The sequence below is a fragment of the Miniopterus natalensis genome, chromosome 3, assembly GCF_054644295.1.
Source record: "Miniopterus natalensis isolate mMinNat1 chromosome 3, mMinNat1.hap1, whole genome shotgun sequence".
Lineage (NCBI taxonomy): Eukaryota > Metazoa > Chordata > Mammalia > Chiroptera > Miniopteridae > Miniopterus > Miniopterus natalensis.
Window position 1 is genome coordinate 96,925,334 of NC_142083.1, and position 56,544 is coordinate 96,981,877.

General features: G+C 53.4%; 8 protein-coding genes across 10 annotated transcripts in view; 5 read left to right on the forward strand and 3 right to left on the reverse strand.

The window, feature by feature from the left end:
* Positions 1-3,097: 3,097 nt before the first annotated feature.
* On the forward strand, positions 3,098-9,643 carry MAPK3 (mitogen-activated protein kinase 3). Its single transcript, XM_087815782.1, has 9 exons — positions 3,098-3,282; positions 4,328-4,510; positions 6,312-6,501; positions 6,681-6,797; positions 7,077-7,191; positions 7,584-7,715; positions 7,860-7,969; positions 8,060-8,214; positions 9,043-9,643. Exons 1-8 carry the CDS (start codon positions 3,098-3,100, stop codon positions 8,180-8,182), a joined length of 1,155 nt encoding a protein of 384 aa, XP_087671908.1. The 3' UTR covers positions 8,183-8,214; positions 9,043-9,643.
* Positions 9,644-9,745: 102 nt separating this feature from the next.
* On the forward strand, positions 9,746-15,920 carry GDPD3 (glycerophosphodiester phosphodiesterase domain containing 3). The gene is made up of 10 exons (XM_016218589.2): positions 9,746-10,437; positions 10,711-10,753; positions 10,986-11,121; positions 11,203-11,248; positions 11,402-11,520; positions 11,606-11,695; positions 12,015-12,148; positions 13,460-13,519; positions 13,621-13,672; positions 15,726-15,920. The coding sequence occupies exons 1-10, from the start codon at positions 10,299-10,301 to the stop codon at positions 15,861-15,863; spliced, it is 957 nt and encodes a 318-aa protein (XP_016074075.1). The 5' UTR covers positions 9,746-10,298; the 3' UTR covers positions 15,864-15,920.
* A 1,312-nt stretch (positions 15,921-17,232) lies between these two features.
* On the forward strand, positions 17,233-20,466 carry YPEL3 (yippee like 3). The gene is made up of 5 exons (XM_087815158.1): positions 17,233-17,305; positions 17,984-18,166; positions 18,266-18,309; positions 18,499-18,607; positions 19,981-20,466. Exons 2-5 carry the CDS (start codon positions 18,050-18,052, stop codon positions 20,068-20,070), a joined length of 360 nt encoding a protein of 119 aa, XP_087671284.1. The 5' UTR covers positions 17,233-17,305; positions 17,984-18,049; the 3' UTR covers positions 20,071-20,466.
* Positions 20,467-21,169: 703 nt separating this feature from the next.
* Positions 21,170-25,924, forward strand: TBX6 (T-box transcription factor 6). Its single transcript, XM_016218575.2, has 8 exons — positions 21,170-21,663; positions 21,747-21,978; positions 23,214-23,481; positions 23,563-23,709; positions 23,792-23,862; positions 24,844-24,917; positions 24,998-25,181; positions 25,262-25,924. The coding sequence occupies exons 1-8, from the start codon at positions 21,546-21,548 to the stop codon at positions 25,473-25,475; spliced, it is 1,308 nt and encodes a 435-aa protein (XP_016074061.2). The 5' UTR covers positions 21,170-21,545; the 3' UTR covers positions 25,476-25,924.
* A 365-nt stretch (positions 25,925-26,289) lies between these two features.
* PPP4C (protein phosphatase 4 catalytic subunit) lies at positions 26,290-33,773 on the reverse strand. Its single transcript, XM_016218573.2, has 8 exons — positions 33,661-33,773; positions 29,665-29,716; positions 29,094-29,144; positions 28,807-28,908; positions 28,033-28,206; positions 27,813-27,939; positions 26,813-27,002; positions 26,290-26,733 (listed from the first exon to the last, which is right to left on the reverse strand). The coding sequence occupies exons 1-8, from the start codon at positions 33,756-33,758 to the stop codon at positions 26,604-26,606; spliced, it is 924 nt and encodes a 307-aa protein (XP_016074059.1). The 5' UTR covers positions 33,759-33,773; the 3' UTR covers positions 26,290-26,603.
* A 2,338-nt stretch (positions 33,774-36,111) lies between these two features.
* On the reverse strand, positions 36,112-41,541 carry ALDOA (aldolase, fructose-bisphosphate A). Of its 3 annotated transcripts, none has more exons than XM_016218591.2 (9): positions 41,459-41,541; positions 38,646-38,772; positions 38,350-38,561; positions 37,824-37,878; positions 37,537-37,697; positions 37,137-37,220; positions 36,854-37,028; positions 36,493-36,692; positions 36,112-36,407 (listed from the first exon to the last, which is right to left on the reverse strand). In XM_016218591.2, exons 2-9 carry the CDS (start codon positions 38,755-38,757, stop codon positions 36,312-36,314), a joined length of 1,095 nt encoding a protein of 364 aa, XP_016074077.1. In that variant the 5' UTR covers positions 38,758-38,772; positions 41,459-41,541; the 3' UTR covers positions 36,112-36,311. The 3 variants fall into 3 exon arrangements, with proteins under 3 accessions (XP_016074077.1, XP_016074078.1, XP_016074076.1); XM_016218592.2 differs by lacking the exon at positions 41,459-41,541 and adding an exon at positions 40,087-40,192; XM_016218590.2 differs by lacking the exon at positions 41,459-41,541 and adding an exon at positions 38,967-39,120.
* A 538-nt stretch (positions 41,542-42,079) lies between these two features.
* Positions 42,080-48,015, reverse strand: LOC148093585 (uncharacterized). Its single transcript, XM_087815783.1, has 5 exons — positions 47,927-48,015; positions 47,651-47,686; positions 46,718-46,861; positions 46,312-46,467; positions 42,080-42,193 (listed from the first exon to the last, which is right to left on the reverse strand). The coding sequence occupies exons 2-5, from the start codon at positions 47,654-47,656 to the stop codon at positions 42,080-42,082; spliced, it is 420 nt and encodes a 139-aa protein (XP_087671909.1). The 5' UTR covers positions 47,657-47,686; positions 47,927-48,015.
* Positions 48,016-55,801: 7,786 nt separating this feature from the next.
* TLCD3B (TLC domain containing 3B) overlaps positions 55,802-56,544 on the forward strand; it is an 8,112-nt gene continuing 7,369 nt past the window's right edge. Inside the window, exons 1-2 of the mRNA XM_016218554.2 lie at positions 55,802-55,872; positions 56,265-56,395. Coding sequence (XP_016074040.2) covers positions 56,271-56,395 — 125 coding nt within the window. The 5' untranslated portion in view covers positions 55,802-55,872; positions 56,265-56,270. The remainder of the gene's footprint in view (positions 55,873-56,264; positions 56,396-56,544) is intronic.

Consider the following 56,544-nt stretch of genomic DNA (forward strand, 5'->3'; position numbering starts at 1 on the left):
GTCAACAGTTTGTCTCAAGTACACTCACAAAAATCCTTCCACAGGTTTGAATGTTTCCTACGTTAACATTACAAATGGGAATGGGTGTTACCCTGGGCAAATACCCACTGGCCTCCCCTGTGACCTCCACATCACAAACAGATAAGAACGGGTTTAAGACTTAGTCCAGGTAGATCTAAGAGGACAGAGCTATGGCAAATGGCAGCTGTTAGAAAAACTCAGACAGTGCAGTGAGCTGTGAGGTGATGGACTACCTGGTGGAGAAAACGATTCTTTCAGCTCCATAGTTCAGCAAGCTTCAGCTTTTTCCCCCTGTTAAATGTTCATACTATCTACTTCATATGGCTGCTGTGAGCATGATAGGAGATAAAGTACATAAAAGTGCCTGGAACTGAATAGATGTTCAGTCTATATTAGTTGAATATGAATCTATGAAATGGAGAAATCCCAGTCCAGCCTCCAAGGAAGTACCAACCTCGGCCACTAGAGGGGAATCTCAGTCACACGCCTTTGAGCGAGAGTTAGACGCAGCATGAGGTGGCAGGCGCCCCTCTGGATGCAGGGGCGTTTGCTAAGCCAGGAAACTCACCCCCACTCAGGAAACCTGGCTCCGTGCTGAACTCCGTGGTGTTTCTCTGAGTCACTATATTCCCCTGAAGTTGCAAAATGGTCTGGCAAAAGTCCCTCAAAGCCTTTTACTGCTTCCTGAGTAACATCTAAACTTGCCAGAATCCAAGGCTTCCTCAATCTGGCCCCAACCTACCTCTCCAGCCTCAACTCCCTTAATCCTTTACACTGCAGCCGCACTGGACAAATCATGCTCCTGCCTCTATGCCGGGACTCATGCTGTTCCTTCTTCTTGATGCCTTTCCTCTATCCTCACCTTCTGAAGCCCTACTTCTTTTTCAATGACGCAAATGCCACCTCCTCTGTTACTGCCTCCTCACTTCTCTAGAAAGAGTGATCTCACCCACCCCCAGTTCACACACCATATATCACATCCATCTATCTAGCATTAAATTGATTTATGTATGTGCGTCTTTTCTCTTCAAGAGAAAGTCCACGCATGAGTAGAGAGGCCAGTGGGTAATCTACCTGGGGTGACACAGTAAGTAGCAAAGATGGGATTCTAACCTGGGCAATCTAGCTTGAGAGAGTTCTTACTCTTAACCACTAATTGACACTGTACAGTAATCTTTCATCAGCCACAGTGCCTCGCTCAGAGTTTTGTACACAGTGCCATTCAACAGCTTATCAAATGAGTAACTTTTTAAAACATTGATCTAATTAGGACCTCTTGAAAACCTTCACTGACTTGTGGGCTATTGGGAACCAGCAACTTGGTCTCATTAATCTGAATTAGAGTGCCTGGCCATAGATCTAATTATGAGCAATTTCAGAATCATAATTACTGTTCCACTTTCTCTCTTGATCTATAACACATACAAGGACCTCCTCCCAGCTTCTAAGGGAGAAAAAAAGTGATTGCTTACTGAGCCCTAGCAAATGTGGTTTTTTGAAGCTTCCAGCTCACATCTTCACTGCGAAGTCAAGGGGCTGGACTGGATAGTGTCTGAGGGCCCTTTCTTCAGTTGTAACAGTCTGTGTCTCTGGGGGGCAAAATGGAATTAAAAAGAGCCTCTACCTCTGCGTCAGGAGATATCACTTTGGGTCTCAGCTCCCCAACTCTCAGATACCCCATCTGTAAAACCTGACTCATCCATTCAAAAACACTTGAGTAGAAGTGCCAGGCACTGTACAGTACTGAACAAGACCGGCATGACCCCGTTCATAGAGCTAAGAAAATAAGGTGACACCGTTCATAGAGCTAAGAAAATAAGGTGACACCTTAGACTGTGGGGTTGTCCAAAGAAATTGAAGTGGTGAAATAATCGTGTGAACTATAAAGTCTTGTACAGAATCAAAAGATAATGACCTTAAGGGGGGTGGGGGGAGGTAGAAGAGGGTGTGGTGACGGAAGTAGACTTGATTTGGGGTGTGAACACGCAGTATTATATACAGATTATGTATGTTATAGAATTGTACACCTGAAACAAATATAATTTTATTAACCAATATCACCCCAATAAATTCAATTAAAAAGTTTAAAAAAAAAAGCCCTCGCAGGTTTGGCTCAGTGGGCAGAGTGTCTCTCTCACATCCACCTTTCTCTCCCTTCCTCTCTCTGAAAAGCAATGGAAAAAATATATCCTTGGCTGGGGATTAAAAAACAAACAAAAATGAAGACCACCTTGACAGGATTCCAGTTTTGAGAAACTCAGTGACAACAAAAATGTTACCTATGTTGCTGTTTTTGAGAAAAGCCTTATGTATATTTTAAGCAAACCCCGCCGGCACTGCAGGCAGCCTTCCCCCTCGGTGCTGTGGAGGGAGCCGGGGTTCAGTCCCCTGCACGTCCGCCGGCAGGGGCCGGGGCCCCACCCGCTCACGAAGGCCTGGGTCTGAACGCCATCAGGCCCGGAGCCCGGACCCCTGGCTTCTCCAGCCCTCAGCTGTCCGTGACCCCAAGTCATCAGCCCCCGCTCGGCTCCAGTTCCCTCGCCCGAGCGAGGCGGCACCTCAGTAAGGAAGCCATGCCCCGCGGCTACTGTGAGGCGCGGCCGGGCTCGGGCCGTCGTTCCGAGGCTGGCTCGGGGGGCCAACTCCGGAGCGCTGCTGAGGGGTCGCTGAAGCGTCCCTCTCCGCCCCAGGCGCTCCTCCGGCTGCGGCGGCTCCGCCGGGCGACACGGTCCCGGCCCCAGCTCCAGCACGCACCAGCTGGGTGGCTGCGGGTGCGGTCACCGGGCCGCCCTACCGGCCGTTCTGCATCCGGCGGGAAGCTCTAGACCTTTACAAGCCGGCCCTGGGGAGCCCCGCGCTGACGGCAGCGGACGGAGCCGGCAGGGGCCGGGGGCCCAGACGCCACCCGTGGGAAAGCCCGGCGCGCGCCGGCGCGGGTCACGTGACGGCCGCGGGGACGCGCGCAGCTGGGCGGGTGAGGCGCGGGCGGGAAGGGGCGAGGCCTCGGGCGGGAAGGGGCGGGGCCTCGGGCGGGGCCGCTGGGGAGAGGCGGGCGGGCGGGAGGGGAGGAGTGGAGATGGCGGCGGCGGCGGCGGCGGCGGCTCAGGGGGGCGGGGGCGGGGGCGGGGAGCCCCGGGGAGCCGACGGGGTGGACCCGGGGGTCTCGGGGGAAGTGGAGGTAGTGAAGGGGCAGCCGTTCGACGTGGGCCCGCGGTACTCGCAGCTGCAGTACATCGGCGAGGGCGCGTATGGCATGGTCAGGTGAGGGGGCGTTCCGGGGCAGGGGGCGTCCCAGGGGGAGGGAGCTGGGGGGCCGGGAGGGTGCTGGGTGCTGAGTACTTTCTGGGCCTTGGAGATCCGTGGTCCTGAAGCGGCAGGGGCTTCGCGAGGCGGGGGAGCGTCCCTGGGAGAGGGCCTTTGAGCGCTTTCTGCGTGCGTTCGAAGGAGAGGGGCTTGGAGCCTTTGAACCGACCATTCCGTAATGGAGGGAGGGGCATCTGAGTATATGGCGGGGAGCTGCGGGGACCTTGGGGACCTTGGAGACATGGGGTGAGGTGAAGAGAATAGTGTTCTTCGGACGATTCTATCCTTAGCGAAGAGGGAATGAAGGACCCTCCTTTGGGGAGAGGATGCCTTGGATTCTCTCCCCCAGGGGGGCCTGCCAAGGAGTTTGGGAAAGAAGAGCAGAACTCAGGGCTGGCCAGGGTGGGGCAGTGCTTTGGGCCTAGGGCCAGGGGCCCAGTGAGCCATGAGGGGTCCAGGAGTGCCTCCCTGCAACTTTTAGGAGGGGTCTGTCAGTTCTCCCAAACCTGCTGTGTGCCCTGGGCATTTGTGCATCTGGGAACAGCCCTGCTGCCCAGGTACCTTGCCTTGACAGCCGTGCCTGCCCTGTCCCTTCCCTCCAGGTCCTCCTATGACTCCTTCCTTCTCCCTGTATTTGCCTCACTGTATGTCCTCCACTCATCTCCCAGCCCCTGGACCTGTCTTGGGTTGAGGGAGCCCATCATGGGAAGGGGAGGGTGAGGGGTCCGGGCAACTAGAATGGAAAGGGTTGAGGAGAGGGGAAGTCTGTGAGCGGTCAGTCTCTTCCTCTCTTTGTGAAGTCACTGAAGGACTGCCTGGCTGGTCCCCAGCTTTCTCCCTGGAGATCCCAGGCCTTCACAGCAGGAAGGAACCAGCATTGTTTACGACTTGGCCAGAGCCCTCTCTTGCTCCCTCCCTTCCCTGCCATGGCCTGGGTGGGGCCACCAGGCCTGGACTCCCCCTTTGTAAGACCACACCAACAATACCTCTCTGGCCCTCTCAGCTCAGCTTACGACCATGTACGTGAGACACGCGTGGCCATCAAGAAAATCAGCCCCTTCGAGCATCAGACCTACTGCCAGCGCACGCTGCGGGAAATCCAGATCTTGCTGCGCTTCCGCCATGAGAATGTCATCAGCATCCGAGACATTCTTCGGGCACCTACCCTGGATGCCATGAGGGACGTGTATCCTTCACCTTGGCCAGCTGGCTGGCCAGGCACGGCCTCAGAGTTGGGCTGGGAGAACATTGGGTTTCTTTCTGTTTCCTTCTTCCCTGTCACCCTCCAAAACAAACCCAGTAAAAGAAACCTTCTAGCAGAAAAGAGGCCACTGAATGTAAGAGGACTGAGCTCAAGGCCTCAGATGAATCCTGGCCTGCCACAGCCAGGCAGTGTGGCCTTGGGCAAGTCTGTTCTCTATTCTGTGCCTCTGTGGGGGGCTGGGCAAGATGGTCTCTATGGGTGCTTGTCTTCTGACATGTGCCTGCAGTTTTGTGACATGATCCAGCCTCTGCCCACAGTCTTTGTTTAACAGACTATTCTTTCCCCTCTGGGTCCTCAAACTGGAAGACAAGCAGACAAAGAGAAAACTGCTCTTTTTTGAGGGCCTACTATGAGTCAGGTGCAGTGCATACCTAGGGCTTTAACATTTCTAATTCCACCTCCCAACTGCCCTATGAGATGGATCTCAGCTCCCTGATGATGAAATTGAATCTCAGAAAGCCTAAAATCAAGTGCTGCTATTGCTGTCTGCCCCTCCTCCAAAAGAGGCCCAGTCCTATCTCCAGGACCTCTCACTCAGAGATCCACCCCAGTCAACTGTGGACTTGCACCTTACCCAGGGAGGGACAGCCTTGTCTTTATTGCCCTACCCCCATGTCACTTTCCTAGTTTGTTGTCCACTTCCTGCCTGGCTCTGTTGTTAGCAGCTTGTAATACCCGTCACCTCTCCCCCACTCCACCCACCCCCAGGCAGTCCCAGTTCTCCACCCAAGCATGGGGATTAGTACTGCAGTGTCTGCAGCTCCCACCACAAACTGTGGGCAGGAAACCTCCACATTCACTCCCAGCTCACTGTGTGACCTTCGCATCTGAGTGGGCCTCTTCATCTATCAAACAGCAGGGTTGGTCCATATGTTCTCAGAAGGCCCTTTTGAGGCTGATTCTAAAAGATAGCCCTGACTTATTCTTGCAAGAGACAAGCTAAAAGACATTTATGTATGTATGTATGTTTAATCTTAAAATATATAAGGACATTTACTCCTCTGTCTTCTGATGTGCATGGCCAAGCACTCTTTGAGTAGGAGCATGCTGTTGGGAGTTTCTCCTCATTTGTCTTGCACAAACCATTCCCATAAGGTAGGCATTTATTTTTAAGCAAACATTTATTGCATGCCAGATGGTATTCATACATTATCTCATTTAACCCTCCCAACAGCCATTTGGCTCAGGCATTTATAATGGCAATACTAGTTCATGATTGCTAAACACTTACAATGTGCCAAGCACTGGGCTGGCTGCTTTACATGGGTCATCTCATCTCATTGTCAAAACCACTCTCAAAAAAACCATTCTTTCCCCTACTTTTCAGATGAAAAAATAGAGGTGCAGACAAGTTGAGGTTATAAAACCAATGAGCAGTGGAGTGGGGATTTCAGGCACCAGCAGGTTAACCCCAGAGCTACTGCTCTTAACTGTGAAGTTCTCCTGCCTCCCACAGTGTGTTGTCCCCATTTTTCCCAGTAGGTAAACTGAGGCCACAGAACTGAAGGGCTTTTGCTCAGGTTCCTCAGCTGAGATGCAGCAGAGGCCCCGAGCCCAACTGCTGAGTATGGGCCTTGCCCAGCTCGTGATATGGGTTGGCAGATCTGTTGAATCCTAGGGGTGCCAGCTGGAGGGGATGTGAAGCGTGGTCACCAGAGCCCATTCTTCTTAACAAAGTGCCTTCTGCTACCCCCACCTGTGGGGTCTCCGATACCATCCTCAGCTACATTGTGCAGGACCTGATGGAGACAGACCTGTACAAGTTGCTCAAAAGCCAGCAGCTGAGCAACGACCACGTCTGCTACTTCCTCTACCAGATCCTTCGGGGCCTCAAGTATATCCACTCAGCCAACGTGCTCCACCGGGATTTAAAGCCCTCCAACCTGCTCATCAACACCACCTGCGACCTTAAGGTCAGAGGATTGGGTGCCTGTTCCCTCTCTGGGTCTTGGGCTTCCATTTGACTAATAGTCCCCTGGAATAGGAGAGCATTGCAAGCAGAGGGAACCACATGGGCAGAGGCATGGTGATGTGATTGCTTGGGCCATAGAGACCTTGAGCACCGAGCTTAGCGGCCTGGCTTGGATTCTAGATCTGCGATTTTGGCCTGGCCCGGATTGCCGATCCTGAGCATGACCACACTGGCTTCCTGACAGAATATGTGGCCACACGCTGGTACCGGGCCCCAGAGATCATGCTTAACTCCAAGGTAGGGGGGCCACCCATCCCCAAAGGGAAGGGGCCAGGTCACAGAAAGAACTGGAGCTATCTCTGAGCCAGGCAATGACCCTTATGCCCCCTGGGCCGTGTCACATTTCACATTACTCTGCTCCTTGGGATCTGGAAAGAAGCTAAGCATTAGCTCTTCCTGGGCTCTACTCTCTGCCTCCCTGAAGCATTAAATCTAGGTTGGGGTGGTGGCTTGGCCCAGACAACAGGGACCTGTTGAGGCTGGCCCAGGAGCCCACCACTTTCTCTTCCTCCCCAGGGCTACACCAAGTCCATTGACATCTGGTCTGTGGGCTGCATTCTGGCTGAGATGCTCTCCAACCGGCCCATCTTCCCTGGCAAGCACTACCTGGACCAGCTCAACCACATTCTGGGTGAGGGGGCCTGGCCAGCTGAGTGGAAGGGAGATTAGCCTATTGTAGGTGAGATGTCTTTAGGGTCAGGGCCGGTGAGTCTATAGGAATCGGATCAGGGGTACCACCATGTTTGGAGCCTCTACAGCATCTCACAGTATTTGAAGGCGATGTAGATACTATCCCATTTGATACATGGGAAAAGCAAGGCCACACCCCATACTTAGGAAGTGGTGGAGCTGAGATTTGAACTGAGGGCTGCCCGAATCCAGACCCCTTACTTCACCACCATAGTATTGGCTGGGAGATAACCGTGAGGGCCCGGAATGGGTTGGTGGGAGCTCTTGTTCTTGGCTCCTTCTGGTCCCAGAAGGGAGAGAAGATCTCTCACAAGTCACCTGCCCTACCCACAGGTATCCTGGGCTCCCCATCCCAGGAGGACCTGAATTGTATCATCAACATGAAGGCCCGAAACTACCTGCAGTCTCTGCCTTCCAAGACCAAGGTGGCCTGGTCCAAGCTATTCCCCAAGTCGGACTCCAAAGGTGAGAGAGAGACATGGGGGCTGATATGGGATAAAAACTGGGTGCATGAGCCCAGCAGCTGCCTGAGTAGACAGGCCCCCTAGGCATAGAGAAGCAAAACTTCCCTAACTTTCCCTTTGACCCCTGATTCCTGCCCTTCCTTAGCCCTTGACCTGCTGGACCGGATGTTGACCTTTAACCCCAATAAACGGATTACAGTAGAAGAAGCCCTGGCTCACCCCTACCTGGAGCAGTACTATGACCCAACAGATGAGGTGGGCCAGCCAACAGCAGCAGGTCTGGTGGGTAAGTGGGTGGGTAGGCATCTCAGTATCTGGCCTGAGCCTTACTTCTATGCCCCACAGCCAGTGGCGGAGGAACCTTTCACCTTTGACATGGAGCTGGATGATCTACCCAAGGAGAGGCTGAAGGAGCTCATATTCCAGGAGACAGCCCGCTTCCAGCCTGGGGTGCTGGAGGCCACCTAGCCTGAACAGATGTCTCTGCTCCCTGGGGCTTGGTGAGTGTTCTCCACCACCCACACACTGATTCACCCAGATACTAGGGTACCCAATGTACCATACAGTCAAAAGCTTGCTCATTCCCATGATCCATGTGTATGGTATCAAGAGAAGGGCCAGATCCTGTGCAGGCCACAGACCTGTGGTCTACCAGTCTTCATGTCCCTCCTCTTTTCCCACAGCCCCAAATGTCTCCCACCTGTTAATACCCTGCATCCTCCAGCCTCAGTAGCCATTCTGGAACCTCAGAGGTCACTGAGGGCCTCTCTCAACCATCTGGGGACCAGAGCCAGGTTTTGCCTCTCCCGATATGGGCAGAGAGGCAGGTGGGGCCATAATTGCTTTGGGAGGAGCTAGCAGCACTCAGCCTGACCCAGATGCCATGCTTTCTCACACCTGGTGCCCAGGTCAGCAGTTCACACACCTTTGGGGGACTCTGCAGGCCCTTCCCTAACCCACACTGCTCTTCCCTCCTCCAGTCTCCTTTCTTTCTGCCCTATAGCCTAAAAAAAGGAAGGCAGACACACTTGGGTTCAAACTCTAGCTAAGACACCTCACCTCTGCACCTCAGTTTCCTGGGACAGTCCTGATAACAAGAGCAAGCACAGATCACTAAGCATTGTTCTAAGAGGTTTCTGTGTATGAGTTCATTTAATCCTTATAGCAGTACTATGAGATAGGTACAATGTTATCCCCATTTACAGATAAGGAAACTGAGACACATCTCACTCAACTATAAGGATAAAATGAGAGAAGTTGAGGTCAGGGCTCTGGCAGGTGCTCTCATGGGTGCTAATGGCTCCTTTCCTGCCTGCCTTTTTGTTTAGGCCCTGCCTCCTGCCTGCCCCTTCCCTGCTGGACTGTTAGAAAATGGACACTGTGCCCAGCCCGGACCCCCGCAGCCCAGGTCGGGACACAGGGTGGGCCTGGCCACCTACCCTTGCTTTGCTCAGGCCTCCTGCTTTAGGCAGGCCAAGGCTCCCTCCATCCCATCCCCTCCCTCCCAGGACCTGCAGGGCTCAGGTGGCCCCAAAGCAAATTCCCCTCAGCTGTCCTGCCTTCCTCTACCCAGCCGTCCCAGTCTGATAGTTCTGGAATCAAAGGGCTCTGGCTGCCCTGTGACCTACTGAAGGATGGTGGGGGATGGGGGACACTGAGTAGGGGACTCATGGCCAGCCCTGCCCCACTCACCTCATTAAAACCCCACCCATTTTCCCTCAAGGAACATTCCTAAGGCTCAAGGGCTAGTATCTTTGAGGAGCAGGGCCCTGCCTAAACCCCCTTCCCCCTAAGCTGCCACATCTAACGCTCCTGCTGCTTCTGTGTGTGGTGAACAGAAGTGGAGGTGGGGGGGCTCGTGGAGAGCCCAGTGCCCCTGCCCACCCCTGTGCCTGTATCTAATATATAAATATAGAGATGTGTATATGATGGCCTTGGCTCTGTCTGTGTTTGCCGATGCTGTGTCACTCACCCTTGCGGCTTTGAAGACTGATACTCCAGCCCAGCTGCTTCCCAGCTGTGGCTTTACCTGGCCCTGGTGACCTTTGGCTCCCCAGCTGGCCAGGGTAAAGATGGGAGTGTAAGAAGTTCTGGATTCCTGGACAGAGTGGGGTCAATTTCTCCCTTAGTCACTGTCCTCTGCCCTCTCTAATGTCTTCCTAACTGGCTGGGGTGATTCAGGGGCGACTTGGGCACCCTACACACCCAGGATTTTCTGGAAAAGGCAAGGGGTGGTGTGTTGTATCCCCTGGCCACACACATGAGTGGTCAGGGGAAGGTTATAGCAGACCTGGAAGGTAACCTGACTCTCCCAGTGTGGCCAAGGAGAGGGAGGCGCTGGAGTCTGAAGGGTCTGTGGGTGTGAGGGCCCAGAGCTGCCTGGCCTCTCTTCCTGCCTGTACTCCATACCCAGCTGAGCCCTGCAGCCTGGCCCTGGGCCAGCAGCAGGCTGAGCAGGTCTCAGGGGCGTGGTGGTGACCAGTGGTGGAACCAGCCTACATCAGCCAGGCAATCGGTGAGGCAGCACAATTAATCGGGGACAGCTGAGCTCGCGGCAGCCGGAGCCCAGGGAGGCAGTGCGGCCATGAGCTCCCTGCTGTACTATGCCCTGCCCGCCCTGGGCAGCTATGCCCTGCTCTCCGTCTTCTTCCTGCGCTGGCCTCGCCTGCTGCACACACCCTGGGTTCCAGCCTTCCGTCTGCGCCTGGGGGCCCACCGGGGAGGTGAGCTGGTGTGGGGGAGAAGGGAGGACATCGGCTACTGCGGTGGAATAAGGAGAGCAAGACATGTGCCAAGGTGGACAGCAGAGAGGGTGCGGTCTGAGGGGCGAAATTTTAGAAAGAGGGCAGGCCGAGGTCAGAGAGCCGGTGGCAGTGCAAGGTGTGGAATGAGGAAAAAGGCTGCTCCACCTGGGCCCACGGGTCATGAGGCAGGGGTGAGGCGAGGGGAGGAGGGAGGGGCCGGCCCCCAGGGACCCACCTCGCTGCCCCACACAGGATCTGGAGAGAGGCTGGAGAACACCATGGAGGCCATGGAGAAGTGAGTGCACCTGCCCAGCAAGCCCAGCTGCTGCATAAGGTGGTGTCAGCGGTGTGGCATGAAGCCAAGGGGTGCCATTTACTTCCTAGTATGGGTGACTGGAGCACCCTGGAGGCATCGCACCGCCTGCATATCCTGCTTTAAACTGCCCCATGCTCCCCTAACCCTCCCCACCACCCTCCAGTCCGGCCTGTCCCTGTGCCCCACACACCACTGACCTTTGCTTCCATAGTTCCATGGCTCAGCGAGCAGACCTTCTGGAGCTGGACTGTCAGCTTACCCGGGATGGTGTGGTGGTGGTGTCACACGATGAGAACCTGTACCGCCAGTCAGGCGTGAATAGGGCTGTGGGCAGCCTGGAGTTTGAGGTGGGCCTTGCCCTAGCCCCCCACCATACCCAGAGAGCCTCCATGAGAGCCTCCTAGTGACATGCGCCCTGCTCTCCCCAGGAGCTGCCCCTCTACAGGAAAGAGCTGGAGGTTTACTTCTCACCAGGTAACAGTATGGGCCGTGAGCCCGGGGCTGGGCCAGCCTGAGTGGAGTCATGGGCTCGACCTCTGCCCCCTCTTCTCTGGGACTTGCCCCTCTTCCCCTGGGTTCTCACCCCCACCCCACCAATCCTCTGATGTCGCTTCCCACAACCCCCAGGCCACTTTGCACATGGGTCCGACAGGCACATGGTGCGCCTGGAAGACTTGTTCCAGAGGTTCCCTCGGACGCCCATGAGTGTGGAGGTCAAAGGGGGAAATGAGAAGCTCATTCACCAGGTGGTGCTGTGGGCAGGGGGTGGGGAGGAGGGCAGGCCTGCAGAGAGGCCTAACTCCCCTTCATCTCCTCTCCTCCTCCTTCCAGATAGCCAGCCTGGTGAGGCACTTTGACCGCAATGAAATCACCATCTGGGCCTCAGAGAAGAGCTCAGTCATGAAGAAGTGCAAGGCTGCCGTGAGTCCCTTTTCCCTCCCTGCTCCAGCAGCCCCTCCTCCCAGGAGCTGGAGCCCAATGCCACCTGAGGGGCCTAGGCTAGAGGGCTCTGGGGAGTTGAGGAGGATTTGGAGAGGTGAGGTAGAGGAAGTATGTGAGCAAAGTCATGCTGGTGGGAACGGATTGGGTGCATTTATGCCTTGAGTGCTCGGCCAAGATGTGGCTTTGATCCTGCAGGTAGTAATTTCCTGAATGTCCCAAAACTGTTTCCCCTGTAGCCCAAGCCTCTCTGCTTCCCCAGGAGCAGACTGATCTCCTCTCACGCCCCCTTGCCTCCCAGAACCCTGAGATGCCGTTCTCCTTCACAAGAGGCCGAGTAATCCGGCTGTTGCTGCTGTATTACCTGGGGCTGCTGCCCTTCTTCCCCATCCCCGAGAAGTTCCTCTTGTGCTTCCTGCCCACCATCATCAACAGGTACCCGCAGGGTCCCCATCTCCCTCCATCTTCCCCCAGGCTCCCAGCTGCTTCTGTCCTCAGAAAAACATGCCCCCATCTGAAGCCCCATTTTGTAGGGTCCCCAGCTCCCCTCAGGATAACCCCCATGGTGCTTTGAAGACAGCGGTTCTCACCCAGCATTCATGAATACCAAGCTGACCATGAACCCCCTGAAATTCAGTGCAGATGTGTGTAGATGTGGATAGAGTTTTAGAACAGAGGGTCCCTTTACTCATCCATTGATCCAACAAATATTTATTGAATGCCTACCCTGTTCCAAGTGCAGTTACACTAGTAATAAAGACCAGTGTGGCTAGGTGAGGCCCTCAGCTTACAGTCTGGCTAGGGAGACAGGCATTAATTAATTATAGCACTGGTTCTGAAAAGGAAAAGCAAGTGTTTTCCTGCTGGGAGACAAGTATTCACAAAGTAACATCTGGGTAAAGTATGAGGAGTTTGGATATTTCACCAGCTCTCAGGCCGGGCACCTCCCTTTGCTTTTGGAGAACTTCTCTGTGGTGGCCCCAGTGCCTCTGCTCCCCTCTGTTGTCACGAGAGAGGGTCCCAGCCAGCTCCCACAATCCTTTGTTACAATGACACCTTTATACTGTAGAACTTTGTGTACATAACTTTTTAAACAGGATTTACAGTGTTTTTACATCCTTTAGTTTAGTTGAGCTTTACTTTGCAGCACCCTAGGAGGTACAGGAATCATGACCCCACAGTACCCATGGAGAAACAGGCTCAGAGAGCTTCTGTCACTTGCTGGAGGTCATACAGCTAGAAGAACAGAGCCTGGTTTGCCCTGAGTCTGACTCCAAAGCCTGCCCTGGGACTTTGTGAAGGCCTCTAAAGTCACCCCTAGAGTGGGACAATTAGGGAGCAAGTAATCGACCCATTAAATGATGTCTGGTCTCAGGAAGCTGGTCAGGCCCAACCAGGAGGACACCCAGATTGTGTGTCCAGTTTGGGAATCAAGCTGGGTTTCAGTCCTGGCCCCACCACAAACTTGCTGTGTGACCTCGGGCAAGTTAATATAGCTCTCCAAGATTTAGTTTCCCCTTCTGCAAAACAGTGAGGGGTGGGCACACCCTCAGAGCATGGAGTCAGGGATATAGGAATATCACTGAACAATGATCTCACTGAACAATGGGTGAATTGTCCGTCTGGCAACTGCAGAGGTTCTTTTAGAGGGGGTAGGTTTCACTGGTCAGGGATCACTACAGCCCCAACTCCCCACCCCTGTGACAGAGAGGCCCGTGGACTGACGGTTATTCCACCTCTCCACAGGACCTACTTCCCATTCTCCTGCTCTGGGCTGAACCAGCTGGCAGCTGTGGTTTCTAAATGGTGAGGTGGGCGAGAAGGCTGGGTAGAGTGTCCCCATAGGGACCTGCCTTTGCCCTTCTCAGTCCCCCCATCATGCCCTTTGCCATCCCCCTCCCCTCCAGGCTCATCATGAGGAAAAGTCTGATCCAGCACCTGGAGCAGCGAGGAGTGCAGGTAAGGCCTGACCCCTCCCCCCTCAGTTCCCAGAGTGGGCCTAGCACACATTCCAGTCACAGCTCTGCCACTGGGCAGGTCACCTTCTGAGTCTTGGAAATGGGGTAATGATATAATTGACTCTTCTGGATGCGTAACTGGTACTTAGCAAGGGCCTGATAAGTGCCAGCCATTATGGTGATGTATTGAACTGTGCCATTCGCTGATGAGGGGCTGGGCAGAGCTCTGACCAGGTCATTTAATTAGCAAACCTTTGTTGAGAATATATTCTAGGCACTATGGTACTGAGGACTGAGTGGGGAGTTACCACAAGGGGAGGGGAGGGAATGAAGCAGATTATCACAGGGGCAACTCTTGGACAGAAAGGAAACAGTATGGTGGTCTGTGGGATCAGAGAAGGCCCTCCTGGAAGAAGTGAGGAGCTGTCTTAAGGGCAGGGGCAAGGGAGAGCATCTCAGGCAAGAGGCCCAGCATGTGGGAAAGCCCAGAGGAGCAAGAGGCCTTGGCAGTCTGAGACACTGGGAGAGGGGTTCCACCGGGCTACAGTGTGGAGGAAGCAGCACACTCGGAGCTAGGGAAGGTGGCGGAGGCTGCGGCAAGCAACCCAAGGTCCTCAGTAAGGAGTCTAGACTTCAGCCCAAAGGGAAGGGCAACTTTTGAGGGAAGAGACATGATCCAATTGAGATTTGTTGAGTGAGGGTCATGCCAGCCACCATGTGGAGAAGTGATTGTTGGGAGCCATTGTAGAAGCAGAGAGTCTCATGAGGAGACTGATGCTGCCACTGACAGGATTTGGGCTCAACTGTGGGGATGGGTGGAAGCGTTTACTCACAGACAAGCCACTGATTGGATGTGGAGTGAGGATGAGGGAGCTCTTTCAGATCAGCCCTCCCACTCCTTGGGGCTTCATCACAGCCCTAGGAGGCTGGGACAACCATAACTCTTAGTTGTTACATTAGGAAACCCAGGGGTCCAGTGACTTGCCCAAGGCCCAGATCCCATCCCACCTATGTCAGTGCCCACAGGAGAGAACTCAGGAGTCAGGGGAGATCCGGAGCAGCCGCAGTGCAGGCAGACAGAGGCACTGGCATGCTGGTGAACAGTCCGCAACTGCCTGGGGGCAGGGGAAGACACACCCTGATTTGAGCATTTCCTGGTGTATGTACTTCTACCTCAGCCAATGTCAGGCTACCAAAATGAAGTCACTGAACATAGAGTTGGGAAGAGGTGTGAGGAAGCACATCATTGCAGAGTATTTCCATCGTACACATTTGACAAACATAAATAACCTCCAGAGCATAGGTAGATGGTAAAATGTAGTAGAAATATTAGGAAGTGATTAATTTTTAGATTTTATTGCCTTTGTTGTTTTTGTTGGATTTTTTGGTTTTGGTTTTAAATATATATTTATTGACTTCAGAGAGAGGAAGGGAGAGTGAGAGAGAGAAAAAAACATCAACGATGAGAGAGTTGTCACTGTTCGACTGCCTCCTGCACGCCCCCGACTGGGGATTGAGCCCGTAACCCGGGCATGTGCCCTGACCGGGAATCAAACCTCGATCTCTTGGATCCTAGGTCGACGCTCAACCGCTGAGCCATGCCCGGCCGGGCTGTTTTTGGTTTGTTTGTTTTTTATGATTTTATTGATTTTAGAGAGAGAAAGATTAATGTGAGAGAGAAACATTGGTCAGTTGCCTCCCATACGCGCCCCTACTGGGGACTGAACGGGAAACCTGGGTATGTGCCCTGATGGGGAATCCAACCTGTGACCTTTTGGTGCACAAGACGATGCTCAACCAACTGAGCCACACTAGTCAAACAAAGGGCGATTGCCTTTGTTTTTTATATAGTTTATTGAATTGCAAGTTTATACAATTTAATATTTAATAATGGCTGTGTTCAAAACCAATTTGAAAATTTTCTAAAAATTTAATACTCCCTACCATACTGCTGCTGGGTGGTCTCCACAGAGGAGAGCTCTGGCCATCTGAATGCATGGGGGAGTTCCAGGTAAAGCTGTTTGGAAACTACCAGAACCTCTCTCCCCTCTCAGGTGGTATTTTGGTGCCTTAATGAAGAATCCGATTTTGAAGTGGCCTACAGTCTGGGGGCCACTGGCGTCATGACTGATTACCCTACAGCCCTGAGGCGCTACCTGGACAGCCATAAAGCAGCTGCCCAGGTCTCCTGAGCCAAAGGCCCTTGCCCTCTCCAGTGTTTCTCTTTTCCAATAAATATTTTATTTTTAGTCCTTTTTGTGTTCTTTTTTTTTGGGGGGGGGGTGGAGATGCTAGAAAACTTTAGAGATGGTAGCGTAGGACAGAAGAGGCCAGCCCTAACTGGGCTGACCCACTGGTTCAACCACATTCCAGCCAGAGTAATGCCACACCCTGTGCCAGCCTGGCCTCCACTCTCCTCAGGAATGTCCCTTCAGAGCCACAGATAATGGTTCCATTCTTCTGAGGCCATTAAAAGTGCCAAGCACACAGCAAGGGACTTGACTTGCCCCTGTGGGCCTCCTCACCTGGCTGCAGAGGGTGGGCATGGTTGAGACAGCTGAGTTCAGGGCACCACCCATCTGCTGCCTCAGCCATTCCAACCTTCCACTCCCATGTTTCCTACTCCAGTAGCTCCCCAAATTCCTCAGCCCTCTCCAGCCCTAGTACGTCATTAACTTGAAGCACGTTTGTCTTTCACAAACGTGTACTTACTATTCTAGGCCAGGCTGGGTACTGGGGCCACTGCAGGGGACAAGACAAGTTTAGTGTGGCAGACATGTTTAAACACACTCAGGCGAGAAAGGGAAAGGAGGAAGCCCACAGCAGACACCAACTCAGCCTGGTAGGACAGGGGCATCAGGAGCCTGCCACCTGGAGGACGTGATGCTCAACAGTAGTAACTGGCTCGTTCCCAGGCTCTGGCTCCCAGGGGTCTAACACTGATGGATACCTTTAGCTCTTCCTTTCCAAGAATCTGTCCTTGATGCTACCGCCAAGACCGTGGGCTCAGGCCAAAGTAAGAATCCCAGCTTTGCCTCTTATCAGCTGGATAACCTCGGGAGAGCCGCTAGACCTCTTTGGACCTCAGTTCCCCCGCCAAAAGAAGAGCAGAAGCTGCCTCGGGATGGCTGCGGGGATTAAGAGTGGGGCAGGGGCGGTGGGTAACGCAGATAATCATGACTATTACGTCCCCGGGGGGCGTGCATCCAGATGCGGTCCCCTCCTAACCCCACGCCAGGTCGGGTCCCTCGGATACGTGCCCCTTCAAGGACCGTGGGAGGCCAGAGGGGCGACGGGGCTGGGTGCGCGCCCGCCCGCTCGCAGGACTGCGGGCTGCAGCCGCATTTCCGGGCCGGCCCGAGCCGGGAGCAGGGGGAGGGCGGCCCAGCCTGCGCTGGCCGCTGAGTGACGCGCCCCCTCATTTGCATGCTGTGCGCCGATTGGCCACGGCGACCGCCGGGACCAGGGGCCGGCCCCCTCCCCCTCCCGCCGCAGCGGCGGCAGCAGCTGGTCTCGGTGTAAACAAGTCGCGGCGACTGCGAACCCGGGCCCGGGTGGGGGACGGCGCCCACCGGGGCCCCCCACTCCCAGGCCAGCCACCCAGGCGGACCGGGCTCCCGCGCGCCCAGGCGAGGTGAGGGCCGCATCATCGGGGCTGCGCGTCGCCCCGCGCCCCCGCCCCGCCAGCGAGGACTGTCCCCTTCCCCGGCGCCCGCCCCCCACCCCCGCGCCCCAGGTGAGCCCCGGGGTCTCAGGTAAGGCTCCGCGATGCAGGTAAGAGTCCCTCGGCATAGACAAGGCCTCAGCGTCCCCAGGTAAGAGCTCCTCCCCTCCTTGATGACCCTTCAACTTCAGTGAGGCCTGCAGCCTTCTCCAGGTGAGGGACCTTCTCCGCAGGTGAATCCCCTGTGCCTTACGTGCAGCCGCCCCCTAGCTCCGCCCTCCGCAGTTCGGATGAGGTCCTAGAGACCATCCAATTCCTAACCCCTCGGTGCTCCCCTAAACAGAGAACTGACAGCTCATCCACTCTAAGGCTCCTTCCTCCAGTTTCAATTGCCAGGTCAGCAGGGGTGAGACTGAAAGCAGGTGGGTGACTCATCTTGGGCTCCTCCTAGCCTCAGTTTCCCCGCTGATGCAACTTGAGGCCTCCTCAGTGAGTCAAAACTGAGCTGGCTCTGGCCCCTGGAGAGGCTGCTGGCTCTGGGGAGAGGAGACAGCAGCCAAGTGTGACACAGAGAGATTCCCTAGCCCTGGGCGTGCCTGCTTGTATGTGGCCAGGGTCCTGACAATCCACTCCCTCCCTCCCCAACAGGCACTGGGCTCCCTTTGCTCCCCGTGGGCTGCTCCCCGCGTGGGGCCACTGCCCCTGGCCCCCGCCATGGTGCGGATTTCAAAACCCAAGACGTTTCAGGCCTACTTGGATGATTGTCACCGGAGGTATAGCTGTGCCCACTGCCGTGCTCACCTGGCCAACCACGACGACCTCATCTCCAAGGTAACCAGGTCACAGTTGGGGCTGGAATGAGTGACTAGAAGGGCTGCTTAGCAGCTCCCCACCAATAGCCCTGACATTCCCTTCTCTCCCATCCCTTAGTCCTTCCAGGGCAGTCAGGGGCGTGCCTACCTCTTCAATTCTGTGTGAGTATTTGGCCTCCCTTCTTTCTTTCCCTGACCTCTATTGTGACCTGTAACCCATGGCATCATGCTGAGACTCTCAAAGTCCCCTGGTTCAGGCAAGAAGCTAAGGACAGACACAGTTGGATACAAGCTAGAGGTGGGCTTTGTAATGGCGGGACCCTCCCTGGGACTGCCCCCATGTCCCCACAGGGTGAACGTGGGCTGCGGGCCAGCCGAGGAGCGGGTGCTGCTGACAGGCCTTCATGCTGTCGCTGACATCCACTGCGAGAACTGCAAGACCACTTTGGGCTGGAAATATGTGAGTCAGTGACCTCTGACCCCAGGCTAGCCTTTGACATGACCTCACATCACAAGCAGTCATCTGATAACCTCTCAGGGTATATAGGCCCAGCTCACACAAGTCAAACAGTCTTTTCATCCCCTGACCATGCTTGCTTCTCTCATATCCTGCCAAGGCTTTTAGAATTTTTCTCTTAACCCATCCCTCCCCTCACAGGCATAAGCACCCCCATTTTAGGGATGGTGATATAATCAGAATTGCCGCTTATTGGATGTTTATTGTTATGCACTGTTATGAGCTTGGCATATACCATTATCTCATCCTGTCCTTGCAACAATCCTGTAGGTAGTCTACCTTATCTCCACTTTACAGAAGAAGAAAGGAAGGCCCAGAGATGTTAGGTAACTTGCCCAAGGTCACACATCCAGCAAGTAACAGAATAGGGACCAGAATTCGACTTTGTTTGGTTTTTAACACCAAACCCTTGACCCCAGCTTCTGTTACCATTCAGAGGATCAGAGAAATTGCCCGAGCCCCCACAACAACACAGAGTTTGGGTCCATATACCTGCTTTTCCACTGCCCTCATTGCCACTGCTGCTGTCCAGTGTCTGATTTCACTGCTCTGAGTTTCATTTCCTTATCTGGCAGTGGAGTATAAAGCCACCACCTGGCACCCAAGATTGTTATGGAGATCAGATTAGATGCAGCCAAAGAAGATGCTCTTGGGAAACTGCAGTTGCTTGGAGCTGTGGTGCCTTGGTGATGTGTGTGCCCCAAGCAGAGACATGCGGACACCCCTGACCAGAGTTCACCCTTGGCCCTGCCACAGATTTGCTTTGTGTCCCTGTGCAGGTGGCTTGGCCTCTCTGGACCTTTGTCAGATAAAGAGGTGGCCAGTTTAGAGATCAGAAGCTCAAGTGCTTGCAGGGCCAAGCAAATACTGTGGATGTGTAAAATGGGCAACATAGATTGGGGGGTGAGGGGAGGGGCAACCTGTGCCATACTGGAGTGAGCATGGCCTGCCTATACACTAGTATTTCAGTTATTTTTGTTAAACTCTCTGCTGGCCAAACAAAACATGTAGGCCAAAATTGGCACTCGGCTACCAGTTTGTAATCCCTGGATCTTGTATACACTTCCATATCCTCACTGTTGGAGCCAACATTAGTACTTAAAAAGTACCCATGATTCAGAGAGTTCTGTCTATCCCATTAGTGAGAAACTTGGCCCTGTCACTTACCAGCTCTATGTCTGTGGGCAGGTGGCTCAGCTTCTCTGGGTGACAGTTTTCTCATATATGAAATGGGGCCAATCATATCCATGCCCCAACCTCTATCCCTGTTGGTAAGGCCCTCGCTCCAGGGATCACAGCCTCTCCCCTCCTTTCAGGAACAGGCCTTCGAGAGCAGCCAGAAGTACAAAGAGGGGAAGTACATCATTGAACTCAACCACATGATCAAAGACAACGGCTGGGACTGACCCCTGCTCTTGCCCCATGTGGCTCCAGCCTGGCCTGGCCGCCAGGGGGCGCCACTGGCTTCCCTTCGCTGCCGGAAAGGAGCTCTGGACCCTCAGAGCCCCTGCAGAGGAAGGATTCAGCTCCTGTACATATATTTTATTGCATGCACTGTGACCTTGGGGGGAGATCCGAGGTGGATGACACCACCCCCACCCCCCACCTCCCTGCGATCTGGCTGGCTTGGATCTCATTTTTTAACCTTCCTGCCCCGCCTACCCTATAGATATGGCCTGTGTGCTGTTCTCTTAGCCCAGTGCAACATCTGCCCTGTGAACGCCCACTGGGCCCCTCTTACCGCACGCGTGTCTGCTCCCCTTGTTCTGTAGCGTTTGTATATAATAAAACAATGGAGTGGAGACAGCCCTGGGCGTATGTGGAATCGGGAAGGAGAAACTCAAGTGCAGATTTTTGCCTCTATGCACCTGTTCCCTTCTGAGTCCCAGTGGGGCAGTGGGTAGGCACCGCTGCCAAAGGTGGAAGTCTGCGCTCCTGGGGCCTCGCTTCAGCCATCTTCTCTAGGACCCAGGACAGGTCTCACTGCCTGTCATTCCCGAGCCCACTCTGGCTCCCTAGACCTTGACCTCGGCTGATCTGCATCTTCTCAACCTCAGTGTTCTGCCATCGCCCAGCAGCCCCTACAGCGTATCTCAATCTTCTCAGGCCCAAGCTGGTGCTGGGCCTGCTGGGAAGTGTAGTTCCCGGGGTTCCCCAACATGGGACCTTCTGGGAAACCCAGGCTCCAGCTGGGTGGAGACTGTATTGCTGTGGGGACCTCTAAACTTTTGAGACTTGGATAAGGGCGGAGAAGGAGAACCAGGAAGGACTCCAGGGTTCAGCCTTGGGCTGCGGACTCCAGTGCCCTGCGTAACAGTGTGCTCCGGCTGTGGCCCTCCAGTCCTGCTCTTTCCCTCCATTCATGCTTCATCCTTCCAAGCCCCGTCCTCCAAGTGAATTGGGGGGAGACGGGGGGGGGGGGGCTGGTCACCTGCCAGGAAAGTCTGAGGTGCCAAGGTCTGCCCCAAGACTCCAGGCTCCATCCCAGGGTCCAGGCCCCACCCCCTCAGTAGCTTATCCCTAGCTGGGGCTCCCCCCATGGGAACGGGGACCAGCTGGCCGGAAGCGCCAAACTGCATCCCTGTCCAAGCCCCGGGGATCAATCAGGCCGAGGAGTTAATTATGTAATGAGGGGGCAGGGGGTCGAGGCTAATGAAGCCTGGCGGGGAGGGGAGAAGGGGAGGGTACCCAGGTATCCGGCCCCCTCTTGTACCCCTTCCAGGCCCCAGGGGTCTCCACCCTAGCCCAACTCCAGGGCCCCAAAGAGGGAGGGGCTGTGATCCTGGGTCTGGAAGGGGCTGAGCTGTGAGCTATAAAGGGGGCATCTCTCAGCACCAGGGGACTCTAGGCAGCGAGACCTGAGGCCAGACAGGACTACTCCATGTATCATCCAAGAGAGTTGTACCCCTCCCTGGGGACTGGCTACCGCCTTGGGCCCCCCCAGCCAGTGACCGATTCCAGCTTCCCGCCTGCCCTGGGAGAGGGCTACCGCTACCCTGGTGAGCTTTGGGACGAGCTCCTATGTAGGGATTGGGGGTTGCTGTGGCCCTGGGCTGGCTCCTCATTCTCCCCCCATCTCCAGATTTGGACACTCCCAAATTGGATTGCTTCCTCTCTGGGATTGAGGCTGCTCCTCGAACCCTGGCTGCTCCACCTCTGCCCCCTCTGCCCCCAGCCCTGGGCACTGAGCCGTCTCCTCCAGCCCCAGAGGCCCTTCATTCACTCCCTGGAGTCAGCCTGAGCCTGGAGAACCAGGAGCTGTGGAAAGAGTTCAATTCTGTGGGAACAGAGATGATCATCACCAAAGCTGGGAGGTGAGGGGGCTGGGCCAGGGTCACAGGACCCAGTATGTTCCTGGTGGGGGTCTCTTGGGAAAGGCAGAGTTCCTGGTGATGGGGCTAGGTTTGAAGGTTTCTAGGGGGGCCAGAGCTCTGCCTGAGTTCAGAATGTGATCGTGGCCTGGGTCAGGGGTTACTCAGTGACTGGATCAGGGGTCATGTTGTGGCAAGGGTCTGTTGAGTCGTGGCTGGCTTAGGAACCAACCTATGGCAACAGTCATAGGTCAGCCTGGGCCATGGTCAGAAAGTTTGGCTGGATTATAGCTTAGTATGTGGCCTAAACCAAGGGGTCAGTCTGTGGCTGGAGTAGGGGTTCAGACTATAGGATCAAGGGCCAGACTAGGGTCTGACTATAGAGTCAGTGACCAACATCAGGGAAGTCTGGTTAGGATCAGGGTGTTAGGGTTTGTCAGGATGTGACTAGATCCAGGGTCACCCCAGAGGCAGGGATATGGCCAGTGGGTGGTCTTGTGGTGGTCTTTCTAGGCCAGGAGCTCGAGCTCAAGCCCTAGCATGGTGTCTTCTGCCCCACTGAAAGCACGGCTTTTTTTATTGTTGTTGGTTAATCCTCACCTGAGGACATTTTTTTCCATTGATTTTTAGAGAGAGTGGAAGGCAGAGGGAGAGAGAAACAAGCAATGTGAGAGAGACACATGGACTGGTTGCCTTCTGCGTGCACCCTAACTGGGACTGGGGTTCGAGCTTGCAACCCAGGTACATGCCCTTGACCAGGAATCAAACCGGCAACCCTTCAGTGTGTGGGCCAATGCTCCAACTACTGAGTCACACCAGCCAGGGTGAGGGTGGGGTTTTTTGTTTGTTTTAGTCTGAAGCAAGATTTTCCAGCAGCAGCAGATTCTGGTGCTGGAGATCTGGTGAGATCAAGGTAGAGCGCGAGGAGGCTCCTGCCAAGATTTCCAGAAAAGTGTATCACCTCTGCTTCTGCAATGGAGTTTGAAGGGCCAGGGGTCAGGAGCACGAGCTCTGCTCCAACCTGCTGTGTGACCCTGGTCAGATCACCTAACCTGTCTCTCATGTTTCCTATCTATAAAATGAGATGAAACAAGCTTCCAGACCCTACCCTCAGCTCTAACTCCAGCTCTAAGGTTCTGACAAAACTGTGAGCGGGTGGCTCTGCACCCTTGCCAGTGCTGTGCTTGCCTCTGGCTGTTTGGTGGCTCCAGGCCTCTCCCGTCCTCTCCCCCATCCAGGCGCATGTTCCCTGCTTGCCGAGTATCAGTCACTGGCCTGGACCCCGAGGCCCGCTACCTGTTCCTCCTGGATGTGGTGCCAGTGGACGGGGCTCGCTACCGTTGGCAGGGCCGGCGCTGGGAGCCCAGTGGCAAGGCAGAGCCTCGCCTGCCTGACCGTGTCTACATTCACCCTGACTCTCCCGCGACTGGTGCGCACTGGATGCGGCAGCCTGTGTCTTTCCATCGTGTCAAGCTCACCAACAGCACACTGGACCCCCATGGCCACGTGAGGCCCAGGCTGGGACCCAGGCTGGGGGTTGGGGTTAGAGCTCAGGGCAAGGGGTCACTCCTGTTTCTTCCCTCCCAGCTGATCTTGCACTCCATGCACAAGTATCAGCCCCGCGTACACCTAGTGCGGGCCACGCAGCTTTGCAGCCAACACTGGGGGGGCGTTGCCTCCTTCCGCTTCCCTGAGACCATGTTCATCTCCGTGACAGCCTACCAGAACCCGCGTGTGAGTGACCCTGCTTGAGGGGCGTGGGGGGTGGTACCCTGCCTAGGCTGCAGGAGCTTTGATTCTGAATGTGTGCCCCCAGATCACACAGCTGAAGATTGCAGCCAACCCCTTTGCTAAGGGTTTCCGGGAGAACGGCAGAAACTGTAAGAGGTGGGCACCTTTCACTCACTCACTCATTCAGCAAATGTTTGTTAATCGCCCACTGTGGCACGTAGTGGGCAATTAATAAACATTTAATGGTAAGTAAAAACATTTATTCATTGACTTGACAAGTACTTATTTAGCTCCTATGTGCCAGGCACAATTCTAGGCACTGGAGAGGCATCAGTAAACAGGACAGACAAAAGCCCCATCCCGAGTTAATACTCTGGTGGGCACAGACAAACATGAGAAATAGATGTTAGGGATAAGTTCTAAAGATAAAATAAAGCAAGGAAGACAGAACTGGAGTGAGGTATTTATTAGGCAAGAGGCTTGAAAAGGCCTCACTGAGAAGAGACAAAGACTTGACAGGAATGTGGGAGGGAACCACGTGGGCATTTGGGAACAGCGCATGGAGGTAAGCACCAGCGTGTTCCTGACATGGGGCTGTGCCTGCAGTGGAGTGAGGTGACAGGGAAACAGATGCTGAACAGTAAAGGTTTGGTTAGGAGTTTGGCTTTTCTGAGTACAGCTCTGTGAGCTGGCCCTTGTCTTCCACGCAGGAGAGGGAGACAATCAAAAGGTTACCTTAACAAATATTAACAGTGTAACTATTGACAAATGTTATCGGGAGGGCATGTTGTGCTGTGAGAAGTCAAAGGACTTCCTTGAGCAAGTTGTCCCTGAACAGAGACCAGGAGGAGTTACACAGGTAAATGAGGAACAGAAAAGGCTGAAAGGCAACTAGTGAAGGGCCAGAGCAGGCAGGGTGGGATGAGCCTGTAGCGTGGGGAAGTTTCCATTGATCCCAAATGCAATAGGAAACCCCTGGAAAATTCTAAGTGGGGAGTAAGTCCCAGCTTTGCTACTTCCTAGTCATTTAATTCTCTGGCCTTCAGTTCCTTCATCTGAAAAATGGGTACAGTAATGACACCTGGTAGGGTGAATATCTGGCACCTAGTAAATGCTACTGTAACTCGTATTTCCCAGGGAGCGAGATGCCCGTGTTAAGAGAAAACTGCGGGGCCCAGAGCCAGTAGCCACAGAGGCCTATGGGAGTGGAGGTGAGTGGTATCAATGATAATGAGACCAGGCCTGAGACGCTGACCATCCTTAGCCCAACCTGTTTCTTCTGCCTCCCCAGATCCACCAGGTGGTCCCTGCGATTCCACACTGGGTGGGGATGCTCGTGAGTCAGATTCAGAGCACGCCCCAGCGTCCAGGGAAGCTGCCCCTGCCCCAGCTCCTCCATGTGGTGGCTCCAGTGCCGAGGCCTACCTTCTGCACCCTGCTGCTTTCCATGGGGCCCCCAGTCACCTTCCAACCAGGTGAGTGGGACAAGGGCACAACACTGGGCTATTCCAGTCTGGAGGTCCCTCTTCCATTCTCACACCTTTTTCCACTTCAGGAACCCCAGCTTCCCTCAGGCTCCAGATTCTGGGCACCCAGCCCCCTACTCAGCTGCATTCCTAGAGCTGCAGTCTGGGCCAGGAGGCTCAGGATACCCAGCAAGTGCACACCCAGCACCCTTTGCCTCACATTTCCTCCAAGGGGGCCCCTTGCCCTTACCCTACCCTGGGCCTGGGGCCTACCTGGATGTGGGCTCCAAACCAATGTACTGAGCCACTGCTAGGCGCCCTCTGCCTCCCTCCCTCCGTCTTCCATCACAAATTTCCAGTTCCCTTCCCCCAGGCTGTAGCCCCCTCACTTCCACTGACCCCATCCCCCACACCAAATGGCTGCCTTGGGCCTCTCCTCCACCCCACTTCACACTTTGACTTCATTCCCACCCCCCTCTGGCTTCAAAGCTCTGGCTAAGCTGCTGGGAGTCCAGCTGGGGCCAGCTTCCCCTTCCAGGCTCTCACCTCAGTGTGAATAGAGGGAGGCTCTGCCGGACCAAATGGGGCCTTGGACCAGCACTACCAAATCCTGGGCTTCACCCTTGTGCTTAGCTAGTCATATCGCCTTGCTCCAGTGCGAGCCACACCAGTCTGTTCTCAGAACCAGAGTACTTTTGTTAATAAAACTCAAAAGATATCGGTGCTCTGGAAACATTGGGCTAATGGTGTTTGGCACTGGGAGGGACTGGGTGAGCAAAGGTTTTGTGGGGAGACCCTGGCCCCTGACCTAGACTTGCCATTTCCAGCTGCTTGATCTTGTGCGTGTAAATCCACTTGCTCTGGGCCTGGTTACTCTTCAAGAAAATGGGGGGATCAATGTCCTGACACTCACTGTTCTGAGAATTAAACAGGGCCATCTCCGAGAACCTGGCCCTTCACTTAGCACTCAGGAAGCCCTCAGGAGCAGTCACTGTCAGTGGATGGGGACCAGGAGGCTCTGGGCAAGTGAACTGGCCTGAGCCTCACCTTCCTGGTGGGGTCCATCCCAGGTCCCAGGCCAGCATCACTACTCATCCCCAATCAAGTCTGACACAAATCCAAAGACCATATTTCTTCTATTAGAATTTTTTCTTTTTCTCAAAATTTTTATCTAAAAACAAACCAAAAAAAAGGAAAAGAAAAACAAAAATTATTGGAAACTTCATAGTTCAGGTGGGGAGAAAGGAGAGGAGCAAGGAGCTGAGGCCCCAAGCCTCTCCAGAGAAAGTCCTCACCCTCCAAGTGCCCTCTTTGAGGGGAGAGCAGAGCCGGGGACAGCCCCCCCATGCCCAGCTTCCATCTGGAGAAGAGGGTAGAGTCACAGTGGTCCAAGGGCCAGAGGGGCTGGAGTAGAGGCAGGGGCCGAAGGGGTCACAGGAAGTAGTCGGCCACGGGCTTTTTGGAGGGGATGCCCCTTGTCTCTTGGGGAGCAGCCTCAAAGATGATAAAATCTTTCTGGAGATGCTCATCCAGCTCCAAGATGGCGGCCACATTCCCACAGCTGAAAGTCGGAGGGTGGCAGTTAGAGTGTGTCAGCCTAGATCCCCACCCCTATCTTGACCCCGACCCAGGCAGCTCACCGGTAGCAGTAGTTGGGTGCTGACCACACAGTGAGCACAGTCTCATTGAAGTGCCACTTGTAACCTTCCATCACCAGTTGGTGGGCACGGCAGATCATGTCAATGTCATTGGCTGCATTGAACTGAGCCACCACGTCACTGCCAAATAGGTAGCCAGCCCCACGGGGGCTCACACCCCAGCCTGTTGTGTCTGAGGCAAATGAAGGCAAAGATGGGGAGAGGTGTCCTCAAGGCATCTGATTGCCCACTGCCCTTCAAAAGAGAATATCCTGTCCCCCTCCCCTAATCAGGCCCGTGGGGCAAGAGGACAAGGCCTGATTGTGTTCTGGGGGGCTTGGGGGACAGGACAGCAAATGTGGGAGCAGATAAGCTTTAATGAAGAAAGACCTGCTGACAGTTGGAGCCACCTCATAATCTGAGCAAGCATGCAACTTACTGTCCAAATAGGTACACAGACAAGTGAAAGGAGGTGCTCCTAAGACCACACCAGCACAGCAGGTGTGAACAAGGGCTGTTGCAGCTAGTCTGGGTGAGTAACAGGTCAGTCAGGCATCGCAGTGAGAGCGGAGGCTGTATGTATTATAACAGGAGCCCTGGACATGTACCTGGGAAACTTGGATTTCAACCTCAGCTCTGCTCCATACTAGCTCAGGAACCCCACAAAATGAGGGGTCCTCAGGGGCCTATCATTCCAGGCATCTGACCTCTGCAGAAGCCCCTTTGCATTCAGGGAGCCAATGATTTTGTCCTAAATAAGCCTCTGATACACAGGCCCTAATTTCGTCAGAGCTCAGAGCACCAGCTACCCCCACTGCTGCTGAGGGTGCCAGTCAGTCTGCAGATCAAGCACAGACCCAGTAAAGACTAGCCCACTCTACTCGTCCCCAAACATACTTGGTCTGACTGTCCCTTCAAGGTACTTGCTTTAACCCAAGGACTCCCTTAGTTTCTCATCAAACTAAGGGTAAAGTCTGGCTGTGCCTCCCCCACCTGCCCTCACCTTCAGGGTCAGACCAGAGCAGGTCACACATGGGCCCATCGTGAGGCACCTCTTGCTTTCGGTCAATCGTCCGGATCTGGTCAAGGGTCTGGATGGAGGGGGAGAGGCCCCCGTGCACACAGAAGATCTACAGGGGAGAGCAAGGCAAGAGGGAAGGGAGGCTAAGGTCCACCACCTCTTCCATTTCTCCCATCCCCATGGAGCCCTGTGGCCAGCCTACCTTGCCATCGATGATGGCTGACAGGCTGAGGTAGTCAAAGATCTCAGTGCAGTAGCGCCACACAGTCACCGAGCCATATTTACGCAGGCACTCATCATAGAAGCCATAAACCTGGGTGATCTGGCGGCTCTCGTGGTTGCCCCGGATCAGGGTGATTCGGTCAGGATAGCGAACCTGGAAGTAACCACCAAGCTAGGGCTGGGGTCTAGGCTCTCTCTCTCCCTCCTAGATCTCACATCTGCCAGCCCCACTCCATCCTCACCACCACTGCCCTGGCCCACATTCACGTCATATCTTGCCCAAATGGTGTTGCACCCACCTCACAGGCTCCCAGTCCCTCCTCCAGAGAATACAAAGCTGATCCCCTTTCCCCCATCAACTATGAACCTAATGGCTCCTCTTTTACCTACCAGATAGAGTCCAAGTCCTTAGCAAAACATTCAAGGCGCTTTGTCATCTGGCCCCTTATAACCTCTCCCCAACCAGTGTGCTGTATCCAGTTGAACTCAACTCCTTGTCACTTTCTGAACACAATGAGTCTCTATTCTTTCCCCTACAATGCCACCCCTCTGACCTCATCCTCCAGGGGCCCAATCAGGTGCCCCCAAGTCAAGGAAAGCTTCTGTGACCACCCTTGCCAAGCAGAATCTGTTATCACCAGCAGCACAGCTCAGAGTTGGGAGTGGATGGAGCAGGAGAGGAGGGCAGGAGGGATGCAGACAGGTCAGGCCTGAAGTGGCCCTGGTTTGGGCTCCAGAAGACAGCAGTTCCTACCTTAAGTGCCAGCAGCAGGAGGAACGTTTCAACGCTGTAGAAACCACGATCCACAAAGTCCCCCATGAAGAGGTAGTTGGTCTCAGGGACGTCGCCACCCACCTGAGGGGAGGGAAAAGGTCCTAAACTGTCGCCTACCCAATCAAGTTGAAGCCCTTCTTTCACAGAGGGCCCACCAGACTAAAGGCCTCTTGCCCCCACTCCACTCACCAAATTCAAAGTCTTCCCTTTAAAGGGACCTTCCATCACCCTCCAGGTCACCTTCCCCAGTGTTTACCCACACTTACTCTGAACAGCTCCTTGAGGTCATAGAATTGTCCGTGAATGTCACCGCATACCTGGAAGTGAAAAGGTGGATGGGAACTCAGTGTGAAAGCCTCAGCTCCCAGGGGCTGTCTTCAAATTATCACTCTTGGCTAAGCCTCTACTTCTCAGGGCCAAAAATCTACTCTCCCACCCCAAGTTAGCCTGGTCTGGAATCAACCTCCATCCCACACTGAATGCCAACTATTCTTAGGGCAAGAGCTAAAACCAGGTCTTTCCAGCTAGACCTGCAGTTCCTAGAGGACCTGGCCCCTCCTTTCCCTACTCCCCTCAAGGTACCCAGAATGAAGTTATTGATAACACAGAACATATAGAAACACGTAGAAAAGGATCACTTACCAAAATAAAGAGTCCTTCTGCCCTGGCCAAGAGTATCCCCCAACAAATCAAAAGACCCTTCGCATAACTTCTATTTCTTATGGCGAGGGACCCTTGAAGATGGGGCTCCCAGGGATGAGGGAGCCCACAAGACTACAGGGAATGTCTATGTACCTAATAGACCAAGATAGGCCCTGGAGGGACAGAGGTACTCACTGTGACTGGCGAGTCCACCCTCTGAACGTTGCTCTCCTCTACCAAGATCTCTCTGGAGACAGAAGACCAGGGTCACCAAGCCAGGCCAGCCCAGCCCAATTCCTGATCTTTTTTGTGGGGGGAGGGGAGGATATGTGGCGGTGCTTGAACCTCTACAGGACAGAAGTGAGGTGTGCAATTTCCCCAGGAAAGGCTGACCACAGCCCCCACTGCTCAGTACCCTTCCGTGGTTCCCCCACTGCCAACAGGCCAAAGCCCAAACTCTCATTCCAGCTTTCAAAGCCTTTCCAAGTAGGCTCTGACTTTCCCAGCTTTGACCTCCCAACCCCCACCCTCCGCTACTTCCTTTCATGCACCCCGCACTCCCAGAAAACAGACCTCCTCTGCTCACTCAGTCTGGAGTGCTCCAAGACTGTGCCCTTGGCGGAGACCTTAGAGTCCTTCTCTGCCTATCACAGGGGCCTTCTCCCAGGCTGTCCAAAGACACTCAGGGGCTTGCCCTGGGCAGGCCAGTCATCAAAGTGATCTTCAAAGTGATACGTTGTTGCTGCCGTTTTCATTATTGATTTAGAGGAAGTGAGGACTTGTTCTTTTATCTCTCCTTGCAGTGCAGTCTACTTCTACTTGAGTGAGCATGACACAAAACCACTGTCAGGTTCAGACACCCGATTTTAGTAGTACCAGATTTCCAGATTTCATCCTTGGTATCGGCAGCAGTGAACATTCCAGTTCATACCATGGGCCAGGACTCTAGTATGAGTTTTGCACGGATGATGCATGCAATCAAACCATCACTCTCAAAGGCAAGAACTATGATGATTCCTACTTCTCAGACTAAGAAAATGGTCAAAGTCTTATAGGTGGGACTTGAATCAAGGCAGCCTGGCTCCAGGCACTTTCATCAGGCCACTCTGATACGGCCCAGGCACTTGCTCAACCCTCATTCTGCCAGTCTCCTCCTAGGAGATTAGGTCCCTGGGGCGTTCTGCATGACAGAGACAGTCCCAGGGAGGTGCACTTTGGCCTTACGTGAATGGGAGGGACAAGGCACTGGCTGTGGGGAGGGGGGCCAGGCAGCAACCAGGCTCTCCCACCTGCAATGCACCTCGTGTTGAACATCCTTCCACATCAACTGCTCATCAACCTTTCCAACTGACCTGGGGCGCTGCTTTCCATCCTCATCTGACAGGTAAAGAAACCAAGGCTTAGAGGAAAAAGGGGCAGGGTCAAGGTCACCAAGCTGGAGAGTGTCTGAAACGGAACACAGGAGCCCAGCTTCCTGAGAACTTATGCCAGCCTCTTCCAGACTCCAGGTCAAAACCTCACCTCAGTGCCAGTAGGGCCCCAGCAGGTCTGGAAGTGAGGCCCAGTCTCCAACCCATCTCTGTCACTTGCAGTACATCACCAACCCTCTCAGGGCTCACACCTGCTCACCTTTACTTCCACAACTAACACTGTCTTTAGTAAGTGCTTACGAAAGTGCCAGGGCCTGTCCTGATACAAAGAATCTCATTTGAGTTTCATAAAGATTCCAAAGACTTGGAAAGGTAAAGTGACTTGACCGGGGTCATACTGTTCAGAGACAAAATTCATACTGAAGACCACCTGATTCAAAACCCTCTGCTCTTCAAATATGCTGACTTTTTTATAGAAGCAAGTCCAGCTCACACACTTCAGGCCTCTGAAATTCCCCGGGTTTGAGCCTGTATACCCTTTGAGGAAGCCGAAGCTGTTAACATTACCAGCCTTGGCCTGAGTCCCTGGTGGGTCACCAGGAGACCATGGTCAAGTGCTAGAGTTGGCCCTCCTTCAGACCATGCCTGGAATGATAGTGACCAACTCAGGCCTCAGTCTAGTACCTCCTAGCTCCATGTCCGTTTCAGTTAGGACCTTCCCACCCCTCAATCCTCTGTACCTCGGGTGCCTCTCACACAGCCTCAACGTCTCTGCCTGGCTGTCCATGAGCATGGAGTATAGTAAAAGACCTGGATCCCAAAACCAACCTCCCCTCCAACTAGATGTGAGACTGCAGGCAAGCCCTTATCTTCTCTGAGACTCGGATTTCTCGTCGGTGAAATACTCACCCCTGCGCTGCATATTCCATAGGGCTATGGAAAGAACAACAGAGACTGAATACATAACTTCTCCGTTATTCTGGAAACTCCACCAAACTATCCAAGCTTTAGCTATCATCACCACCAAATTGACCCAGGTCCTACGGAGGCAGATAAGACTTATGGGAAAAAGAATGGTGCCACGCAGCTGGTTTAAGTTCCTAAAAATGCCATCAAGACAGAGAAAAGCAGGCAAAACATAGAAAAGCCACAGACAAGCATTAAAAAAGGGGCCTTGCCCAGCCAGGACTGGCTCAGCGGTTGAGAATCAGCCTAGGATCCAGGAGATCACGGTTCCATTCCCGGTCAGGGCACATGGCTGGGGTGTGGGCTCGATCCCCAGTTGGGGGCCTGCAGGAGGCAGCCGATCAATGACAACTCTCTCATCATTGATGTTTCCATATCTCTTTCTCCCTCTCCCTTCCTCTCTCTGAAATCAATATAGATATATTTAAAAAAATGAAAATAAAAATAAAAAGGGTCCTTGCCTGTTCATGAGCATAGAGTATAGTAAAAGACCTGGATCCAAAAACCCATGCAGGCCAGGTCTGGGGGCTACAGGTCTGGGGGAGCAGGGCAAAGCCAAGAAAAGAGCCTGACAACCACAAGTTCAGAACCCAGCTCTACCACTTTCTCTCTAGGTGACCTCAGTCAAGTCACTACACCTCTAGGCGTCACCGGCCTCCTGTTATGTAAAATGGAGCAAACAATTCCAACCTCACAAGATTGCTGTGGGGAGGAAATGGATATAAACTCTTTGCCAGTACAAGGTCAGGCTAATAGTGGGCCTGCTGTTCAATAAATGTAGAGTAATTCTGCTGGCTTTTTTCCACAACTCTCCAGCATGGTAGAAGCCAAAGTCAAACAGTACCTCAGAGGAGGCAGGTAACTGGTCCCCTCACTGTTGCCCACATATCTCAGGCCTCCACTCCTACTCTCATCCTGCTTGAAATGCCTTCCTCACTGGCCCTGCTCCCAATGGCTATCCAAATTATCCAATGTAAGTCGAGCACTTACATTGTACCAAAGCACTAAGTTCATCCCAACTACCAACTTACTGACTCTTCACAACCATCTTATTAAGTAGTAGTATTCCCAGTTTACAGATGGAAAAACTGAGTTTCAGAGATCTTACCAACAGCTAGTAAGTGGCAAAGCTCAGATTCCAGCCTACAGCCATGACATTCCAAAGCCTGGGATCTTAATCACTACCTTATCCTACTTCCCACAGAACTCAAGCTGGGCCCCCTTTCATATCATGCTTAATCCTACTCCACCTTATTTGCTACCATGTCTTAGGCTCCCACACTCAACACAAGAGTGATCCAACTCCACCTTGCTTTATGGCCTGAAAAGAACAGGACGCAGAGAACTGGCTTCAGACTCCACCCCTTAGCTGCTGGTTAACTGTGAACATGAGAGTCCTCATCTGTAAAACGGGGGCAATACCACCCAACTTTAAGGGTTGTTGTTAGAATTAAAAGTATTTTATAAACCAGAGTGTCATTAGCTTTTCTGTCCTGAACTTCTGTTCTCGCTGACATTTCCGTTTATCATCGTATTCTTCAAAGTCTACCCCCAAAGTTCAGTTCCTTCAAAAGCCGCCTCTGTTCCCCCAACCAATAAGGCTGTTTCCCTGATCGCTTTAAGTACTTTCTGTAACTCTAGAACTCCACTGAAAACACATCATCTAACACTTTAAGTATCTTTATCCAGGTCTGTCTTCCCCCAAAAGGCTGGTTCTCCTCCAGGAAAGTGGCCCCATTCCGCTCTTCTCTGGGAATGTTTCCAGGATGAGCCAGGCCCAAAGTTCTCGGCTGGGTTTGCCCTAGGCCGGAACCCCTGAGCAGCGGAACCCTTTCCCCAGGGCCAGGGGGCTCACCTGGCCTTGGCGCACAGGGCTTTGACTTCGCTCTCCTTGATGAGCTCGCAGCGTCGCAGCTGCTCGATCTGCCGGTCCAGGTCGCTGATCTCCGCCATGGCCCACCCCCCCGGCGCGGGTCAGAGCCGGGGCCGCCGGCCCCTCCGCGCCGCACAGGGGTCTCCTGGGAGAGGCGAAGGCGAGCCCGCATAAGAATGTCCGCAGGGGGTGCCAGGATTGGGGGGGGGGGGATCGATCCTGAAGCTGGCCCACCCCCCGACACACACACCCTCCCCTCACTTCGTCCCACCGCCCTGGCCGCCCCCTGCTAAGTCCCGTCGAACCCCGAAGGTCCCGCGTTAGGGACGGTGGCGTAGAAGGGTCCCCGACTATTACCCCCGCTGCGACTTCGGCTCCGGCTCTCGGGCTCCCAGCCTTCCTCTTTCCCTCCGCTTTGGGCCGCCGCCACCGCCACTTCTCCTTCCGGCCCCTCTGCGGAAGCAAAGGGAGGCCAGTTCCGCCGCGCGTCGGAAGTGGCGTCATACACACCCTCCCCGCCCTCGCCGCACCCTTGCCCCGCCTCCGGAGCGGAGCCCGGGGAACCGGATGTCCGCCTCGTGCGGGCGGAACTGATGGCGGGCGGACCGAGGGTGCTGCCGCTCTGAGGGCTGAGCGACCCTGGCAGTCGCATCGCGTCTCGGTCAGGGGAACTGAAGCTTAGCCCGGCCTCCGCCGTGACTTTATGTTGCGCGATTTTGTTTACCTGTTGTCGGCCTTCCCCATTACGACCCGAGGACTGGAACTTGGGGTTCACCCCTGCAGCCCCAGTGTTTAGAACAAGGCCTGGCACAGCAGGCATACATAAGTATTTCTTAAGTGGATCAAGGAATCTCGGCCCAAATCTTCCATGGCCACAGAGAAATCTCTGCATGGAGGACCTCCGAAGTTGGTGGCAGAAATCCACCAAGCCCAGGCCTCAGTCAGTATGGCCTCTGATTCCAGAATGGTCCCCTTTACACCCCTCAGTTGCTGTCTTTTGTCTTCAAATTTTATTCCTTTTTTTTAAGAGGAGGAAACTGGCTTAGAGAAGTTGCATAGCTTGTTCACGTTTGCACAGCTAACAATCGGCTTGGAATCAAGGTTGAAATTTGAACCCAGGAAAGCGGAGTTCTAATTTATGCTCCACCTATCACTTGTACATTCCGGAACTCACGTTATCATAACAAGTCCAAAACTCCCTAAAGTGGTGAGTTCCTCTGCTTCCCCAGTCTCTTTTGCTGCAGGCAGAGGAAGCAACTGGTCCTAAAGCAAACTTCACGGTGTCTTGCACACATTGCTCCCTTATGGAATGCCCTTTTCACTATTTTCTGTTCACCTTCAATTTTCATTTGCTTTATTTCAGATGTTTCAGAGTTGATGGTAGGCACAGAAGTGAGGGCCAAAGCTTGGAGGGGCACTAGGAGAGGGTTGATTTTGTATGTAGGCAACATATGCAAATGGACCAAGTTCTTAAACTCTTAGAAGGTCCTAGGGTAAATCAGTTCTATGCTTATCACTACATGGATTTAGTAGGTCCAGAGAGATCAGAAAGGTCAAGATTATTTTTTCTGTCTAACGGGGAGCTCAGACAGGAAAGGGCCTGTATCAGGAAATTTGGGAAGTGGCAGGAATATTACATCCCTGGTTATGACTAGGATCTTTAACAGCTGAGAATATCTGGTGTATTTACTGCTGCACCCCAGGCTGGGTGACTGGGGAAGGGTTCAAGGCATGACATAGGGGTAAGTGCAGGGCCCTCATTCTGGCTTCATGGAACGCAGCACCTAGAGTTCTGTGTGTGTCTGCATTGTTGAGGTGTTGGAGAGGATTCCAGGTTCTTCGAGGGGTTCCACAATCCAAGAAGACTAAGAAGCCAGTTCTAATCCCATTTCTTATTAAGATGGGAAAATGGACATGCTCAACAGTGTAGATTAAGGAGATATGCATTAATGGTCTTATTACCACCAAGAAACAGTGTGATCTCCAGCAATAAAGCCTTAAGCATAAATTGGGAATAACACATACTCATACAGAACACTTATCATGTTGCCTGGCTCACAGACTCAGGAAATCTTGGCTGTGGTCAGTGGCTGTTTTTGTCACAGGGGCCTTCTGTACCCTTGAGCTGTAGGCCTAAAAGTGAGGCTGAGCCTGCAGCTTTCTACAACTAGCAGTTATACACACACTCCCCAACTATAAGCCTTATCTGATGCTGCTGGTAGAAGGGGAAAGAGCCCCTGGTGGTTGGTAGAAAATTTCACAAACTCTCCTCTTGAAGCCTTGGACAAATATAAGACAAAACAGGAAAGTCCTACCCCACCCCTTCACCTTTTTCCTACCCAAGAAAGAAAAACATAAAACTGCTCTCCTGGACTCTCCCCAGGCCCGCCCCTGACCCAGACACTATAGACATGGACAAGAAACTCCCCCTTAAATAGTTGTTTATTGGCAGTGGGCTGGAAACGGCATTGGAGTTGGCACACACAGACAACACCATGCACCAATGTCACAAGGGAGGCAAGAGTGCTGGGAAAGAGCAGCCTAGAGCCCCGGATGAGGCCTCTTCTTCAAGAGTGAGTAGGGGAGTGGGCAGGGCCTGGAGTGTTGATGGGGCAGCCTTAGATCACCTCTGCTTAGTAGGCATGGTTAGAGATGAAGAGGGACTGGCTGGCTGCAGCCCCAGCCTGACCGCTTGGGGTGTACTTTCCTTGGCAGGCGAGGCTGTTGGCCTGAGGGGAGAGGAGCCAGAGTAAGAAGGTCTGTTCTCAAAGTCCCATCTACCCCGGCACTGCCCACCCCCTGCTCCATCCTCACCAGTGCTCGCTTGATGTATTCCTCCTGGGCAGCCTTCAGGTTCTCCTTCTTCCCACCCCAGGCCTTCAGAGCAGAGGCCTGTAGGGCTCGGCCATAGGAGAAGGTCAGGGCCCATGGCTTTAGCAGGGGGCACTTGTTGATTGCATTGAGGTTGATGGATGCCTCCTCCTCACTCTGACCTCCAGATAGGAAGGTGATCCCTGTAAAACAAAGGGTAAAATGGGGAGAGGGATTGTAGTCAGAGACCCAGGGAACTGTTAGAGTTCCTAGAAGCTGACCTGGAAATCAGACCAATGGGTATAAAGATTGTGGGTACAATTTGTCTACCTCCCAGAGGGCAAGATGAGAGTATGGGCCTCACCAGGGACAGCAGGGGGCACTGTGCGGCGCAGGGCAGTGACAGTTGCCATGGCAATCTCCTCATTAGAAAATTTCTGGGTACAGGCATGGCCTGGGGTGACCATATTGGGCTTCAGCAAGGTGCCTTCCAGGTAGATGTGGTGGTCACTCAGAGCCTTGTAGACAGCAGCCAGGACCTAGAGTAGGGCAGGTCCAAAGTGGGGTGGGGGGGACCGGAGTCAGCCCCAGGGCCCTTGGCCTAGCTGCCTAGCCCACCACACTGCCCAGGCAAGCAGGCAACCGACCTTTTCAGTTACATACTGACAGCGCTTCAAGTCGTGGTCCCCATCAGGGAGGATCTCAGGCTCCACAATGGGCACGATGCCATTCTGTGGGGTGAGGGACAGAGTAGCTATGAGGCCTCCTAAACTGGAGCCCTACCTATAGCTCTCCACAACCACTAGCCAAGGTCTTATCTCCATGGCTTCAGAGCCCTCAGCTCTGCAAGGTTGTAGCAGACAGGATCTCCTCAGATCCACCCACACAAGCCCTCCAGTGTCCTCCACGGGCTCAAGCCTGATGACTGATGAGGACCTGGAACAGCTGCCTTGGGGGAAGTAGATATCTTGGCAGATGGGTGGCAGGCTAGCCAACACTGGAACCAAATGAGGTGGGAGCCAGACTGTTGGGGGCATGCAGGCCCACCTGCTGGCAGATGCTGGCATAACGAGCCAGAACATTGGCATTTTCCATGATGGCAAGGGCTGAGGGGGTGTGTTCCCCAATCTTCAGCACACACCGCCACTTGGCAAAGTCAGCTCCATCCTTCTTGTACTGGGCACAGCGCTCAGACAGCCCATCCAGCCCTGGGGAGGGGATGAGAAGTCAGAGCATGGCAGAGGGGGCAAGTGGCTCCCACTCACCCTGGGCACTTAGAAGGGCACCAACCCAGGTGGGTTGGTCGACAGGGCAGGAAGCCAAACAGTTCTCACCTTGGGTAGTAGTCTCGCCATTTGTTCCTGCCAGGGGCACCACGCCCTTGTCCACCTGTTGGGGTTGGACCACACTATAAGACGAGTAAGCAATTCCTACTACCCTCTTCTCCAGAGCCCTACTCTGCCCCCAACTTTACCTAATTTCAGGTGCTATCTCCTGGTCTGCAATGTTTTCACTTAGTTACAGTATCTGATCCTATGAGGCAGGATACATGAGGATAGTATTTAACAGAGAGCCTGGGAACCTACTACTTCCTAACTCTGTGAGCAAAACACTTCACTGCCTTGAGGTGTTTGGGGTTTTCATCTGTACAATGATGGGTAATGCCTTGCTCTTAGAACTCTGAGGATTAAAACTGCCAAGCAGGGCCCACAGTTTCTAGCTTTCCTTACATGTGACCTGGGCTTGACTCCACCCAAATCTCCAGGCTCCCAGCCCAATGTTACCCCCCAGCCTATTACTTTGGATTTCTTTTCCCCAGACTCATTTCAGATCTTTCATCCTGAGGCCCAGCCTCCTCACCTTGATGCCCACAACACCACCCTTGGATTTGATAACTTGGGGGAAGGGACGCCCATCATCTGTCTTCTGATAGAGCGTCTCATGGAAGAGGATGACACCCCCAATGCAGGGATTCACTCGGTCATCGGCAGTCAGCAGCAGCTGGCGGTAGAAACGCCGGTTCTCCTCGGTGTTCTCAGTGCCAATGGACTGCAGCCGCTTGGCAATGCTCCCTGGAAAGGAGTAGCACATTGTCATAAGGGGATCAGCCTGTCCCCCCAACCCTGGGCCCTCCTCCCACTGTATCCTGCCCGTACCAGTGGACTCATCTGCAGCCAGGATGCCCTTGCCCGGAGCCACAATGCGGTGAGCAATGTCAGACAGCTCCTTCTTTTGCTCCGGGGTCAGCGCTGGGTATTGGTACGGCATTGTGCCAGTCAGTTCCTGGGCAAAGGAGACAGATGGGGGAGCACTGGTTAGCTGGTCTTCCAGTGGTCTCCCAATGAGCAGAGCCACTTGCCTGGAGGTCAGGGCATAGGTTCCCTACCTCCCCTGCCCCACACCCAGGTCTTGGGGCACTTCCTGACCACAGCTCTCCCCTACACCCAACTTCCCTATACTAGGCCTGCCTCCTGTACCTTTCCTAACTGTGTTTGTTGCTGGGTGTTGCCCAGCTGAGGATGGGGTTGCATACTGGCATCTGGGGTAAAGGAATAGGCCAGAGCCATGGACAGGTGGCTCATGTAGAAGCTGGACCCTTCTGGCTTGCGCCTTGCCATGGGGTCACCTTGCCTAGAAGCAAAATCGAACCGCAGTATTTTAGAATTTTGAGGTCGTGCATAAGGCAGAGGGCCCAACTGTTCCCTCATCTAAAAGGACCCAGAGAAGGGAAAGGTCTGTAATTCAAGTCACACAGCAACCCAAGGGCCAGATCTGAGATTAGAACCCAGATCTTCTGACTGCCACAGGGTGTTCCTTCCAATCCATCCAAGATCCCAGTCCCTGGGAAGGCCTCAAGGACATCCCAAGGTCAGGTTTCTCCCCCCAGGGTGGGAGAGGGCATTAGGAAAAGGGTGTTGAGAAAACGGTAGGAGGAAATCAGAAGCCTAGGAAAGGGCAGCAGAGGGAGCCCAGCCCAGGCGGAGGAAAGGGGTGAGTTTTGCCCATCTCACTGCTCATGCAGGGTAAGAGTGTGGAGGAGAGGCCAGCGCCCCACCCCTTCCCCTGAAAAACGCTCCTGTTTGCTCGCGGGGCTGCAGCTGTTCCAGGCTCAGAATCAAGGTCACCCGATAAGAAAAGACAGGGAAAGTGTTAATAGGGCAACAGGCGCTGCTAGCGGTTGCCCCTCCTCGCCAGGGGTGCCTGTCTCCCAGGGCAGGGGCCAACCACCCGCTTTCGGGGACCCTGAAGCAGAATATGAGCTGGCCCCCACCCCTCGCTGCCTCTTAGGATCCCTGCAGAGGCAAAGGGGCCATAATCCTTTGCACCAGGGGTCCCGGCAAGAAAAGGGAGGAGGAATGGCCCTTCATCACGTCCTGCTTCCTCCCCCGCCATGACTCAGCGCGCAGAGCCGCGGCATTGCGCAGGAAACCGAGGGAGCTCCAGCTGGAGAGGGCTGGGGAGCCCGGGCTGGGAGCTTGCGTGTGTGTGGTGGTCATGGTGGTGGAGGAGTGGGTGCGGCGGCCTCTGACAGCCCCGCGACGGCCCCCAGGGTCCCTCCGTGGTCCCTGACCTCCGCACGTGGCGAAGAGCGCTCACCTGGCACGGGGGAGGGACGGTTTGGCGGTGCAGCGGTGGAGGGCTGTGGGCTGGCGAGTAGGCTCGGGGAGCGAACGCGGGAGTCGTCACTACTACCCAGGTTCTGCGCGCATTCCGAGAGGAACGCAGCCTATTTAGCTCCCGAGTGGGCGGCACGGGGGGGGAGGGGAGGGAGGTGGTGCCGGGCCTTATAAGGGCACCGCTCCACCCTCCGCTGGGGTTTTTTCTTTTGCTGGGGCTGGAAGCACCCAGGCGTCCAATTGCAAGCGAGGAACTGTGGGAGCGGCCGCCCCCAAAGGTAAAGCCCGGAGGCGGCTCTTGGGCGGTGGCAAACCAGCGAGAGCACGGCCCCCCCCCCCCATCCTCCTCGGACGTGACTCGGGCCACATCCCGCGGTCCCGGCCCTCCCTCTCCCTCTCCCCCCTGCCTGGGCGCTCTGGGCGCCGTGACTCAGCCGGTTTGGGTCATCGAGGGGACGGGGAGGGGGTGGGTGGTGGGGGCGCGGTGCAGGAGCCGGAGAAGCCGAGCTCAGCCTCCCTCCCGGGCCCGGCCCCGCGCCAGCTTCGGGCCTGCGCAGACGCGGCATCCGGAGCTCGGGCGTGTGGCCGCCTCGCCCGCGGGCGGGCCTCGGGGGCTCTGGAGCGGGGGCCGCCCCTCCCTGTGCCACTCGCCCAGGAGGAAACGGCGGCGAGTGGACGCCAGAAGGCAGCCGCCTGGCAGGGGGCGAGGCGAGGAGGCAGCGGCTCCGGGCGACCTGCCGGGGCGGGTGTGCCCGCCTCGTCCCCGCCCCATCATGCCAGTCAGGCTACTGAGGCCGCCTCTGCGCCAGCCTCGCCTGAGCGCCGCCTGGGGCCGGCACCGACCCGCCTGAAGCCCCGGCCACCACGCAAAGCCGACCCACGAGGAAAGTGGTCGGCCCCCCTCGGCCCAAACAAGTCTGAGCCCCTGTAAAACTTCTCCCGGGGACCTGACATCTCACTCCAGAATAAAATCCGTCCTACACTGGTCAGCCTCAGATACATGCCGAGCCCCCCATCCTAGGTCTCCCCCCTGCCCCACCCCAGTTCCATCCTGCCGGCGCCCACCTGCAGGAGGCCGAAGAAGCGGGCAGAGCCTGGTCAGCAGCGAGTGAGCCAGGCAGCACCGGGCTGGGTTATAAGCAGCTCCTGCCCTCCCCCAACCAATGTTCCCAACCTTCTCCAGTGACCCCTGCTCTTTTCTCCCCACAGATCCCCTGGCAGGGACCTATATTTAGGGAAACCTGAAGCTCCTGACATTCAGGCCAGCCTGGGGCCTAAAGTGAGGAAAGGGGGGCAGTGAGCTGTAGGCCTGTCCTATTTTGAGGGTGTGGGAATGGCCCCTGCCCACTTACCGGTACTTCAGAGGAAATTTCTTCCTTGGAAATCCAGACTGGTGCCCTCAAAAAATAAAAAAATCTGGACAGAGATCTGTGGAGCAAGAAGGCAAAAGGGGACTCAGATCATGTGGCCCTCCCTGCCTCCTCTGATCCCCCTCCCATGACTGGGCTCTGATGGGAGCTGCTAGGATTCTCTGGAGCCCATTTCTTTAGAGAGAGAGCAGATGCAGGTGCTACACTCACACCTCAAAATAACCAAGAGCCCACGGCCTGGGTATGCTAGGGTACCCTATATCCTGATCCTTAAGGTCCAAGTTCCTCACATAATGCTGTCTGTGGGTAGCAGTGTCCCCACCCTCCCCTTCAACGTGAGTTTGCTTGGGGAGGGGAAGAGGGCAGGTGCACCTGCCAGAGCACTAGCCCCTCTTTCTTTTGGCCCTATGAAGGGGCTGCAGTCTAGCCGGCCAATGGTTCTCTGAGTCTTGCTCTGCTGAGAGCCAAGTTCTCCACTGCTGGTTCCCAGGCCAGTGAGCCAGGCAGCCCATTTGTGGTTCCAGTGGCCTGAGGCTCCTCAGGGAAGAGGGTATGTGAGCCCCGGGGGCTGGCCGCTCCCCAAAGGGCAGGGACTCTGGGTCCTCATCGGAGCTTGATCTCAAAGCAGAGGCAGTTGAGGCTCTGGCAGTCAGGAAGTTGGCACGCACAGGCACAGTCGCAGAGTGGGCAGCAACGAGGGCATCGAGGGGCCCAACCCTAGGGGAGAGGAGAAAGGAGTGAGGGAGGTAGGCAGAGGAACGGGGACCAGAGCCTGAAGCTGTTCCCCTCTCGGGAGAAGGAAACAGTGAGGCCTGGGAAGTCCATTTGCCCAGTGGAACAGAGAGTACCATCCACTATTCCTGGGGACAAACAAATCCCTGTGCCGTTGAGAAATCAGCAAGGAGGCAATGTTCCAAACAACTGAGTTCAGGAGCTGGAAGAAATTATTCAAGGGGTTCTCTCTTTCTCCCCATTTTATAGGCAAGGAGACTGAGGACCAAAGAGCTACTGGCCCTGGTCTCGCGCTAGAATTCAGGTGTCCCAGTTCAGCTCAAAGATGGTTCTATTACATTTTTGTGGCTGGTGCAATTGAGAAAGTCACACACAGGTTTTCTGTCCATGATGAAAATAACTTGTTGGTTTTGTGGATTTCTTCCCTGCCTTGAGACCAAACTGCAGAATCTCATTCACCATTTCTGAGGACCTACTCTGTGCAAGGCACAGACTATTCAGGAATTAGTTTTTTAAATCTTTCTAATTTCTTTTAAAAATGGTAATTTGTGTGCCCTGCCAGGCGCGGCTCAGTGGTTGACCATCGACCTAGGATCCAGGAGATCGAAGGTTCGATTCCCGGTCAGGGCACATGCCCGGGTTGCGGGCTGGATCCCTGGTCGGGGGTGTGCAAGAGGCAGCCGATCAAGGACAACTCTCTCATCATTGATGTTCCTCTCTCTCTTTCTCTCTCCCCCCCTTCCTCTCTCTGAAATCAATATATATATTTTTTAAATGGTAATTTGCATATTTAAAAAAGTTTTAATGTCTCAAAAAGTTATATCTCTTTTAATTATCAGAACCTTGAGTAGGGTCTCTTTACCGAAGAGGAAATGGAGGCTCATAGAGGGGAATGATTGCCTAAAGCAGGGGTGGGGAACGTCCAGCCTGCACGCCATATATGCTGCAAAATCATTTGGTCTGGCCCTGCCAAGGCAACCTCAGGCAGGACTTGAAATTCAATAAATCTAGGAACCTTTTTCATAGCTAATTTTTAAGTTGATAATTTTGTATGGCCCGTGAATGATGTTATAAATATCCAAACGGCCCTTGGCAGAAAGAAGGTTCCCTATCCCTGGCCTAAAGGAATACAACTAGGGAATGCTGCTGGGACAGCCTGGCATGCCTGCTTCTAATCTTTAGATCCCACTGCCTCCCAAGGCCAGGAATAACAGCTTCCTTCTGGGTTTGCAAAGGCAGGGACTAATCATCTCATGTCTCCATTGAGCTATCATGCTCAACTGTGTATGTTGAATGAATGCATAAACCAGAGCACATTTTCCCCTCAGTAGGCAAAGAAAGAAGAAGGCTTCTCAGTTCCCAGGGGAAACAGAAGGTCTGTCTCTTGGGGAATAGGAGCAGCATGTCCTTGGAGACAGGAAGGGAGAACAGCCTACTCCAACCCACTCCTCTCCTGTCCTGGGACAGAGATGATCTGAGACTGCTTCACGCATTAGAGTCAGGCCAAGTGGCTGGGTGGGACACACCCAAGATGTGTGACAGAAAATTGGCATCTTAAGTCCTAAGGCAGAGCTAGTGACAGTCACAGTTGCACAGATCAGACACTGGCCAAGCCAGGATTAGGAGAATGACCTTTTGAACAGCTGAGGTTTCGGGGTGCGGTGTCAGATGACTGGTGAGATCAGATGTCACTAGGGGCTCCAGTGAGGGGAAGGGACCTTGTGTTTCCAGATGGAGCTGAATTGGGCTGGAGCTCCTGCCAAGAGAATTGGCTCTCAAGGAAGAGGCTAGAAGTGTCATGGTGGAAGGGAAAGAGAACAAAGTGGTTTCATTGTGTTTGATGAGGGTGTGGTTTGGGGGGTCTCTGAGGGGTCCCAGTCTAGGGGTGAAGTCAACTCTGTGGGATTTTGGAGGACCACACTGTCATGCTGTGCACAATACTGGTGGCTGAGAGAGGCTCCCCCGCCCTCACTTCACAGAAGAGGGTATTAAAAGTGTTTCCTGGCTCTGTCCACTGGATCCAGTCATTAATAACTGAGTAATGGATTTCTCAACTCTCACAGGCCGCCAGGCGGATTCTGGAAGGAATCTGCTGTTTAAGTACATTAAACAAGAACTCCACAAGACTGTTAACCCTTGTGTTTCCCTAGGCTCTGCAGTTTTTCCTTTGATTTCTTTTGCTTTGATTCTGTGAAGGCCAGCCATCTTTACTGGTTAGAGCTCAGGCCCAACTTTGAATCTAGTTCAGCCCCAGGTTTGGCTGATTCATGTTTTGAGCCTCCGTTTCCTCATTTCTAAACCCACTTCTTAAGGACATTGCGAGGAGTCAGTGGAAAGAACGAAGCACGATGCCTGGTGAGTAGTGAGCACTCAGTAAAGGAAGCTGTCTTTGTCACAGCAGTAGTTCTTTACCCTGGCATAGGGCAGGATCATGTGAGAACTTGTTAAAAATTCACACACTCCAATCCAATCCTAGACTTTTCTGATATCCGCTTCTGATCACAGACAGGGCTGAAAACTAACCACTGCACTGTATCACATCGTTTCTCACACTATTATAGTTGCCTACTTATTTCTCTGTGTCCTTCCCTGGAATGTAAGCCCTGTGAGGGCTGGGGCCATGTCTGTCTTGTTTCCACTGAGCCCCCAGGGCCCAGCCCAGTGCCTCTACAATGACTCCATAAATCTTGGGTTAAGTGAATAATGCGTGAATTAGATGCTTGGGAAGAGACACCTGGGTTTTTGTCCTGGCCCAGTCACTTAAGCCTCTGTAAGCTTCTTTTTTTAAACTTTACTTTATTGTTTTAATCCTCACCAGAGGATATTTTTGCCCCATTGCTTTTTTTCAGAGAGAGTGGAAGGGGGGAGAGAAACATCGATGTGAGAGAGACACATCGATTGGTTGCCTCCCACAGATGCCCCAACCAGGGCTGGGGGTCGAGTCTGCAGCCGAGGTATATGCCCTCGTGGGGAATCAAACGCGGGACCCTTCAGTCCACAGGACGACACTCTAACCACTGAGCCAAAATGGCCAGGGTTGTAAGCTTCACTTTCGACAGCTGTGAAGGAGGCGAGAGCTTTGTAATACTTGTGATTGTTACTGTTCCTAAGGAAACTGAAGGACAGAGACTTGAATGCACCAACCAGTCAGTCCAAGTTATGCATCAGCTTGGCGTTCTATTCTCACTCTTCCCTCCACGGTACAGTTACCACCTCAAGGGCAGGAGTTTTACTGTCTAAATCTCTGTGTCCAAAATAACTAGTGCCTAGGAAGGTGGTCGATTACACTGAACATCTTTAAACCCACAAATGCAAAAATGGCCTGTCCTCTTCGAGCCAGGCTGCGCCTTGAGGTCTCTAACACAATTTGCTATGCAAGGCTACTGTGGGATATTGGAAAAGTGGCTAAACTTCCCTAAGCCAACTTATTCCCCTGCCAAAGGAGGGTACAAATACTTACCTATCTACATGTGCAGGCATAGATACCTGGCCAAGGTGTGAGGAAAAGTTAAAAAGGGTAAGTAGCAGTTGTGATGATATAGTATATGTGATTATGACTCATTTTTATCAAATAATAGCAAAATACAGCAGTGATAGTACTGTAGATTAGTATATGAGGGTCATACACAACACATAGCAACCTTGGTTAGAGGCTGGTTTATAAAGCGCCTTGTATTTTCTATATGTTTCTACATGCACACTTTGTAATTAATGCTTTTTGTGATCAGAAAAAATATATACAGGTTTTTTTAAATACACAGCTCCCAGGGTTGTTGAGAAAATAATAATGGGGCATAGTATTCACTCAATGAACAGAATGAGCTCTGTGAGAGGCTCTGTTTTTTCTTTTAACTACCATTTTCAGAAGTGACTGTATGCCCTACATGTTACACACGTCACTTTTCTCCAGCTGACGCCGTTTTGTTTTTTCTGAGCAGGTTTTATCACTAGAAATTATTTGATGTGTTGTTTATGTTGTTTTTGGCTGTTTCTACCTGACCCAGTACCTGGAATTGTGCTGAATAATAAATGTTGAAAACAAATGAATGCATAGATAATTCCTAGATCAGGGCTCAAGGAGGTAGAGGAGTGTGAGAACTCACAGCTTCGGTGGGCTGGGGGCAGCAGGCATCCAGATAGTGAGCTGGGCTAGGCAAAGGGAAGTCGCAGGCTTCTGCACAGGTCCAGCAACAGTCCTGGGGCCTGGATGCACCTTGCTCCTGACAGGGGAAGCTGCAATCAGTGCAGCAACCTTGGGCCTAGGAGATGGCAGGGCTCAGGGTCTGGGCCAGGTGGCAGGTAGGGATAGCCAAGCTATGGTTTTGGGGAAAGGGGCAGGAGAAGGTTCAGCAGGAGACGGCAGAGGAGGAACTCTCTGGTCACACAGAAGGGACAGATTGGGGGAATAAATAGCAAAGGAGCCTCAGAGTAAGGGCCTGCAGATGAGGGCACAGATTAACTGAGTTCCTCTTCCAGAGCCCACCCTTCAGCCCCCACGAGGCTCCTCACCAGCAGGCAATGCCTAGTCAGCAGCACTAGGCCTAGCAGCAACAAATAGATGCCCACAGCGATGAAGACGATGCCAGGGATGGGGAGCAGCAGGGAAGGACTGCTGACAGGAGCCGGGGTGGGATTCCAAGGGCTAGAGGAGGCCTGAATGAGCACAGGAGGAAGGGTGACAAGGAGGTAGGAGGGGCTGCAGGAACACAGACATACCAGGAGGGACACTGAGGTGGCTGGAAAACAGGAGCAGCCACCAGATGGTGCAGAGAGAGTCGAGAGGACTACACTCTCTTGCTCCCTCCCCAAACCTGCCTTTCCCCCGTCATTCCCATTTCAGCACCATGAAGGGTTTGTTGGTCATTCTATACTTCACCAAGACTCACTGAACTTCCTTTCAGAATGTCTCCCCAAATGGATCTATTGTCTTGGATTCTTTACCATCCCTCAGCCAACATTACTGCCCCTTAACTGTCTTCCAAGCTGCAGTTTTGCCCCTTTCCACCCCAGCTGTCCCTGTGCATTCCTCCCTTCCTTACAATCCACCAACGGCTCTCAGTGACTCAGTCCAAAGTTATCTCAGAGGCAAAGGCCCGGGCTAGCCCCACCTCCCTCCCCCTCCCTCCACTGCAGCCACACACAAATCTCAGCAGTCCCCCAATGCCCTGCCCTCTCTCTCACCCCCCGGTCTCCACCCACACGGTTCCCTCTGCCCGCAAGGCCTTTCCTCCTGGTTACTTGGCAAACCCTTCATCTCGTCTGGAAGAGTGGAAAGCGCCCTCCTGTGGGAAGTCCCCATCCCTGGCATTCTTTCTCAGAGCGCTCGTCCTGAGCTGGAGGGGTTTAGGCTGAGTAAAGGGCCCCCTCTTCAGTCCGGCCTGAAGGCGGGCAAAGTCAGGGTGCGTTTAGGGCGCTGAGGGGGTTAAGGGGCCTAGGACTCACGTCCATGGGGCAGGACAGCGCCAGTCAGTTCAGGAGCTGCAAAGGAGAGAAAGTCCCGCGCCTCAGAGGCTGAGAGGGGCCACTGGACTGGGGTGCCCGCTCCCTTCCTCCCACCTTCCGTTTGGGAAAACGGGCCCAGCCACGGCCCCGGGGCCGGACGGCGGGGATGGGGACTCGAGGGCGGCACTTCCCTAGCAGGCCCCAGCCTGAGCCGGGCCACACCCCTCTTGCTGTCCTCACACCCCACTCCCTCCCTCCCTCCGCCCCCCGCATCACCTGCACCCTCCGGCCGCGGACCGTTCCCGGATTCCGCGCCGCGCCGGGCACAACCCGCGCCGCCCGGGGCCGCACAGTCGGTAAACCTCCCGCGGCTTCCTGCTGTTACCAGGGAGACGGAGCGCGGCTCCTACGGCGGCCGCCGAGGCCCGAAATTCCTCTCCGCGCCTCGCTTCCGCGGCCGGCTCTCCGCGGCTGCGGGCTCTTTGTTGTTTTTTAAATTGATTTGAAGGAGAAGGAGGGAGAAGGAGAGAGAGACAGAGACAGAAAGAAAAACATCGATTTGTTGTTGTTCCACTTATTCATGCACTTATTGGTTGATTCTTGCATGTGCCCTGACCGGGCTCGAACCCGCAACCTTGGCGTATGGGGATAATACGGGCTACGGGCCAGGGCTACCAGATCTTTTTAGTGGCAGTCAGCTCGCGGGCTTTCCGCAGTTATAGCACCGCAATGGCGGATTCCTGCCGCCAGCCTCCAGAATGGGACCCTCTTCACAGGCTGGGCCCTGAGCCGGTGGGAAGGAAGGACTGAGCCCGGGGCTGCGCCACCAACTTGCTCTGTGACTTCAAGTCACTGAGCCTCGCTGAGTCCATTTCCTCCTCTGTAAAAGGGAGACCACCTGTCTCATAGGGACACTGTAAAAAAATCAAAGCTACTTAATTGTCTTGGAATTATTCTCAATATTTTTTCAACCTGACCCCACTCTTTATTGACAGTTCCCTAATTTAAGACTTCATACTCTGATTTCTCCCACCGTCACAGCATTGTCAAAATGATTTCCTCCCACCCACAGCAGATCTTGTTCCTTTTCTATTTTTAGACCTCCAAAGGCTCCCACAGACTCCAAGATAAAGCCTAAGTGCTTTTGCTGACTGTCAACACCTTCCAATCTGGGTCCTGCCTATCTTTGGGTGATTCATGCCCAAACATACCCCACTGGGGCCAAGCACTGCTCTAGGTTCTGGATCTCCAGCAGAAGATAAAACAGACAGATTTCCTCCCCTTATGTTGCTTACATTACATTGGGGGGGGGGGTGGGGATCAGATAATATGTAAACAAGTAAGATTGTCTTGTGCCCCATCAGTTCCTTCAAGGCTCCACTATAGGATCCGTTCAAGGTTCCTGAACCAGTGCATAGGGTTTCACAGCTCCACACCTTTGCAGATGCTGTTCCCTCTGCCTAGAACAACACCCTTCCCATTTCTCTTCTACCGAACTCCTTCCTCATCCTTCAAGCCTCAGCTCAATTTTCCCTCAGGGAGGTCTTCCTGCCAACCTCAGGCAGAGGTGGCCGCTTTGGGCACCATATACCTGCCTATCACTTGACCACAAGGTATTTGAATTCTCCACCTCAGTGCCTGGCTCCCCAATTACACTGAGTAACTGGGTCTGACTCGTCTCCATATCCCAAGCCCTAGCACTTGGCCTGGCCTTGGGGGTCTCCAGTGAGTAATCACTGATTCTGTGAATCGAATCCAACTGTATCCACCAATGAAGTGTTGTTATCCAGATGCCCCAGTTACTGTGGCTGCCAGGGAGCCAAGACACACAGATCTCCAGCTTTCACTCCTGACCTTTTTGTCCTACACACAGGACTGCATTCCCCCCTGAAGGCGCTGCTGCCATATGCCTGTGTGTGCCCGTGATGTACCTCATCACAGCTGCTGCCCCTGGGGATTGCCTACACCATGAAGCAGTCACAAAAATTTCCATGGTCCATGTCCCTTGGTCCCAAATCTCCCCTCTCACCTTCAACCACGCTGAGAGGTCCCGGCCACCTTGATACCACCCCCCACCCCTGTAGAAGGGGTTCAAGCTCAGAAAACAGGAGTCTTAGCTGTCCCAATGTCACCATCCCTGATTCTAAGGCAGGGTCAGATTGCCTTCTTGAGGATGTCTTCTTGTCTGTCTCTATCTTCTTTGCAGAATCCTAAGGCCCAAGTTGAGGCCAGCCCCAGGAAAGGCCCCAGGTGACAGACACATACTCCCTCCTTCTCTTCAGCTCCTGCCAACCCAGAGATGTGAGTCTTGGCAAGGCTCCTGGACACTTCTGTGGCCTGCAGTGGTCAGACTTGCTGCTGAGGGTATTCTGTTCCTACCATGGGCTCATACATTATGCAGGAGGGTGGACAGTGCCAAGCCAATAGGAGGAGTGATGTATGCACCCTACTTTGCCAGGGCTCCACTTCTTCCCACATCACACCATTTATTTGTTGGAGGCTAGAAGAAACTGACTTCACAGTAGCTGGATAGCCATCAGGTCTCCCTCTACCTACTGTTCAAAGCTGGAGATGTCAGATATCATCACATGTAGTTTTGCACTGCCCCTGGGAAAGAGAGAAAAGGGGTATGTACTCCCTATCATCATGGGTAGGTGGGAGACCTGAGATGCAGAGGAAGCCAGAAGATGAAAGGAGCCTTTACGCAGGCCTGGGCTTGGCTGTGGGAAGGGAACCTGGCAGCTCTGATTTGATCTCATACTTGCAGCCCCTCCTATGGACATCAGACAAGATTACCTCCCAGAGTCTAAGACGAGGTTCAGCAGCCTCCTCATTATGAAAATGAAAGCCCTGTGCTTAGGAAATTACCCTGGGGGAATAAGAAGCTGAGCTGAGCTGAGCTAGAGCAAGCATCGGTACAGGCCTCTCCACAGACTTTATTTTATTTAATCCTAACAGTAGACCTGAGTGGCAGTAACCTTTTTTTTTTTTTTTCTCCCTCTTCCTTTTCATTTTATAGATGAAAAAGAATTATGACCCAGCTGAGAAGGAATTTTAGAACTGGGCAAGATCTAGATTTGAATTTTAGTGCTGCGTCTGTGCGACCTTGGGCAAGTCCATTGAGGTCACTAAGCCTCAGTCTTCCTCATCTGGAAAGCAGGGATTACAGAGAGACCGTCAGGCTTATTGTGGCGATGAAAGGAAATGTAGGCAGAGTATCTGGCCTAGAACAAGGGCTCATTAAAAAATATAACACCCACAACTCTTAATATCACATTCGGTCATCACAGCAGCTCTATGAAGAGGTACTGTTCTTACCCCATTTTGTAGATAAGAACCCCAAGGCTCAGAGGCATTAAATCACGTGCCCGAGTTCTCTTGGCTAGAGAGTGACAGAACTAGGATTTGAGCCCGGGCAGTGGGACTGTGCGTGTGGTGTACAGGACTGAGGCTCACAGAGGTCTGACACTTGACCAAGGTCACACAGTCAATGAGAGAAAAAAGGGGCCTGGACCCTTAGTGTTCTGATGCCAACTCGCCTGTTGTGCCCCTCGGCCATTCTATTGTACCGCTAAAGGGTGGGACTGGACTTCTTTGGAATAGTACCTAACCTGGGACCGGTACAATTAAAGCACTAAATAATGAATGTCCCCAGAGCGCGGCCGGGGGAATTGGACCCTTCCCTGGGTGTCATGTGGGAAATGGGCCACTTCTGCCGGCTTACTGTTTACTCATTCACAGCCTCCGACGACATCAGGCCTGCACACCCCTGCGGCCGGGGCCGCCCTGCGCCAGGGACGCAGAGGATGAACCAGCAGCATTTGGGCGACGGAGCCTGAAGTAGCAGGAAACGGTAAACTTCTGGCCGGGCTGAACTGAGTGACAGGTCTGGGGCGCAGCGTGCGGGTGTGAGACCCTCCTGGGGAGCTGGGCAAGGCGGAAAGCGGGCCTGCGCCTGGAGAGCCTGGCCCGGCCCTGGGGCAGTGAGTGCCACCCACGCTGCCCCCTGTGGGCGCTGCCTTCAGAGGTGGCAGGGTGGGGGCGGCGGCACCCCTGTGCCAGGACTGGCCGGCCTTGTCCCCCTGCCCCCAGGGGGTGCTCCGACACTCCTGGACTGCCAGATAAGGGGTCGCGGTGTATGGGGTGCATACCATCTTGGGTCTTTTTAGGTGCTACACAGACCAGCAAGAAAGCACCCATGTGCGCGTGCAGGCGCACACACACAGGCGAAAGCTCTTCTTTCCAATTCTCTTTCAACACCTCTGACTATTCCAGGAGAAAGTCTCATTTTGCTGCCAGAAGCCCTTTAACACCTCTCTACCGGTGCTTATCTTGTCTTTTTATAAAACAAAGAGAGAGCAGGCCTCCAGCTCAGACTTTGGAGCAGGTGTTAGCATCTAGCTTGATGTTAGAACAAGTTTTTTCATCTTATTATTTTTTGTTACCTTCCATTTACAACAAGTGATAATGGTTTTCTAGTTTCTATAGTGATAAAAAGTTTCCCTTTAAAATACATGGTAAAAGCAAGTACTCCGGAACTCAGACTACTAGGTTCAAATCCCAGCTCTGCCACTTACTCCCTGTGTGACTTTGGCCAAGTCACACAACTTCTCTGTGCCTCAATTCCCTTATCTGTAAAGGGAAAGTAATAATGACATCTCCCTATTAGGTTACTGTGAGGATTACATTAGTTAATACACGTAAAGGGTGTCGACTTGTGACTGACATTAGTAAATGCTGTATAAGTGTTTGTTATCATTAGGTCAAATGGGGAAAAAACACAACACACAGAGAACACTTCTTTGGACCAGCCGCACCATTTTTCATGTGAGGAAGCAAAGCTTCTTAAAGATAATTAAACAGCTGAGTTAGGATCTCAGTAGGTCTCTGGATTCCCAATTCATTTACCAGCCATTTCAGTCCTCTGTAATTAATGTAACCTCTTGACCTTGGTTTATGCATCTGTAGAATGGAATTAATACAGTCTCATTGGATGTTGGGATGGTGTGTAAAGGCTCAGAAAATGAGTTGGTATAATGTCTCTAATGCATTCTCAACAAGGGTAATATCGCCCCTAAGGGGGCAAAAATTGGTTCTTGGGGGGCAAAAAATCTTTTTTACATATAATGCACAGATAGACAATATATCTGTTATCAAAATTTCACGAGGAGTGGCGATTAGGAAACAAAATGTCTAAAAAAGGCTCCTTAGGAGAGCATTAATAAAAAAAAGTTGAGAAACCAAGGTTTTTCCCACTTGAGTTGGTACTCACAATGGTTTGTGAAGTTGGCTTAATGGGGGATTAAACTGATATAGAAAATGCCACAGTTCACTGCACATAAGGATCGTGAGAAAGTCTAGGTTCAATTCGGCATGTGTGTGCATGTGCTGAGTCAGGAAATAAAATGTATCTTTTGGGGGTTACTGTTAAAAAAGTTAAAAGCCATTGCTCTAAACAACTATTTTTCTTTTTCTCCCCTGATCCTTTACCTCTCAGACAAGACCGCATAGCCCTGGACTGTTTGAAGAAATTAATAACGAAGGAAGGAAACGTAGGAGAGTCCAGATCCCAATGCAGCTGGGGCCTGGCCTTTACCAGCTCATGGCCCAGGATTCTTCCCTTCCCTATTCCATATTCCAGGGTAAGCCCCAGGTACAGAGGAGAATGGCTGTCCCTTCGCACCAGAAGGGAAAGCGTCTCCCACTCTGCCCGCCCCTCCACATCCCTTCCTCTGCTACTCCCTCTCTTCTCTCCTCTCTTCTCCCAACTTAGAAGGCAGCAGTCATGTTGACCCTCATCTGAGTCTCAGCTCTGCCACTTACTCTGTGACCTGGGGCAAGTCATCTCACTTTCCCGAGCCTCGGTTTTTCCATCTATAAAATGGGGAGATTATCTGTAAGATTGTAATGATCTTAAGTGAGAGGATATATGTAAAGCTTATTAGTATTTCAGTACCTTGTATACTGCGGGTGCTCACAATAAGAGCAGCTAACAGGCCCAGAAGCCCGTGCAAATAGTTTATGCACACTATTTCTATTTAATCCTCGCCATGAGCCGGCAGGTTTCAAACCTCAGTTCAGTATCTTTCCACATATTTGAGCGCCATCTATAGTTCTTCCTGACAACATTGACTCCCTTCCAAAAAGCTTTCCTCATAATCCCACAGAATGACTTCTGCTTACATATTGGCCAGACTTCCAACTGCAAGGGAAGCTGGGAAATACAGGTTTTTTTTAAAAAAGTAGGCACCTTTTAGTCTCCAACAAAATAAGAAAGCTGTTGAGAATGGATGCTTGTTAGGCAACCAGGGGCCACATCGTATTTTAACCTTGAACTGAATTTTCAGAAGACTGTCCAGAGCGGGGGAAATGAAACTAAGGAAGCAAGGATGATGGACAGAGATCAGCTCTGAAAATGTGACTGACATATCTAAACTGTATTCAGTGATGTTTTGCCTCTTTGTATGTAACCTTTCAGACCCTATAGGAAAATGAATTTATGAGTTTTCTATATCTGCTTAACAGTATAGTGACCAATACGTTCTCTATGTGTTGTGGAATGGAAAAAAAAAAATAATGGGAAAAAACCCTACCTCATTCACTCCCTGTTTAACTGTGGACAAGGTACCAAACCTCTCCATGCCTCTGTTTTCTCACCTGTGAAATGGGTGCAATAATAATCCTTACCCACAAAGTTGTTTTGGGGGAATGACTGAATGTTTTTAGGCGCTCAGAACAGTGTCTGGCCCGTAGTAAATGCTACATAAGTAGCAGCTACTGAGCTGGTATTATTTCCCCAACTTCACAGAGGAAGAACTGAGGTCAGAGATTGGCCCACCATCATTCCAGGGACAGAAGAACCTGCATTTGTTACCATTTTTAAAATTCTAGCTTAATTTAAACAAAGTGCACCAATTATAAGAGAATTTCTAGGGAACACTTACATACGTATATACCAGTGATCAATGTAAGGACATCCCTTTAGCGTGGGCTCAGAAGGCTCCCCGGAATCTCCTCTCAGTCAGTACCTTCCCCCCACTTAAACGCCCTTCTGATTCTTCACGGAAGATGCTTTGCCTGTTTTGAACTTCAGCCAGATGGAGCCGCGCAGAACGTTTCTTTTGTTATCCGCGGAGTCTGGACCTGGAGCCCGGGGGCCCCGCCCAGAAACCGCAGCCTAAGCCGTTACCCTATCCCGTCCTTCACTCCGGGCCGCACCCGACACCTTGGCGAATCGGAACCGGGACGCTCTCTAACCCACTGAGCTACCCCGCCAGGCGCCCTAGACTGCCTTTTAAAGCAGCAACTACTTAGGCTTTTTTTTTTAACTGTTGACACTGTTACAGACGTGCCCTGTTCCCACGCCCCTTTGCCCACCGCCCTCCAGCGGGCCCCCGCCCTGGCCCTCGCCACACTTGTCTGTGCGCATGGGCTAAGCACATGCGTTCCTTGGCGAACCCCTTCACCTTTTACTCCGCGCGCGCCCCCCCCCCCCCCCCCCCCCCCCCGGCACCCGGCAGTCTGTCCTAGGCACCGTCGCCTCTGGCTCCACGTAGCTCCTCTCGCTGTTTACTTTGCCCTCCTTCCACTTCTTATCTCCTTTTTCCGCTCTGCCCCTGAAACCCAGCTGTCCATCAAGTCATCAACAAATCCTAATTGGCCAATTCTGCAAGAGAAGACCCCACCCCTCACCCCCGACCAGAGCAGGCCCCTCCTCCAGGAAGCACATGATAGGGCACAAGTATCAAGAGGTGGGCCAATGGGAGGACGGCATATTCCAAACCCTCCACTGGTCCACCAATGGGAGAGGGACGCTCCCGCCCTCTCCAACGGCCTCGGCCGCGCTGCCTCGCCCTCGTGCCTTTGCAGTTTTGACACTTTCCCTGAATCCTGAGGAGGTCCCCTCAGAGACGCTTCAGGGGTGTAGGATGGCAGGCCCCGACTCTTTATATCCCTTTTGGGACTCTCGCACTTCTCCCCTCCCTGGAGTGGTCGGGAGGGGAGGCTTTTCCAGACAAAAATAACATATACGTAAATATATATGTTTGCAGGGTTCATTTTTTTTAATGGGATAATGCCTTGGGAGTGTTTCTTTTAAAGAAATATTACTTTTAAATTTCAAATATCTTTATCATTTGGATACTCCCTCTTTTTTTTTTTTTCCGAGTTCTGAGTGCTGACGAGGCAGCCTCCCTCTCTAGCCTCCACCTTGCCCCTCGGAGGTGAGGCCGGGCGCAGGCGGAGGCGGAGGCGCCAGGACGCGCTGGGCGGGCGGAGGACAGGCGGCCGGGGGGTGGGGAGGACCACACCTCGAGCGGGCTGCAGGGGCAACAGGAGGGATTTTAAGGTGTGAGATGGACTAGGAGGCAGAGACCACCTTCAGGGTTACAGGAAAAAATGAAATTGTTGGAACTGGGTTGCTACCAAAAAAATAGGATGTCCGGTTGCTTTTGAACGAGGGATGTTTAAAGTGCTTACGAACCCCCGGTGGCTTTTGAGGGTGACAGAGGGATGGATCCCACGGGCCGTTTGCGCTGCCGAGGTGTGGGGTCCGAGCCTGAGGGCTCGACGCCCGGGCGTGCTCATGGCGTCTCCTCTCGCCTTCTCCACCCAGACAGGCATGGCTCTGCTCTTCGCAGTGGGCTGCGTCTTCTTCCCGTTGCTCTTTACCCTCCTCTGCTGGGGCCTAGAGAACCACTCCAACCTGCAGATGGAGAGACTGGAAGCTGTTCTGGTGGCGTCCAAGTAAGAGGACAGGGCGAGGGCGCCCTTCCGGGGGCCAGGGCTGGTGGCGCTGACCCTCTCTCAGGAAGGGTTGGCGGTGAGCGCGGCCGCGCAGGGGGCGGGGCGGGGCGACTCAGCACACGAGAGACACTGGCTGTGGAATATTTTGA

Bases quoted from the DNA above. Each gene is read 5' to 3' on its own strand.
- MAPK3 (XM_087815782.1), top strand. From the start codon at position 3,098: ATGGCGGCGGCGGCGGCGGCGGCGGCTCAGGGGGGCGGGGGCGGGGGC. The intron at 7,192-7,583 runs GTGAGGGGGCCT...CCCTACCCACAG, and splicing joins CCAGCTCAACCACATTCTGG to GTATCCTGGGCTCCCCATCC. The intron at 7,716-7,859 runs GTGAGAGAGAGA...GCCCTTCCTTAG, and splicing joins CCCCAAGTCGGACTCCAAAG to CCCTTGACCTGCTGGACCGG.
- GDPD3 (XM_016218589.2), top strand. From the start codon at position 10,299: ATGAGCTCCCTGCTGTACTATGCCCTGCCCGCCCTGGGCAGCTATGCC. The intron at 11,122-11,202 runs GTGGGCCTTGCC...TGCTCTCCCCAG, and splicing joins TGGGCAGCCTGGAGTTTGAG to GAGCTGCCCCTCTACAGGAA. The intron at 11,696-12,014 runs GTGAGTCCCTTT...CTTGCCTCCCAG, and splicing joins TGAAGAAGTGCAAGGCTGCC to AACCCTGAGATGCCGTTCTC.
- YPEL3 (XM_087815158.1), top strand. From the start codon at position 18,050: ATGGTGCGGATTTCAAAACCCAAGACGTTTCAGGCCTACTTGGATGAT. The intron at 18,167-18,265 runs GTAACCAGGTCA...CCCATCCCTTAG, and splicing joins ACGACGACCTCATCTCCAAG to TCCTTCCAGGGCAGTCAGGG. The intron at 18,310-18,498 runs GTGAGTATTTGG...ATGTCCCCACAG, and splicing joins GCCTACCTCTTCAATTCTGT to GGTGAACGTGGGCTGCGGGC.
- TBX6 (XM_016218575.2), top strand. From the start codon at position 21,546: ATGTATCATCCAAGAGAGTTGTACCCCTCCCTGGGGACTGGCTACCGC. The intron at 23,482-23,562 runs GTGAGGCCCAGG...CTTCCCTCCCAG, and splicing joins CACTGGACCCCCATGGCCAC to CTGATCTTGCACTCCATGCA. The intron at 24,918-24,997 runs GTGAGTGGTATC...CTGCCTCCCCAG, and splicing joins AGAGGCCTATGGGAGTGGAG to ATCCACCAGGTGGTCCCTGC.
- PPP4C (XM_016218573.2), bottom strand. From the start codon at position 33,758: ATGGCGGAGATCAGCGACCTGGACCGGCAGATCGAGCAGCTGCGACGC. The intron at 29,717-33,660 runs GTGAGCCCCCTG...TTCTGTCTCCAG, and splicing joins GCCCTGTGCGCCAAGGCCAG to AGAGATCTTGGTAGAGGAGA. The intron at 28,909-29,093 runs GTAAGTGTGGGT...CCCTCCCCTCAG, and splicing joins ACCTCAAGGAGCTGTTCAGA to GTGGGTGGCGACGTCCCTGA.
- ALDOA (XM_016218590.2), bottom strand. From the start codon at position 39,107: ATGGCAAGGCGCAAGCCAGAAGGGTCCAGCTTCTACATGAGCCACCTG. The intron at 38,773-38,966 runs GTACAGGAGGCA...TCCTTTGCCCAG, and splicing joins AACAAACACAGTTAGGAAAG to GAACTGACTGGCACAATGCC. The intron at 37,029-37,136 runs GTCGGTTGCCTG...GCCCTACTCTAG, and splicing joins GTCAGTATGTAACTGAAAAG to GTCCTGGCTGCTGTCTACAA.
- LOC148093585 (XM_087815783.1), bottom strand. The intron at 46,468-46,717 runs GTGAGGAGCCTC...GCCATCTCCTAG, and splicing joins TGACTAGGCATTGCCTGCTG to GCCCAAGGTTGCTGCACTGA. The intron at 42,194-46,311 runs GTGAGTTCTCAC...CCTCTCCCCTAG, and splicing joins GCCCCCAGCCCACCGAAGCT to GGTTGGGCCCCTCGATGCCC.